General features: G+C 33.2%; 4 protein-coding genes across 7 annotated transcripts in view; 1 reads left to right on the top strand and 3 right to left on the bottom strand.

The window, feature by feature from the left end:
• The window catches only part of LOC115976605 (zinc finger CCCH domain-containing protein 41), a 17,196-nt gene extending 4,588 nt beyond the window's left edge, over nucleotides 1–12,608 (top strand). The window contains exons 2-5 of one of the 2 annotated variants that reach the window (XM_031098004.1): nucleotides 2,230–3,068; nucleotides 4,559–5,806; nucleotides 6,289–6,636; nucleotides 11,790–12,608. In XM_031098004.1, coding sequence (XP_030953864.1) covers nucleotides 2,316–3,068; nucleotides 4,559–5,806; nucleotides 6,289–6,636; nucleotides 11,790–12,257 — 2,817 coding nt within the window. In that variant the 5' untranslated portion in view covers nucleotides 2,230–2,315 and the 3' untranslated portion in view covers nucleotides 12,258–12,608. Of the gene's footprint in view, nucleotides 1–2,199; nucleotides 3,069–4,558; nucleotides 5,807–6,288; nucleotides 6,637–11,789 lie in introns of both variants that reach the window. The other variant, XM_031098005.1, reaches the window with a different exon arrangement.
• Nucleotides 12,609–38,492: 25,884 nt separating this feature from the next.
• LOC115976604 (pentatricopeptide repeat-containing protein At5g40400-like) lies at nucleotides 38,493–41,967 on the bottom strand. The gene is made up of 2 exons (XM_031098003.1): nucleotides 39,466–41,967; nucleotides 38,493–39,373 (listed from the first exon to the last, which is right to left on the bottom strand). The coding sequence occupies exon 1, from the start codon at nucleotides 41,487–41,489 to the stop codon at nucleotides 39,576–39,578; it is 1,914 nt and encodes a 637-aa protein (XP_030953863.1). The 5' UTR covers nucleotides 41,490–41,967; the 3' UTR covers nucleotides 38,493–39,373; nucleotides 39,466–39,575.
• Nucleotides 41,968–43,368: 1,401 nt separating this feature from the next.
• LOC115970729 (putative F-box protein At4g17565) lies at nucleotides 43,369–44,400 on the bottom strand. Its single transcript, XM_031090330.1, has one exon. It carries the CDS (start codon nucleotides 44,398–44,400, stop codon nucleotides 43,369–43,371), a length of 1,032 nt encoding a protein of 343 aa, XP_030946190.1.
• A 1,345-nt stretch (nucleotides 44,401–45,745) lies between these two features.
• LOC115976603 (protein RST1) lies at nucleotides 45,746–63,423 on the bottom strand. Of its 3 annotated transcripts, none has more exons than XM_031098000.1 (25): nucleotides 62,874–63,423; nucleotides 61,560–61,844; nucleotides 61,338–61,421; nucleotides 60,857–61,136; nucleotides 60,094–60,371; nucleotides 59,637–59,820; nucleotides 59,223–59,410; nucleotides 58,996–59,096; nucleotides 57,951–58,026; nucleotides 57,582–57,713; nucleotides 57,417–57,498; nucleotides 54,600–54,672; nucleotides 53,910–54,078; nucleotides 53,588–53,718; nucleotides 52,494–52,585; nucleotides 51,997–52,088; nucleotides 51,710–51,925; nucleotides 51,519–51,596; nucleotides 51,014–51,196; nucleotides 49,068–49,967; nucleotides 48,687–48,968; nucleotides 47,502–48,128; nucleotides 47,199–47,349; nucleotides 46,851–46,969; nucleotides 45,746–46,292 (listed from the first exon to the last, which is right to left on the bottom strand). In XM_031098000.1, the coding sequence occupies exons 1-25, from the start codon at nucleotides 63,264–63,266 to the stop codon at nucleotides 45,930–45,932; spliced, it is 5,559 nt and encodes a 1,852-aa protein (XP_030953860.1). In that variant the 5' UTR covers nucleotides 63,267–63,423; the 3' UTR covers nucleotides 45,746–45,929. The 3 variants fall into 3 exon arrangements, with proteins under 3 accessions (XP_030953860.1, XP_030953861.1, XP_030953862.1); XM_031098001.1 differs by having other exon boundaries at nucleotides 60,857–61,133; XM_031098002.1 differs by having other exon boundaries at nucleotides 52,021–52,088; nucleotides 62,874–63,266.
• Between the last annotated feature and the right edge of the window lie 8,666 nt (nucleotides 63,424–72,089).

The following is a 72,089-nucleotide window of genomic DNA, read 5'->3' as shown; positions in this document are numbered from 1 at the left end:
CAAAAAAGACATGAAATAGCCTAAAGATTTACAAAAAATATAAAAAGGTTATGTATAAAAAAAAACCAAAAAAAACCAAAAAGATAGAGATTCAATAAACATTGGAATGGAATCTCTATTCATGAGACCAAATGCACAACACCAATCAACATATTACCAACAAAATAAACTAGAAGTTGGTCCCTTGTTCTCTCCTTATCCTCAAACGCTCTCTTATTCTGCTCTCACCTAATAATCCACATCAAAGCTAGCAGAACCAAATTTTAAATATCCGACGAGTGTTTTCCCATCCAATTCTTCCAACCAAATAAAAGATCTCTCACCCTCTTTGGTAAAACCCAGGAAATACCAAAAGTTTTTAAAACAAGACACCACAAAGGATCAGCCTCTGTGCAGTGAATCAAAAGGTGATCCACCCCTTCCCCACTACACCAGCACATGCATCACCAGTCCACCGTACTATAATCTCTCCTCCTAGGGTTGTCACAAGTATATATTATCAATGATAAGAGCCATACACTTCCAATAAGGAAAAAATTCCCATCTACATTGACAATAGAGGGAAAAAGCTAATTATCACATGCTGCCTTTGACCAAGAAGTAAATCCAAATGATGAATTCCACATAACATGGTAAATGTGATGCTTGGTCACCCAAAAACTATTGGTCTGTTACCATGGCTTTTCTTTATAGAAGCTTCACTGCATGCACGTTGAAATATTTAAGCTGTAACAGCTAGCAGGAAACCAACCTGCTATATTTGCCACCTCACACAAGCCACATATTTTAAGCCAACGAGCTTTACTTCAATAACAATATGGGGAGGGAGGGGGGGGGGTGGTTGTTGGTTCAAAACCCATTTGATGTGGGACCTGTGGCTATAGCTAACTAATAAAAGAAGAAGAAACTAATCCTTACATTTGAAGTTTGTCAGTCTAATCATGTATCTGTCAACCAAAATTTCCAAATCTAAGTACAATAAAAGATATTCTGTAAATGTATGGACCGCAGCCTTGGGGAAATGCCTGACAATTGATAACTTAAGGAAAAGAAAGGTTTGCATTGTGGATTGGTGTTATATGTGCAAGTGTAATAGTGAAACTATTGACCATCTTTTCCTTCATTGCCCGGTTGCTTCGGAGTTGTGGGATATGGTTTTTGGGTTATTTGGAGTTTGCTGGGTTATGCCATTCTCTGTTGTTGGGCTTTTGGCTTGCTGGCAAGGTTGTTTTGGCCGCCATCGTAATGGAGATATTTGGATGGTTGTTCCTCACTGTTTGATGTGGTGTATTTGGAAGGAGAGAAATAATAGGTGTTTTGAAGACAAGGAGCGTTCCATGCCTGATCTCAAGCTTCTTTTCTTTAGAACCTTACTTGATTGGTTCTCTGTGTGGAGAAACCATCATTTTTCTTCTATTTTGGATTTTCTTGATTTTTGTAATGTTCGTTTTTGATTTGTTCTGCCCTGTATACCCCCGGTGTACTTGGGTGTCTTTCTCTTTTTGATATCAATGAATTTTTATTACTTATCAAAAAAAAAAATATTCTGTAAATTTAGACTGGCCTTCATGAGGAAAGATCATGCTGAAATTAGGTGTCTACAGACCTTGCTGTATGCTACTGCTGTTGATGACCTTATTGGGCTTTTAGATATGCTTAAGGGTTAAGAAACAGAAGAGAAGGAATAACTGTCATGTTTTCGTCAGTATTATTTCTTGTGTACAATAGAAAAATAGTAACAAAAAGGCCTCTAGTTGTGTATTTAAACTTAAATGTACAACTTAGGGGGCAAACCTGTGGATGGCAATGGCGTCTGCTTGTTTGGTGGATTATTTATGTTCACTCTTAGCAATTTATATATTTTCAATGTAGTGTTTGGACACCAGGAACATCATGTTATTTTTGTGTCATCATTAACTTTGATTTTTCTTTTCTCAGGAATGATTTAAATTTACATGATCTTTTGATATTGTTTTGTTATGGTTTGTACTTTATATTCTACTGGATGTAATGATTTTCTATTTTGATCCTTGTCATTATCTATGTCAATCCTTTTTAGTTTGCTCTAAATGATAATATATCCTATTACTATAACACAAGTAGATCACAACAAATAGGCTTATGATCACTTTAAATTTGTTTTTTTCCATAAGTTCAATTTGTTGTTGCCTAGCTTAATTTTTTTTCTCATGTTTTTAGGTTCTCCTTTAATTGCTTGAACTGTACCAGGTGATTGAAGTCATTTGATTGCTGCATTAGTGAGTTTGGAGTTTTGGATGCAATAAGGTATATTCTTGATATCTCAAGAGGATCAAATGGAGCTGAAAGTTTCATCTCCAAAACCACTGGGTCTTTCTCCTTCTGATTGTGTTAGTGATCCTGAGGAGAAGGAAGTCAGTGACGATGATGATGATGATCGTAACCATAAGCATCGTAGGCGGGAGACACGTTCTCAATCTTTAGAAAGAGATGCTCCAGAGCATGTAATAACGAGGCCATTTAGAAGACGCAACAAACCTTATGAAAATGGGCATGCTTTCAGGGATTTTGAATCTCAAGCAAGTGAGAAAGACTTGTATACAAAGTTTGAAAGAAGACGCCCTGGTCTAATGCCACTCGCTCGATCACCTTTGGATTTGAATCAAAGAAATCGGGCAAACCAAACATTTTCTGGAGACACTGGTCCTGGTAGAGGAAGAGGCAGGGATTCTGGATCTTGGAACCAACGTGATTCAAGGTTCAGCTCAGTTGATATTGCTTCTCAAATGGTTCAGCAGGGGTCCATTCCTCCTAGCCTATACAATGGAAGAGGTTTGCCAAATGTTTCAAATGCACAGAGTGCATCTTGGAGTGCATTTGGATTAATTCCAGGACTACCAACTGGTGGCTTGGATACAATCCATTCCATTGGGTTGCAAGGAACTCTCAGACCACCCATCAATTCTTCAATGAATATGGGCATTCCTCGCCAACGCTGTAGAGATTTTGAGGAGCGTGGATTTTGTCTAAGAGGGGACATGTGTCCCATGGAGCATGGTGTCAATCGGATTGTCATTGAAGATGTACAGGTATGTATGCCTGGTTCCTACCAGATATAAGGCATCAATGGCTAATTTGGCAATGCACAATGGTTTACATAATAGGGATTACACTCCATTTGGCATTTTATCATTATTAGAACTCAGGACCAAGCACTTACTGGGTCCAAAAATATTCTCTTTGTTAGACACAAATTAGCATAACATATAGGATTATAAATATTATAATTGTTTTTTTTTTTAAATTTTATTTTATTTTATAATTTTGAGTTATCCTCTGCAAGACCTGCTAATTGGTTGATTAAATGGATTTGAACTCTATTACACTGATATCAAGACCTGCTAAAGATGTATATTCAAAACGCTACCTCATGCAAAAAGAGCATAAGGCAGACCAAAGATTACAGAAAAAGAAACAAAAAGACAAAGAAAAAGCTAATTACAAAGGAGAGAACTAAGGAACAAAGGGAGGGAATCACTAGAGGTGAGTTCCCAAGCCCTAGACCAGTTAAAAAGAGAACCACTAAAAGAAGCAAGCAATTAGTCATCGGATTTTTCCATGTCCTTAAAAGTCCGCCAATTTCGCTCCCTCCAAACACACCACATTAAGCACAATAGAACTAAATTCCAAATGCTAGAGGAGTGCTTTCCAAACCAATTCCACTAACCAAAAAGAGTATCTGCAACCGATCTTGGCAAGACCCAAGAAATCTCAAAAGATCTAAAAACCAATCAGCTTTTTCACAATGAAGTAGCATATGGTCCACCGTCTCCCCATTACGACACATAATGCACCAATCAACAAAATCAAAGCCTCTACCTCGTAAATTGTCGCCTGTAAGAATCTTATCCCAAGCTGCGGTCCAATTAACCTTCCAAATACCTTTCCAAGGAAAGATGATGGGCAAGGGACCTCGTAACTTATTATAAAACGAGCGGATGTCAAAAGTACTGATTTTTATTTATTTATTTTTGCAATTTCTGTTTAAGTTTATATTGGGTTGTTATTTATCCCATATCTAATAAACTTGCCACAGATGACACACACACACACGTGCACACCCCTCTTTACTCTTTCTGTTTGCAGTAATCTCATTATTCCTTGGTATTTTGTTTGGATTCCTAACCTGTTGGAGAAGGCCCTAAATGGTGATGGCACTCCTGGTAGATCATTAAGTTATCTCTTCTATGGATCACTTTTGTTATTCGGAAAGCCATCAGATGAACTAAAGCAACAGAGGTCTTTCCAACTATGTGATTCCAACTTCCTGGCTATCTGCTGGATTATCCCAAGCCATAAGTGAAGTGGTTCAGAAGTGTCAATATTTTATGATTAGGATTATTTTATGTTTTTGAGTCATCTATTAGCCGTAGCTCAACTTTTTAGTGCATATATTGACTTGTGCATCAAATTGCTGTGCTGTTTTTTTTTTCTTCATGTTTATACTTTATATTTTAGGCTGATGTCCTTTATGTGTATATTTAAGTTGTCATAAGTAAGTAATTGTTGCAATTTGCAGAGTCTTTCACAGTTTAATCTTCCTGTTTCACTTCCAAATGTGCACCTATTGGGAGCACCTGCTGGAACTGGGCCTTTACCATCAGTTAGTGCTTCTTCAACTGCTTTGATGAACAGCAAAGGATTGCATGGAAAAAGTAGCAAGCCTGGAATGGCCGATGATGGTTTGGGCTTGAATGGTGCATTTCCTGGTTCTGGTTGTGTAAATGGAGCTGATCTGTATGATCCTGATCAACCCTTGTGGAATAACAATTGTCCTGAAACATCAAGTGCCCTGCTTTCACTACAATCACCTAAGATTCATGAAACTGACTCTACCTTGAATGATGATCCCTCTGATCGGCATCTTGGCAGGTTATGTGACAGTGCTGATAATGAGTGCCTTGTTAGAAGCACTGGAATTGGTGTTGGTTCACAAGGTAACAGTTTGTCTGTTTGGGGCAGAATCGGTAGTTCGAAAAATAGATTAGATGTGAAGGGAAAAATTGATTCTACGATGAGTTCCTCTGATTATCTTGAGAATGAAGCTAAGGAAGATAAAGGGGCCTTAGCGAGCGTTCAAGGCACTTCCCGTCAAGGGAAGCGGATCATTGCAGAGGATGTTGGCCTAAAAGCCATGGATTCATCTCCCAAGACACCGAGTGATAATATGCGTAACATTCGGAAACCTTCTCAAAAGGCACTGCGTACTCTATTTGTCAATGGCATTCCCCAGAGAAACAATAAAAGAGAGGCTCTTCTTTCTCATTTTCAAAAATTTGGAGAGGTAATTGATATTTATATTCCAGCAAATGGAGAACGAGCTTTTGTCCAGTTCTCTAAAAGGGAAGAGGCAGAAGCTGCTCTTAAGGCACCTGATGCTGTAATGGGTAACCGCTTTATTAAGCTGTGGTGGGCTAATCGAGATAGCATTCCAGATGATGGCATAAGCAGCGGCAGTAGTGTATCTGTAACACCACGTGGTGTGACTGCTGCTTCAGCTTCATATCATCCTTCCATTGTTAGTAAAGGAAAAGATATTAATCAACCTGCTGCTTCAAGGAGTAGTGTTCTCCAAGCTTCTGATGCTTCTGTATCTGTCTCTGATCACCCTAAGCCTGTCATCTCAGATGCTCCTAAAGCTCCACCTCCCATGCAAAAGAAGCTAGATTCTTTAGAGCAGTTGAAAGAAGAACTTCGCAAGAAACAGGAATTGCTAGACCAGAAGCGGAACGACTTCCGGCGCCAGTTACAAAAACTTGAGAAACATGTAAGATGAAATGTTCTACCTTCAAATTTTCATTTCTAGCTATAGATTTTATTGATGTTACATGTTCAATGTGGTACCCCAAACCTCTTGGCTTTCATGAGCCCATATATGGCAATATAAGTATTGTTATTTGGTTTCAGGTACTGTCCTGGCTCTAAAATGGAACATGCATATTACAAAAAAAAAAAAAAAAAAAAAAAAATTGGGAGAAAAGGGGGGGGGGTTGGAGGGGGAGTGTTACAGTAAACCTTTTGGCACTGTTACTGCTCAGTCTTCAAATTGTTTGCATGTGTTATAGCTTTTTGTGTTGATCTTAGAATAGTTGAGATTGAGATAGATATATATTAGATCACATTAATAAGTGTCTTTGTCTTCCTTTTACCTCCTACAATCAACATGAGGTTGTAAAATTATTATCTGTGTGCTCTTCTAAATGTCAATTCTTTCCATCAGATATTCTCAAATTTTGATCCCTTTTGCAGGCCACTAAGGGTGAGGTAGTTGCCGAACAAGTTGCTAAGAGACCTAAAGTGGAAATAGTGGCTGATATTTCTAAAGCTGCTACTCCAAGGTCCTCGTATGATCCTGGTTCTGCCGTGGTATCACCACATACTGAGATGGTGGGAGATAAGATTAAATCGGTGGATAATGTTTTGTCCCATAGTCCTAAAGCAAGTACACCCACATCACTGCAGGAATCTACGAACTTGAAGCAGCCAAATCGTCCATTAGCACCAGTAGGGGTTCCTTTTCTGATGAATAGATACAAATTGGACAACCGTCCTACTGGATTTAGAATTATTCCACCTTTACCAGCTGGACTTGCAAGTGTAAGTCTCTCTCTCTCTCTCTCTCCCTCTCCATGTGATAAATAAGATTTATTAAGTAAAGGCAAAAAGGGCTGTTACCAATTTTCAAGGGAATGGGTAGGTGGTATAATTAGTTTTCGTATAGAGGAAGGGGACTTTTTCTGGTGCAGTTTGAGTGCATTCTTGCATGTTGCTTTATGAATAAAGTTTTTGCTTATTAGCATATGCAATTCTATCAATGTTTTAAAAGGTTAAGGCATGAAACAAGGCCTTAGGACTGCCTCTTGAGATAACATATAAAGCTGCATATTCTATTATAGGCCAAACTATTCTTTTGGTCCTTCTACAATAGAGAAGTAATTTCAACTTTGTCCCTATATATTTAATTGTGTCAATTTTGTCCTTCAATTATTAATTGTGTCGCTTTCGTCCCCAAACTTCAAAATCAACTTAATTTTATTTACTAATGAAGTCAACTTCCAAAGATATAATTGACTTGATTTTGAAAGTTAAGTAATGAAATTTACTTGATTTGGAAAGTTGAAGAACAAAATTGACAAAATCAATAACTGAAGGATCTTGATTTTGAAAGTTGAAGGATGGAATTGATACGATTAAATGTATAGGGACAAAATTGAAACTGTGACAATGTACATGGACCAAAATTGTAGTTTGGCCTTCATTATATAGCAAAACAAATATACACTAGAACAGCTTTACGAAGAAGCATTAATCAAATGTGTGGCATTACCAAAAGGAAACTTGTGTGTATATGATTAGCAATTATTGATCCTTTTTTTTTGGGTATAACACATTTTGGACTAAGAATTGAAAAGAACTCATGACAAGTATAGTAGAGTGCCTGCAATTTTGACTCCTCAAGCATGTTATCTAATGCTTCTTACGATGCCTTTTCTCAAAAGTACTTAAGTGGCTATATATTGTTACTATTATTATTATGGAAAATCACACTTTTCCTCCTTAAACTTGCATCCCGAATACACTCACCTCACCTCCCAAAGTTATAACTTTGTTTCAATGTCCCCCTTGCTGTTTTTTTTGGTGTTAAGGCTGCGTTTGTTTCAGTGTAAAATATTTTCCGGGTGTAAAATAATTTCAGGTGAAAATATTTTCGGGAAAGGAAAATATTTTGAAGTGTTTGGTTGCATTTCAAAAAATGCTTTGGAAAATATTTTCTAGTGTTTGGTTGTGTTCCTGAAAATGCTCTAGGAGAACCCATTTTTATCATGTTTCTCACATTTTCTTAGCATCTAAACATATATTATTACAAAGAATCAAAATATATAAACAATCAAAGAAACAAAAATCAAAACAAAAAATCAGAAAAGCAACGAAGCATGAGAGAGGGACTTAAGTGACAGAGAGAGAGATCGGCGGCGGCCAGTGGGGGGTTTGAGAAATGGGTTTGCGGAATGGGTTCGTTGGAGTGGTGGGTTTGACGAATGGGTTCGTCGGAGTGGTGGGTTCGTCGGAGTGGGTTTGAGGAATGGGTTTTCTGGGTTTCTGGGTTTCGGGTTGAGTTTGAACAAGAAAAAATGGAGGGGACGACGAAGCCGGTGCTTTGGGCATTGCTCGACGAACGAGCTCGGTCTTGGGTGGGTCGAGAACGAGATCGGTTTTGGGTGGATCGGTCTTGGGTGGTGACGATCTAGATGACGGCGCCAATGAGCTTCCAGCGGCGACTATGGGTGCGATCTCGCCGGTGCTGGGTGCGACTGGCTGGTGCTTCTGGTGGATCGGTCTTGCTCTCTCTCTCTCTCTCTCTCTCTCTCTCTTTGCGCGTAGCTCGGTCCGGAAATGGTTTGAAGTGAAAATAGAAATGTAAAATAATTTCTGGGTCATAGGCTTCTTTTTACGGTCAAATGAAATGCAAATCCGGAAAATTCTATTTCCATGCGCAACCAAACACACGGTTTTATGGAAAATGATTTGCTGAAATGGTTTGAAGCCAAAACAAACGGACCCTAAGTCTAACAAAAAAGTGAAGCACATGTATTACATGTGAGATGTGGCCCCAATTAACTGGCTAGAGTCCACCACAAATATAAAAATGAATAAACTGTCCCTGGTTAGTAAACACAAAAATCACAAAAATTAAAAGAAGAAAATCCCATCTTTCTCTCACTCCCAGAAATGCTCTTGAGAAAATCTGCTCACAACCTCCTCGCGGAGCACCCATCCCTAATTGAATGACATTACATTTCACTTCAAGAAACCACAACTTCAACAGACACAACTCAGAGAGACACTGCTGCTTTCTTTCACAAATACTCTCTTCAAGCTATAAAATTCCACACTCCAAAAACAAACCTCACAGTCCCATACAAACCAAACCCACTTCCCTGAGTCATTCTTTTCAAGCTTCCTAAGAAACACAGGCCAAAAAAAAACCACCAGGGACCCATTTCCCGTGTTCTAACTTCCGCAAATCCAAACGGGTCTGATGGGTTTTCATGGCTGAATTTGACTCGGTTGGTCCAGTGTGGCTCGGAGTGGTTATGTTTGAAACTTGCTGAGTCAGTGAAGAAGGAAACTGGGTTTGATTTGGAAGATGCCAATGTGAAGGTAGATGAGTTTGTGGGGCGAGTTAAGGAAGAGATGAGCAAAGCTGGGGATGAGTTAGAACAGTTTAGGACTAAGTTTGTGCCCAAGTTTGTGAGTTGGAATCTGTGTGTGCTTTAGAAGGTGATTTTGTTCAATTCACTTTGAGACCCTTTTGTTTTAAAATTTAATTTTTGTTTGTTAGATAAAAAAATAGCAGGAAAAGGGTAGAAAAATGGATAAGTTTGAGTATGTTTCTTCTTAATTGTGGGAGTGTGTGGGCATTGGATATTGTTTTCATCTTTTAGCTGATTGGTTAGTGTACACATTAGTAGAGACAAGGATCGAATATATGATCTTGTGAAAATGGAAAAATATTAAGCATTGCATGTAATTGTACAGAGAACTAGTTTATTTAAGTTTAATTTTTGTTGGATTGAATTTGCCTAGAGCCTTGTAACTCAACTAGCACCTCCCCCATTGTAACTATCGAATTTTTATTAGATTGTATTTGATTGGTATCCTCTGTGGTTGCTAAAAAAATTGAGAATGAAAATTTGAAAGAAAGTGAAGTTGTTAATTCTGGTTCTCCATCTGGGACCCTTGTTTGGTCCTAAGGAAACTGAGGAAAAGAATAATCTCTGTTTGGTTCCTGTAATTGAGGGCAGTTTAGGAAATTTCATTTCTTAAGTGGATTGAGCTGGTATTGTGTGCCCATAGGTCACATGTTTTGCACGTGCTTAAATTTTCCGTCCAAATTAACACCAAAATAAACAGCAAGGGGGACATTAAAATGGAGTTATAAGTTTGGGGTCGATCATGTGTTTTAATAGTTCAAGGGGATAAGTGTAATCGGAGTGAAAGTTTAAGGTGGAAAAATATAATTTGCCCTTATTATTTTCAAAAACTATCTATGTTTGTGTTTAGTGCCATATATGAAATTTGCATAGTCAATCCCTTTCTTGGAAAAAGAGAAGGGCTTTGATAGGTTGAATATCACTTAAAAATTTAGTCACTCTATTCGGGTGTCCCATACATTGGACCTTGAATGAAGTGAAAAGTGGACTAGGGGTTGGTTAGGGAGTTTCCTATAAGCGATGCACTATATCAGTGCTCGGGTGTAGTGAAAATGGATGAGAGTTCCTGCACTTTGATGGAAAGGTGTGGATAAAGAAGTCAGTCCAAGAGATAGGATTCATGTAGGTACTTGGAATATAGTATTTATCATGGAAATGATAACAAGAGGTTTGAATGGTGTTATCTGTATTAAAGATAAAGATCAAAGTCTTAGTAAAATAAGAACAAATTTAAGAGAGAGAGAAGTCCCTTAGTGTATGGGTTTTGCAATGATATAGTATTAGAAGACTAAACAAAAAAACAAAGTGGATGAAACTAGCCGTGGAGTTAATGTCAAGTTAGAGATTTCGTGAGACACTTTAGAAGGTAAGGCTTTCAATTAAGTAGGTACGTGAAATATAAGTTTAGTAAAAGTAGAAACAAAGATGAAAGTCGCGAGACTTAAGAGATACCAAAGAACAAGAGCTTTCAATATCTCTATTCAATAATTCATATTCAATCATTCATAAAATTGAAGAGGATGTTAATCATAGGATAAGAGTAGGTGGATGAAGTGGAGAAGTGCACAGAAATATTGTGTGATCATGAATACTTATTAGGTGATGAGAAATTTTTTTACGAGATTGTTAAGAGGACCAGCTATGCTCTATGGTATTGAGTGTTGGGCTATTAAGAAGTAACGTATTCATAAAATGAGTTGAAATGAGAACATTAAAATGGATAAATGGAAATACAAAGAAAGATAAAATTTAAAATGAGAAAATTTGCCTAAAGATAGGGGTAACCTATCATTGAAAAGATAATGATGAGTCACTTCAGATGGTTTGGTCGCATTCAAAAGGGATCGATTAATGCACTAGTGAAAAGAGTGAGTTGATTCAAGTTGAGGGTACGTATAAACGTAGATTAAGACAAAAAATAACATTAATAGTATTAAAAAAAGACATTAATTAAGAAAGTAAAATGTGGTAGACTTTGACTAAGCTATTGATGATTCATAGCTAACCCTAAAATTTTGAGCTTGGTTGTTGAATTATTATTTTCAATCAATGATAGTAGCCTTATAGTGGGTAAACCTTCATTACCTCTAAGCTGAACCTAAAAGCGGAGAGGTTGGCTACAGAGGGCACGTACCCAAATTCCATTAAAAACAAGTACTGTCTTTTTGGATAATTTCACCATGTATTTATTATTTATTGTCCTTCATTTATCAAAAAATTTATTGTTCTTCTTCAAAATTTCCTTTACCATGTATTATGGGTCTGAAATATTACATTTACTATTAAAATAAAATACTTTGTAATAGTGTAACAGAGAGAATGCCTGCATAGAATAAAATGGAGGAAAATATTACATGCAGTTGACCCAAACTAACCAATCAAAGATCCAAAGCCGACCCAAAAAAATTGGGACTAGGACTTTGTTGTGTTGTATTTGCACATTCATTATTAAGTGTTTTAATATCAATTTTTCATTGTTTTATTTATTAATGTAGTCAATGAAAAATAAGCTGATGTCTTTATTTTGTCTTCTAGGTTGCTGTTTTGAAGGAACACTTTTCATCTTATGGTGATCTTTCTACTGTGGAGCTAGAAGATATGGATGTTAGTGAGTCAGAGGCATCAAAAATTTGCTCAGCTTGTATTACTTTCACCACACGTCGTTCAGCTGAGAGAGCATTTGTTAATGGTAAATGCTGGCAAGACCACAATTTGAAATTTATGTGGCTGACATCTAGTAATTCGAGGAGCGACTCCGGTGGCAGTGAAAATTCTCCGTCCACTCATAAGGGGCATTCAGAACCTGATATCCAGCCTGCAGAAACATATTCAGAACCTGATGTCCAGCCTGCAGAAACATTACCAAGTATTGTTTCCGAGGAAGTTACTGCATCAGAAAATGGAGATCCTGAAAGTCTGGAAATAAAAAGTGGTGTTGAGCGTATGGAATTGGGTGAAGATTCACAGCCTGGTGCAAGCCCAAAATCAGGTGAGGAAGAGTAAAGGTGATGTCTGTTGAGAATGGGTTAATCAGAATTGTACATCCTTGATCTCTAATTTTCAGGAATCTTGCTTTAGCAATTGCTGAAAATTGATTTTCCAATGTTTTCTATTTTATGCATGGGATATGTAAAAAGGGAATTTCCTGATTTTTGACTGCCACCTGAGATATTGGTTGGTATAGTTGAGAGGTGAATTATGTCTACTTTCAGCTTAGATTTGTCTAGGACCAAAGGATAAAAGTTTAAAAACTCTGTTGAGAATTAATCAGATGTTTACATAACAAAAATTTGGGATCTCATTCCCATTCTGTTATTAAATTGTACTTCAAATGATGTGGGCATTTTTATTTTATTAGTCTTTTTGTGATAACAACTGCGTTCTACCAAAAAGCAATGAGCTTAATTCAGCCTCTCTTAGAAAAAAAAAAAAGAAAAAAAAAAAAAAGGAAAAGAAAAAAGAAAAAAGAAAAAAAAAAAGGCAAAGAAAGAGAGAAAAAAAGAAAAGAATTTGAGGGCAAGGCTGTATATTAATCACCTCTCCCATACTCTTAGGATATACATATATATATATATATATATATATATATATATATTTTAACTATTGTTTTAAATTTAATCTATTAATTTTTTTTATGGGCTTTAAAAGGTGAAAAAAAGCTAAAACTACAAACTTTTACAAATTGTTAATGTGGTGAATGGTTATTAGTAAGTAAAAAGTGATACAAGTGTTCTAATCAATAAGAATTTGTTACCTTAATAATTTGTAAAAATGTTATAAAAAAGTTTGTGACTATAACATTATTCTTAAAAGAATTGATAATATTGTTAAGGGTGGGCAAAATGTAATTTTATTGAACAAAATTGTTAAAATTAGTACCTATTAATATACTAATATTTTTTTTTAAAAAACAATATAAGGGGGCCATTGCCCCGCCATGTCCATTTATAGCTTCGTCCATGGTTCAAGTTATATTTAATGTACTCTAAATAATGTTATACCACCTAATAACATTTTACATGATTATTATTTTAAAAATCTCACTATTGGATTATATGTTCTCTATGTTGTTAACATGCTTACTAAAGTTTGTGCCAATTGGATGCTATTTACTATTCAATCTAGAAACACATAATTTATGCATAGTTTTAAATACAAAAATTTTAAAATTTTTATATTTGATCTATGACATAGTTATTGATTTTAGATAATCTTGATATTTTGCAAGCATACAAAGTATAAGAAGAGAATCTAATCTAATGGTGGATTTGTTAAAATTCACTTTTATTTAAAAAATATTGAGTGATGTAACATAACTAGTTATATCAAATATGACTTGAACCCACCATATATATATATATATATATATATATGTTGAGTTCAAGTTATACCTAGTGTAACTTTAAGCACCATCTAATAACTTGTTATAAAATTTATATTTTGAAAATCCCACCGATGAATTACATGTTTTATATGTTCTTAATATTCATGTCAATTTTCATGTCAATTTTCATGTTATTTTTCCATTTAATCCATAAACTCATATTTTATGCATTATTTAAACTACAAAAATTTGAATTTAAACAATTAATTGATGATATAACTATTAATCTTTGATCACCTCAAAATTTTGCAAACATGAAGAATATATGAAAATAATGTAATCCAACGGTAGATTTCTCAAAATTCACATTCAATTAAAAAATATTGAGTGATGTAATATTATTTAAAGTTACACCAGGTGTAACTTGAATCCAATTCATATATATATATATATATATATATAAAATGTTGATTGTGGTCGTGACTTGGCTTGGAGTTGCAGGCATTATGTCAATATTAAGTCATGACATCGATTGTTATTATAATGGTTTTCGTATGCCAGGAATGCTTCAAATTTTTATAGCCATTAATTTTTAATTTTTTTTTAGTGATCAAAGACTGAAATAATCTTTGAACCCTAATTGGCTTCTGATCAGCTTAAGACTTTGGCTCAATAGTGGGTTGGCCATATTCCTTATTCTCACTCGGGAAATTAGGATTTTTAAAAACACAAAAGCAAAATATAAAATAAAATAAAATCACACTAATGAGTCATCTCTCTCTTTCTCTCTCCTTAGATCTTTGATTCATGGACGCGTTTTTGCATGAACGGAATCATCATCTCCGCCGGTATCTATATATGTTTCTTTTACGTACGTACTATTTGTATATTTCGTTTGTTTTCGCTATTTTTTTTTTTTGTTGTTGTTGTTGTTGTTGTTGTTGTTGTTGTTGTTGTTGTTGTGAAACATTAAAAATCGAGTACTTGTGCAATATAATTTTTTGTAGTGGAGCATTTCGATCACATCCCCGCTGTGAAATTTGTGCAATATAATTTTTTGCATGCGCAATTGATCCAAACCTAGTGTACAAAGGTATGAATCATAATTCACCCAAGTATGTAAAAAAACATTATGAATAGCTAAAAATTAAACAATGACTGATTTTATACGGTGCACTTGATGGAAGTCAGGCCTTAAAGAGAGCATTCATTCTTGTTCCTTTTCCTATTGGCTAATTACGGATGAAATGGTACCTCATTTTTTACATAAAGTAGGAAATAAATTAAGGAACAAATAGATTTATTGAATAAGTAAATTTATCAAAGATTATAAGGAATATCCTACGTACACAAGGTAAGTCTTTACTTCATAGAATGCAAGACTCACGTTATGAGTAATTTAGTGTTGATCAGAAATTAGAACCTCCAGTTGTACTTGGTAACTCTAATACTACCACTGGCCGTGCAGCCTATTGATTCTGATGATTAGTTGCTTTATGAGTTTGGTTTCAGCTTGGAGATAGTTCTAACATGAATGGTCGAAGAAATCTTCCACAATTGATCAAAAGGAAAAGTTTGTAATTATCTTTATCTCTATATTAAAATGAGCCAATGGGAGTCAAGTTTTTTAAAGCAGCATATTTGGTCTTGTTGAGACATTTGGTTATCATTTGGTTTTTACACGCTTCTCATCTATCTTTTTTACATTTGTGTATGTACAGTACACTTATAGGGATTTCTATTTACACTCTCAAGAGTCAAGAGTGGTAAGACTCCCATTCAAAGAGAATTACATGAGTTACTAGCACAATATAATTAGCAATAATCTATGTAAAACAAAGACCCTACTTGTGTCTGTATCTATCTATCAATATGTCTAATATTTATATTCTACTTAAGAAACAACTTTTACATAATATTTTCCTTATTAATTGTTAAATTAATATTCCAAGTGATTTTTTTTTTTTTTTGGGAAAAATTTTAATGTTATGTATGAGAAGAGATTCTTTTAACAGCTAAGTCAAGAGATGTGATAGGATTTTGCAACTCTTTGATTAACGAATTTGTATTGAATATAAATTATAATGGATGTAAATTATTAATTTTTACAAAAAAAAAAAAAAATAGAAGAGTCTTTGAGCATGCGCTAATATATATTATTTTAGTAAGAAACTAGTCGCTAACCCGTGCGATGCACAGGATAGTTAAATAAAAATTAAAAATATTTATTTTGCTTAAAGGTTTATGACTTGACTTATTAAGAATGTATAACTTGAAAATGAATTTAATTAAATAATATTTTACTCAATATAATGGTTTAAAAAAATTCTTTTTCTTTTATATCATTGGTTCCGCATAAGCAATTAAATCTACTATCCACCACAAATCTAATCTATGTTATCTTGATAATAGATCTACAAATTACATTCTCATATCCTCCATCATTTAGAAAGTGATGATTGTATGTAATGTATAAATTTTATTATTTTACAATATAAAATTATTATGATAGATGATTAAAATAATTAAAATAAAATCTAATGTTTTGGAAATTTTTTGAAATAGAATTTTAAATTTCTTAAAACTTAGTTAATAAAGTTTCTATTTTACCTAAAAGTGAAGATAACCATAGGCCCAATTTTTATTTTATAGCATAGGATGTTATAGTTAGCTCTGTACTATGTGTAATACGTTAGTCCATTATGATAGTTCCAAATAATATCCTAATACCTATCTACATGAGTTTTCTTTTTTAATGATGCCATAAAGGATGGAGTTTAATGGAAGTCATTTAAGATCCAACGTATCTATAATGTGTGTATCTCAACTCTTCAGTTTTTCAAGTTTGGGGGTTTTCAAAAACAAAATCGCTTCATCTAAGGCAAAGCCGCATTGCTTTATATATATATAAGAGAGAGTCCTAATAGGATTACAGGAGTCTCTCCCTTTTTCGTTAACGTGAGTATTTTTTTTTGAATTAAATTATATATATATATATATTATTTTTTAAATATTGTGTTGTGCTGACGTGGAAAATTAAATTTTATTAGAATGAAAAAAATATTTACTAAACTATCTACTTAATTATCAATCATTCTGATTATAAATTATTAAGCAACAAAATTTGAGTAGAGGATCAACATCAATACCTAGGAATTCACTTTGTTTTTTTGATAGGTTAACCTAGAAATTCACAACCCTCATCAATCTCAAGAGCTAATAATAACATGAAACATAAAACCAAATTATAGAAATGCACATATATTCCCAAATCTATAGATTGTAATCCATGTTTATTCAAATAGGGAGGAAAATCCCTATTTTAATCTCAGACATTTTGTCGAATACTTTTAATGGTGATGAGGCTAGACTCTCTTCATGTGTTTATAGGCCTTAAAATTTCCAGCTATTATAGGTTCTGTGAGGGTAAATATAAAATTCAACTACAAAATTTAGATTGAAATTGTAAACTAAATAACTAAATTTAACTGAATTCATTTGATAGGAGTATATAGACTTTGAATATATTTAAATATTTATTAATTAAAGTTTATATAAATACCTAATATACCTATCTATTAGTACTTAAATTTCAGCTTAAATAATAATAAACGTGGTGATATAATCAATTGGATTTGGATGATAACAACATATAATAATAAACACATTCTTTTTGTTACCAAACGAAAGGCTTTTTCCTTTTTTTCTTTTTTTTTTTTTGAGAATCGCACTTACATGATACCAAACGAAAGGAAGCTTGTTGTGTAAACTTGAAATTTCCAACAGTTCTACCAAAAAAAAAAAAAAAAAACGAAAAAAAAAATTCTAAAAATTGTTTCAAGTTTCAAAACAATAAGGTAAATTCACATGAGAGGTCTAGGTGGCTCATAAACCAAGAGCCACATAAAACAAAAGAAAATTAAATAAATGATGGTCCAACCAAACTACCAAAGCATAAGAAGAAGGAGAAGAATTAGAAGAAAGGGCTTGAGGAGTCGGAGAGGGAGATGGCCGGCAACGTGGGGATGACAACTGGAAACGTGATAATCACATCAATGTGAGTTCTGCCACTAATTTCTCTTTTTTTTTTTTTCACGTTTTTGTACTGCCTGATTTAGATATTCTAATACAGTCCAGTATCAAGTGGTACGTTTTAGAGGTAATTTGATATCGGTTCACTGGCTGGAACAAAAAATATTGGCCAGTATGGTTGGTGAATAAGGTTCAAATTGAGGGTGGCTAGATATTCAGGTTTTATGGGTGTGGCTGTGTGCGTCTCAACTCTGAAGTTTTTCAAGTTTGGGGGTTTTCAAAAACAAAATCGCTTCATCTAAGGCAAAGTCGCATTGCTTTATGTATACATAAGAGAGAGTCCTAACAGGATTACAGGAGTCTCTTTTTTGTTAACGAGAGTATTTTTTTTTTTTTGAATAAAATTATATATATATTATTTTTTAAATATTGTATTTTGCTGACGTGGAAAATTGTGGTGTCAGCAGAGGTTTCGGTTTTATATATATATATATATATATATATATATATATATAAAAGGAAGAAAGAGGAGTCATACCTGGCCACCACTTCAGTTGATGAAAACATCAAATTTTAAGCACACACGTGGTGCATGTTCTCTTGGAAATTGGAGCAACGCAGACCAGTTGTCTGCTTCATAAATGGCCAAATGGCTAATGATTCAAGAAAAGCGGGAAAAAGAATAGCAAATCAAACTTAACTTTAACATAGTGAGTTTGAAGTTGGAATGCAGAGAGAGAGGAACTAAGAATAGAGTCACAGATGGGTAAAGCTGATTGCAGATGCAGGATATTGTAATTTTTTGAGGATAAAAAGAAAAGTTACGTTGCTTTGAACAATGCTGCACATAGTCCCCTTCTTCAGCTTAGTCCAAAGTAAGTCATAGAAGTTGTGTAAGGATGAAGGAGAAAAAATTAGAGAAGAGAGAGGATGGGTGATAGTTTTTTTTTTTTTTTTTTTTTTTTTTTTTTGTGATTTAGCATTGATTTTAGAGTTGGGTTTTGGGGAAGGAGAAGGGTAGAGAAATAGAGAAGAGAGAGGAGAAGTAGAATGCATTTGGCCTTTGGGATTGATGTTTAGAGTTGGGTTTTTGGGTATCAGGTTTGATTTTCACAATTGTGGAAAAAATTTCAGTTAGAAATAGTTTTTTTTTTTTTTTTAAATAATGCTGATGTGTAAAAACTTGAGAGCTTTAAAAAAATTCAAATATTGGTTAGAGACTTGGTTTTATATTCAATTTGGCTTTACTTGTCCACAGTCCTAAGAGAAATGCAATCGAATTTTTGAAAAAAGAAAAAAAGAGAAAAGAAGAAGATGATGGTAGTTGGGTTTTAACGACAAAAGAGATTGTGGGATATTTTGTTAACTTCTTCAATAACTTATTCAAATCTAGCAACCTCATAACATCTAAGGAAGTACAAAGCCTAAACTAACCATTGATAACCAATGTATAGACATAAGAGGTTTTTCTGTAGATTTATGATTGTGATTATAAAGTAAATAACACAATTTGATAATTGAAGTGACCAAGTCACTTGCCAATATGCTAAAAAGCAAGGAAGACAGGACCAAAATACGTTTGTTGAAGAAAGCTCTAAATCTTCCAAACAAAAGAGAACAATGGCATATGAGGGACATAAATTATATGGACAAGGGAAATGCATTTTTGTCTTCCTTACTCAATCTCTAGATACTTACAATATAAGCTTTCACCAACTTTCCAATAAAAAAAGGGAGTAATGGGATGCTAAACCTTCACAATCATTATTGCCCACTAGAGATAACTATGAAATGAAGAAAATGAGAGGTAAGTATCGATTTAAGACCTAAAAATTGATATGGAGAGCTTATGACAAGATGGAGTGGTCCTTCATTTGTGAAAGTCATGAATAGATTTAAATTTACTGTAGATTGGATGTCTATGACAAAAGAATGCATTTCAACTCTAGTGTTCTCTATTTGAGTCCCTCATTGGTTTTGTAAGTAGGAAAGAGTCAAATATGATCATATTATATCAACTAAAACTATGTATATAACAATAATGGTCACAACAGGATAAGACTAACATTTTTACTTATAACATATGAATAAATATATGTTTATACATTTATTTCTCTTACATTAAAACATTAGCTAAGGCTAGTTGCCAAGAGACTAGTAGCTTATAGCTTAGTGGCATAACTTGATGGAGAGTATGACAGTTGTTAAGAATAAGGATGATCAGTTAGTCCCAACTCGTGTGCAAACAGGATGGAGAGTATGCATTGATTACCGTAAGTTGAATGCCATGACAAGAAAAGATCATTTTCCTCTTCCTTTTATAGACCAAATGTTGGAAAGGTTAGCTGGTCATGCTTGTTATTGTTTTCTTGATGGATATTCTGGTTATAATCAAATTCCCATTGCACCAGAAGATCAAGAAAAGACTACCTTCACATGCCCCTTTGGGACATTTGCCTACCGTCGCATGCCGTTTGGTTTATGTAATGCTCCTGGTAAATTTCAGAGGTGCATGATTAGTATTTTTTCTGATATGGTGGGACGATTTTTGGAGGTATTTATGGATGACTTTTCAATATTTGGATCCACTTTTGAAGAATGTTTGCATCACCTATCCTTAGTGTTAGTGCGGTGTAAGGAGAAGAATCTTGTTCTTAATTGGGAGAAATGTCATTTTATGGTGAGAAAGGGAATTGTTCTTGGGCATGTCATATCAGAAAGTGGTATTGAGGTTGATAAGGCCAAAATAGAATTGATTTCTAATCTTCCACCTCCTCAATCTGTTAAGGAAATTAGATCATTTTTGGGTCATGCAGGATTCTATCGAAGGTTCATCAAGGATTTTAGTAAAATCTCAAGACCATTATGCAACTTACTTGCCAAAGATGTTCCATTTGTGTTTGATGATGAGTGTCTCCATGCATTTAAGAGACTAAAAACTGAGTTGACTTCTGCACCTATCATTCAACCACCTGATTGGAAAGTGCCTTTTGAGATTATGTGTGATGCCTCTGATTATGCAATTGGTGCTGTTTTAGGACAGCGGGTTGGAAAGGTTCCACATGTGATTTATTATGCTAGTAAGACTCTAAATGATGCTCAAATGAATTACTCTACAACAGAAAAGGAGTTGTTAGCAATTGTTTTTGCCTTGGATAAATTTAGGTCCTATTTGTTGGGGTCTAAGGTCTTAATTTATTCGGATCATGCTGCACTGAAGTATCTTTTCTCCAAAAAAGAGGCTAAAGCTCAACTTATCCGATGGATTTTATTGTTACAAGAATTTGATCTTGAGATTTGAGACAAGAAGGGAACCGAAAGTGTAGTAGCTGACCATTTGTCTAAATTAATCGTTGAGCACACTGATGATAGTTTACCTATTCTTGAATCTTTCCCTAATGAGCAGTTGTTGCATGTATCCTAGAGACCTTGGTATGCTGATATTGCAAACTATCTTGTCACTAATCAAATGCCTTCGCATTGGACTAAACAAGATAGGTCTAAATTTCTGGCTGAGGTTAAGTATTTCTTTTGGGATGATCCATACTTGTTTAAGTACTGTTTTGATCAAATAATTAGAAGATGCATATCTGAGAGTGACCAACAAAATGTTATATCTTTCTGTCATGATCATGCTTGTGGAGGCCACTTTAGTTCCAGAAAGACTGCTGCCAAGATTTTGCAATGTGGATTTTATTGGCCTTCCATTTTTCGTGATTCCCATGCATATTGTTCAGCCTGTGAGAGATGCCAAAAGTTGGGGAGTATTGGAAAAAGAAATATGATGCCATTGAACCCTATTTTGATTGTTGAGGTATTTGATGTTTGGGGTATTGATTTCATGGGTCATTTTCCTAATTCTTTTGATAACTTACACATCCTTGTTGCTGTTGATTATGTTTCTAAGTGGGTTGAGGCCATTGCATGTAGAACTAATGATCACAAGGTTGTAGTCAAGTTTTTGAGAGAGAATGTGTTTGCATGGTTTGGTACACCACGTGCCATTATTAGTGATGGAGGAAAGCACTTTTGCAATAGAGTTTTTGAGCATCTAATGAAGAAATATGGCATCACTCATAAGGTTTCAACACCTTATCACCCACAGACAAGTGGTCAAGTAGAGATATCTAATAGGGAAATCAAGAGAATATTGGAGAAAACAGTTAACCCTACTCGAAAAGATTGGTCTTTAAGACTCAATGATGCATTGTAGGCATACCGTACAGCATTTAAGACTCCCATTGGAATGTCTCCCTATCGAATTGTGTATGGTAAGGCTTGTCACCTCCCTGTTGAGTTAGAGCATAGAGCTTATTGGGCTATTAAGCGGTTGAATTTTGATCTTGACAAATCAGGTGCTGAAAGGAAACTCCAAATCAATGAATTGGAGGAAATTCGCAATGATGCATACAATTGTACCAAATCATATAAGGATCGAATGAAAAGGGTTCATGATAAAAACATCTTGAGAAAATCATTTGAACTTGGTCAGAAAGTTCTTCTTTATAATTCTCGTTTGCATCTCTTCCCAAGTAAGTTACGATCTTGATGGACTGGTCCGTTCATAGTTCGCACTGTTTATCCCCATGGTGCTATTGAGATTGAGAATCCTAAAAATGGTGATCTGTTTAAAGTTAATGGCCAACGTTTGAAACCTTTTTTTTTTTTTTTTTAAATAAATTTTAACTACAACTAGTAGAAGGAAAAATTCGATTAAGACCTAATTTATTTTCCTAACCAAGTCCCTGGCAACGGCGCCAAAAACTTCTTGTGAAATTTTAAAGTACTCGCAAGTGTACGAATCGTACCGAAGTATAGTTGGACAAGAACGAGGTTGAACCCACAGGGACTTGTATGAATGTAGGAAAATTAATTAAACCTTAACCAAATTAATCCTAATCTAGTTTAATAAAAATTGGTTTTTTTTTTTTTTTTTGAAATTAAATATACTAAACAAATAATAAAATTAAAAAAATAGTTAAATTAACCAAAAGATATAAAGTAATAAAAAGATGTAAACAATCAAGAGAAAGGAATTAAGGCTTTGGAATCCGCCTTGTAAGTCATATCAGCATATATTTATGATCATTAATTTTTCTCAACTTACTACATGATAATCTAGAAATCAATCTTGCTATCGTGGAATATATCATCATTTAAACCCTTATTTTAAAAATCAAAAGCATGTTCTTCTTCGCTTCTTAAGTATAAAATCAAATCATTAATTGTATCCGTAGCCAAACAAATTACAAGATATATCCAATTCTAAAAATCAAATCATAAATTGTATCCATTGACAGACAAATCACAAGCGATATCCAATTTTATAATCAAGAATTAATAAACCAAGTATTAAATTAATTAAGACGAATCCTAAATCATGAGAAAAACATGATTGAACTCATATCCAGAATTCCATCTTAATTAATTGATATGAAGCAAGAACAATTTAAATCATTAAAGAACAATTATTGTGGGAAAAATCAAATCACATAAATATTACTGATAATCCTTAACAAGGTTTCATCCTCAACTTTAATTATAAATTTAGCAACTCGTAATAATTGAAAGAAAACATAAAAATAAAATACTAATCATTAAACTAAACAAATAATATAGAGAAAGAAATAGTCACAGTGCTAGAGAAAAGCCATAGACAAAAAGAACACGTTTTGCTCCTACACACCGATCCTAGCCGCAGCCTCTATATGTTCAGTCCTCAGCCCTAGCACTAGCCTCCGCCGAATTTTGCCCTAAAGAGCCGTTAAATAGGTCAAGGAATCCTATTACAAGTTGAATTCCCGTTTGGAGAAAATCCCAGATTTTTAGGCTTCACTTAACCGACAGTTTTGGCCCATTTAGCATCAGAATTTGGACTTTTGGTAAACTACAAAGTTGTATCCCTTTAAGTTAACGTTCCAGCCCAACTTGAATCATCTTGATTGGACATCTGAGTCAAAAGTTATGCCAAAAATACTAACTGATGTGCAGTCTGGAATCCTAATCCGAATTGAACTTGGATTTGGTACAAATTTCCTTTGATTCCTTGCTCCAATTGGACTTAAATTTAATTTGGTTGGTCTTTTCTTGAATTCATGCCTGACTGGATGTAAGTTGGCTTGATTCAATTGGCCTAGCCCCACTTTGCATGTAAAGCCCTTGTTACCTACAACACAAAGATATTATATAATTAGTCACAAAATAACATAAAAGTAAGGCTAAATATGTAGATATGCGAGTACTTTATTGTATATATTTCATGCACATCAATGATCATATTATATCAACTAAAACTATGTATATAACAATAATGGTCACAACAGGATAAGACTAACATTTTTACTTATAACATATGAATAAATATATGTTTATACATTTATTTCTCTTACATTAAAACATTAGCTAAGGCTAGTTGCCAAGAGGCTAGTAGCTTATAGCTTAGTGGCATAACTTGATTTTATTGATAAATAATGATTGCATATTTACAAGATTTTGGTTCCAAGTACTATCAATAAAAGGAAAAGTGCAAGAATTTATTTTCCAGTTATATTCTAAGATGAATGCTTAAAAAAAAAAAAAAAAAAGAACTAATCTATGCCAATATTCTAACAACCAAGGCAGAAATTATAAAGTCAGAAATGCATGTGGAAAAAAGTTATAGATCTTCCAAACAAAAGAAACGATTGTATATGGGGGACGATGAAGAACGTATAATCACAAAAATACTTTTGTAACCTTCCTATCTAACTCCCACAGGTTTTCTAAATAAGCTCCTATGTACAACATTTCGACTAGAAAAGGGACTAATGGAAGTACAAACTCATTGCAACTATTATTACTTAGAAGGTAACTTGTGAAATGTGGAAAATGAGAGGCAAATATCGATTTACAACTTCAAAGATTGACATGGAAAGCTTATGGCATGGAGTGGGCCTTCATTTTGGAAGTCATGAATAGATTTTGATTTACTAAGGATTGGATAGAATGCATTTTAACTCTAACTCTCTCTATTTGAGTTCCCTCACTTGCTTTGTAAGCAAGTTAGAGTCGAACACTATCTTTCGCTATCAATTACAATTATGTTTTTATAACAACAACAACAATAATAATAATCACGACATGAGAAGATTCATATTGGTCGTCTTAACATATGCATATGCATATGTTTATTTCTTATACACTAAAGTATTAATTGAGGCTAGAAATGCAAAAAACATATCTTAATTCTTGGCTTTTGGTAGACATTTATTTTTTTAGAACCACCTACTCCAGCAACACCTAACATTTTGATTCTTTAATATATATATTCAAAGTTGAGAGAAACTCCAATTAGATTTCAAATTTGATTCTAATTTTGTGTCATGTATCCATCTAAATTTTTTAATTTTTGTGTCAATGTGAATAATGCATTAAGACCTAACGCGAAAGCTCAAAAAGAGCAAATTCTCCTCATTCACCTAAGCAAGAACATCTCACCTACACACTTTTATTGGTGGACAGTAAACTCAATAAAATCTCAAGCTCTATTAAAAAGAGACCACCATCTAACTTTTCTATTTAAAATAATTTTAAAAAGAAAAAAGAAAAAGAGAGAGAGAGTCTATAAGGCAAAGAGAGATACATGAGGGCGGCCACAATAATAGGCACTGCCCACCATTTGGCTTGTCTCTCACCAATGTTCGGCATCTCAACATCATTCAATATATATATGTTCAAGTTATACCTAGTGTAATTCTAAGTAATATTACCCCATCTAATAACTTTTTATATGATTAATATTTTAAAATCTCACCGTTAAATTATATGTTCTCCATCTTGTTAACATGCCTACTAAGTTTTGTGTTAATTAAATACTATTTACTATTCGATTTTAGAAAGACGCATCTTTTATGAATAATTTTAAATACAAAATTTTTATTATTTTTATATTTGATAGATGACATAGTTATTGATTTTAGATAGTCTTAAAATTTAGCAAGCATGTAGAGTACAAAAAGAGAATCTAATCCAATGGTGAATTTATAAAATTCACTTTGAATTAAAAAATATTAAGTAGTATAAATATTTCTCAATATTTAATCTTTTATGTTGACTATGGTCACTTGGCGTGGATGTTGACTATGGCTATGACTTGGCGTGGAGTTGCTAGGCCTTATGTCAATATTTAGCCATGGCATCAAGTCATCAATCGTTATTATAATGGTTTTTGTATCCTTGGAATGCTTCAAATGTTTAGAGCCATTGAATTTATTATTATTATTATTATTATTATTATTTTGGTGATCAAAGACTAAAATCTTTGAACCCTGTTTGGCTTCTCAGCTTGAGACTTTGGCTCAATGGTGGCTTGGCCATATTCCTTATTCCCACTTGGGAAATCATGATTTTTAAAAACACAAAAATGAAAAATAAAATCACACTAATGAGTCATCTCTTGTTGTGAAATTATAATGTACTCATAAGTGTACGAATTGTATTGAAGCATAGTTTGGCAAGAATGAGTTAAACTCACAATAACTTGTATGGATGTAGGAAAAATAATCAAACCCTAACTCAATAAATTCTAATCTAGTTCAATAAAATTTGATTACTTTGAAATTAAATAAAACTAAGAAACTGATTAATCTAAGAAAGGAGATACTAAAAAATAGTAAAAAGATTAAATAATCAAGAGAAAATAATTAAGGTTTTGAAAACTGCCTTGTTAATTCATATAAGCAAATATTTATGATCATTAATTTTTCTCAAATACTACATGAAAATCTAGAAATTAATTTTGTTATCATCGAAAATATTCTCACTAAAATTCCTATTCTATTAATCTAAAGCATGCTCTTCTTCACTTTTTAGGTATAAAATCAAATCATCATTTGTATTTATTGACAAAAAAATCACAAGAGATATCCAATTTTAAAATTAAGAAATAATAAACCAACCATTCAATCAATTGAGATAAATCCTAAATCATGAGAAAAACATGATTGAACTCATATTAAGAATTCTATTATAGTTAATTGATATGAAGTAAGAATAATTAAATCATTAAAGAGCAACTACTATGGAAAAAAAAAAAATTAAATCTCATAAATAAAAATTGATAATCCTTAACAAAGTTTTATTCTCAAACTTAATTTAGCTACTCATGGTAATTGAAAGTAAGCATAAAAATAAAATATTAAACATTAAACTAAGCAAATAAATAAAATGGAGGAAAGCCACAGAAGCAGCTGTCACCTGCGACTATCTATTGCTCTATGCCTCTATGTTTACCTATTAAGAAACTATCAAGAAAAACAAAGATACAAAATTATTATTTCACAATGCATTACAATCATGTACCGATAATAATAATAATAATATTAATATTAACCATGATAAGTATAATTTTTTTTAAAGAGTACTATATTATTGGAGTAATGTACAGTATATGTAGGATAATTACTACATATATACTATTGTATTTTTTTTTTTTTTTTTTTTCAGTTAAACGACGAATTGTAGTAATATTATAATTTGCGGTTTGCACCTAGTTAAAGAAAAAATAAATAAAAATACAACACAGGAGGCCACGTGACCTATGAATGGGTGAAATGTGAACATAAAGATTAGTATTTTTCACTTCCCATCACTGATTACTGATCACAGTCCATAGATTTCAAAATTTGCATAGAAATTCACGGCGGATAAAACAAGGAAAATAGGGGGAGAGCAAAAAGGTGAAATAGGAAAAAATAATAAAAAGAATTAAGAAAGAAGAAAAAGAAGGAGAAATATAAACTGAGAACTGAGAAGAAGCAGTGGCTTGGTCAACCTGCAACGAAAACTACTAGTGCCTAGTGGTGAGCTAATTTTTCAAAGATTTACAAATGCCTCAACTGCTTCTTTTCTTTTTATTCTTCTTGTAAGTCCCTTCTTTCTTAGAATTTAGAAATCTATAAACCAATCCTCTCATTTCAAAAAAAAAAAAAAAAATTCAAATAAATCTAAATGCAATCGTCTACTAACAAAAACAAATACCATTGTTTTTCAATACATTACAATAAAATCATCTTTCGGTCTCTCTTAACTTGTGACTCTCTCTCTCTAAATTTTATTGTTTTGTTTTTAATTTGGTTTGTCGTTAATTGGTTTTCATTTTGTTAAATTTGTTTGTTTTGCTTTTTAATAACGTTTTTGGACTAAGGACTGGCATGTTTGGGTTTGGGCTGGGATGGATTAATGATCTTGGAGGGGGCAAAAAACTTTGGAATAAGGGGCCCACATAAATATATATTATTTTTGGGCTGAGAATATACCTACTTTTTTTTTTTTTTTTAAGGTCGGAGAGGCGGGGCGCACACCTTGATCCGTCCCTGATGTAAGACTATTATCACCTATAAAACAAAGATTATTTAAAATCAGTTACAAAATAGCAAAGAATTAAAGTTAAGTATGCAAATATTGTTGGGACATATGTGATTTGATGTTAGGAGCGTATGTCAACATTTTATGTAATTGACCAATCTTTTGACAAAATGCATTTTACTTGTAATTAGGTAAATCTAATATGTATTTAATGCTTCAAGAAACAAGATTTCAAGTTCAAGTGTTAAAGCCATGCAAGTCTGTCCAAGAATCAAGTAATGAAGTGCTAGATTTTAAAACTCGACAGCTAGCATTTATCGAGATTTAAAATCTACTGAAGCTCGTGACTCGATTTAAAATCTATCGAGGTTTATGAAACTCAGTTTTTCAGAGCTGTTTTTCATCCAATCTGTGGGTATATGTTTGGGCTTTCTTTTCTTATAACCCTAAACATATATAAGAATTATTTTAAGGGCCATCAAAGTTTACGCATAGTTGCAAAGTGTGGAGCAAAGTCTTGTTCATGAAAATTGTAACCAGAAACAGAATTTGTCCTAGTTCATCTTTCTCTTGAAGAAGTTGCTGTGTTTGTACACCGTAGGGTTTTGTGACCAAGGAACTTCTTGATCTTCATCGTGTAATAAAATGAAGAACTTTGCAGCCAACATTCTTCTCAAGTTGGTGATTAAGTCGCGTACTTGGATTCGCGCATCTATTAGTTAGTCACGTACTGGGAGCCGTGTATCAAAATGAGAGATTATTACTACAGAACAAGTCCAATTGGGTATTGGGGTAAGAGTTCAATTGTAGGTTGGTATAAGGTACTGGGATTCATTTAGTTGTAACCGCTTGTTTTGATAATAGTGGATTCTCAGGAGTGGTAACTTTAAAATCACCCGGTGAGGTTTTTGCCATGTAGGTTTTCTCCATTCGTAAACAAATCACCTTGTCAATTTATTTCCGCTGTATATCTATACTACTATTTAAGGGGCTTCTCCTGTTTGGATTCCACATTTTTCATGCCTAAGATACCCTCATCATACTCACTTACAAGTTTTCAACTACCGAGGATAGATATGTAAATTAAAACTCCTACACTTTAAAACCACAAACTCACGTACGCTTTACAGTTTCTATCTCACTTTCTCTCTCTCATTCTTCTTCAAATTAAAGACATTTAGTTTAGCTCTACATCATCTTCTCTTTTTCTTCATATTAAAGATATTTACTGTTAGAGGCTTCAACAAATTTTCAGGTTCTATCTTTTGCAAGTTCCTCTTTGTTTTCTTTTCTTTTGTTTATGATTGACTTTCTTTAAGTTCTACTTTTTTTTTTTCTTATATGTATCACGTTAACTCTTTTTTTTTTCCCCTTCTTCTTTATTTTAAAATGTAATTTTGAAATAAATGGTTCCTTCATATACTAATTGTCATTTCATGTTGTAGGTATTGTGATCCAAAGATAGGGCTGTCTTATGCTACAAAAGAAGTATTCAAAATCATTCTCCAACAGTTAAACAGTATGGCTTCCTTTACCTCTTTTAATAGTCTTTGTTTACATTTTAAAAATTATAACCATGATCACCTCGTGAATAGATAGTGAGTTTTTTTAAAAAAAAAAATAAGGTCAACAACATCCATCACTCTCTTATTAGGTTTTTTATTTTATTCTTTCTTAGAAAAGGTTTTTAATTTTATCAAAAGGTTTTTATAAGAATTATTATATGTATTAAACCTCACATAAAGTGGTTGTTATCTAAGAAAGTGTTGTAAAAAAATTTCTTTTCTAATAGAAACTATATTTCTTTTGTATACAATTAACGTGTACCTCTTGCCATAAAATTATCAATTTAAGCTTTTATTTACTTATGTTATGGATGTGTAGTAAATGACTAAAACATGTTTAACTTACACTAAAATATTGCCTACAAAATAGAAACACTCTCCCACTAACCCACTTATTCAAATTAACTATACGTTTATTTTTTTTAATAGAAAAATTAGTTAAATTACCTACGTTTTTTTTGTTTTTTTCCTAAAAAGAAACCTACGTTTCTAATACTATTTTATTATTATTTTAAAAAAAAAAACACCCTAAGTTTATCCAAAAATAGGTGTATATATCTATTTAGTTTAATTTTTATAAAAAAAAAATAAATGTCAAAAAAAAAATTTAAATAGTTATCAAAAAAAAAAAAAAAAAAAAAAACTAAACTAAATAGATATATACAACTTTTTTTTTTTTGATAAGTAGATACATCTTTAACTCCCATTAAAATGTTGCCTACAAAATATGATCACTCTCCTAATAGTTTTCAAATTACTTTATCCATTTAAAAAAATTAAAATTAAAACAAACACACTTTTTTAGTAAAAAAGAAAAGAAAAACCCACATCTTCCGTTACAAACTATTTGATCCTAAATTTTTAGTTCCAACTCTCCAAAATATCTTACGTTTCAAAAATATATATATAACTGAAGGTAATTGTAAAAGTTGGATTGCTACACCTATTAAAACCACGTTTGTTCTCAAAAAAAAAAAAAAAAAAACCCCACGTTCTCACCATGTTTCTATCACAATCTCTTTTATCCTTATATGCTATCACTACCAACATTTTCGGATAACTACTATTTTATTCAAATGTTTGCTTTATTCTATTTCTTTTTTTTTCTTTTTTTTTTTGGAGAAGAATTTTCTATTTCTATTTGAATTCAAAAATTTCAAACACAAACTCTAACAAACTTAAGCTATTATCTTTAACAACATATACATTCAAACGTTGGTTTGTTAATTAAAGTTTTTTTTTTTTAAAATACTTGGTTTAACCCTAATTCTTTTATCTCTCTCAAGTTCACGTACGCACAAACTTTTTGGATTGCATTGAGGAGTCATTGGAATGGAATATTAGATAAGTTCGGGTGAGAGACTTTACAAGAATTATTATATGTATTAAACCTCACATAAAGTGGTTGTTATCTAAGAAACTGTTGTAAAAAAATTTCTTTTGTAATAGAAACTATATTTCTTTTGTATACAATTAACGTGTATCTCTTGCCATAAAATTTTCAAATTAAGCTTTTATTTACTTATGTTATGGATGTGTAGTAAATGACTAAATTTTAGGATTAAAAATACTAAATTTTACGAATACACAAAAAATGATAACTGTCATACATAAAATTTGAAAAAAAAAAAAAAAACCCGCATCAACAACACCAAAAACGTGAGAGACTTTACAAGAATGAAATATTAGACTTTTAATTTTTTTTCCCTAAAATTTAGCATTTTATTTTTTTTTCAAAATCAGATATGTTAGTGCCTAAATATAAGGATATGGATGGAGAAATTATAGTAGTAGTTTTATTGTAGGAGTCTTTCTTTTTCAAAATATGGACGACATTAAAAAAAAAAGAGGAAAACGTGAGATTTATTTTGTATACAATTAACATGTATCTCTTCACATAAAATTTCCAATTTAAGTTTTATTTACTTATGTTATGGATGTGTAGTAAATGACTAAATTTTAGGATTAAAAAAACTACATTTTAGGAAAAGACAAAAAATGATAACTGTCATACATAAAATTTGAAAAAAAGAAAAAAAGAAAAAGAAAAAAAAAAGAAGAATGAAAACTTGAGATGTTTAACATTGGATAGAAAGTGGAAATTTTTTAAATAGTACATAGATAGAGAGAGAGAGAGAGAACGTGAGAGACTTTACAAGAATGGAATATTAGATTTAAAATTCTTTTCCCTAAAATTTAGCATTTTATTTTCTTTCAAAATCAATTATGTTAGTGCCTAAATATAAGGATATGGAAGGAGAAATTATAGTAGTAGTTTTATTATAGGAGTCTTTTTTTTCCAAAATATGGAAGAGATTAAAAAAATAAAAAAGGAAAACGTGAGATGCTAAAAAGTAGGATTTTTAAAATAGTAAATGGATAGATGTGTGTATATATATATTAAAAAAAAAGACAAAGTACAAGATGTAAATACTTTGAATTTTCGAAAATGAGAAAACAATAAAAACGATTTCATTTTTCATTAAAAAAAACGTATTATTTATTTCAAAAAGTAAATTAAAGATTAAATTAAGAGAGGAGTATATACTTAGTTTAATGCTTTGGTCTAAATTTAAAGTGCGATTTTGAGCAATAGTACATGACAAAAAATGATAACTGTCATATATAAAATTTGAAAAAAAAAAAAAAAAAAAAAAAAAAAAACAACATCAACAACACCAAAAAGGTATTAAAAAAAAAAAAAAATGAAAACTTCAGATGTTTAACGTGGGATAGAAAGTGGAAATTTTTAAAATAGTACATAGATAGAGAGAGAGAACGTGAGAGACTTTACAAGAATGGAATATTAGATTTTAAATTTTTTTCCCTAAAATTTAGCATTTTATTTTCTTTCAAAATCAATTATGTTAGTGCCTAAATATAAGGATATGGAAGGAGAAATTATAGTAGTAGTTTTATTGTAGGAGTCTTTTTTTTCCAAAATATGGAAGAGATTAAAAAAAAAAAAAAAAGGAAAACGTGAGATGCTAAAAAGTAGGATTTTTAAAATAGTTCATGGATAGATGTATATATATATATACTAGCCTCTGAGCATGCGCTCACGCGCGTGCTTAGAGGCTTTTCTATTTTTTGGGTAAGGGTTAATTTAGGGCATTTATTATAATTTGGAATTATTACATTTTTCAATCACAAGAAAAAAAAAAAACCTAGGGGTGTAATGAGTGTCATGTGTGGAGAAATAATTTTCCAATCACAATAATTTTTCATCACAAAAAAATCTAGGAGTGTGATTGGAAAATTATTTCTCCACACATGACACTCATCACACCCCTAGGTTTTTTTTTGTGATTGAAAAATGTAATAATTCCAAATTATAATAAATGTTCTAAATTAACCCTTACCCTAGAAATAGAAAAGCCTCTGCGCGCGTGCTCAGAGGCTAGTTTAGTTTAATTGGTGATTTGTTTGTGCTACTACGCATCTTGCATGTTAATTTGATTAATTAATAAACTTGACTAATTAATCAATTAATTCATCACAAGGGGTCAATATATTTTTGGCCTACCAAATATGAGAGTATTTTATTATATATATTTCTTACTCCTCGTCTCTCTCCTTAGATCTTTGATTCATGGCACTTGATGGAAGTCAGGCCTTAAAAAAGGGCATTCATTTTTTTCCTATTGGCTAATGATGGATCATATGGGATCTCATTTTTTACATAAAGGAGGAAATAAATTAAGGAACAAATAGGTTTATTGAATGAGTAAATATATCAAAGATAATAAGGAATATGCTTATAGTCTACGTACACAAGATAAGTCTTTATTCCATTAAACGCAAGACTCACATTATAAGTAATTTAGTGATGATCAGAAGTTAGAACCCCCAGTTGTACTTTGTAACTCTAATACTACCTCTGGCCTTGGAGCCTATTGATTCCAATGATTAGGCCTTTATGAGTTTGGTTTCAGCTTGGAGAAAGTTCTAAAATGCATGGGTGAAGAAGTTATCCACATTTGATCAAAAGGAAAAGTTTGTAATTATCTTCATCTCCATACTAAAAGGAGCCAATGGGAGTCTGGTTTTTTCAAGCATCAAAATTTGGTTTTGTTGAGCACATTTGGTTTTTACACATGTTTCACATCTATCTTTTTTACATTTGTGTATGTACACTTATATGGATTTTTATATATCCTGATCTCAAAAATGGTAAGACTCTCATTCATAGAGAGTTACACGAGTTACTAGCACATATAATTAGAAATAAATTAAAAAGATGATTTAGGGGAGGGGAGGGGAGGGAAGGTGGAGGGAGGGGGGGGGGGGGATTAATGAATATAATATTTTTTTTATGATAGAGTTTCAACCTAAGGTGTTCGCTTCAATGATTTTTGCTCTTTATCATCAGACCAAGTCACCAATCGGTTTTTGGTGTAGGTGGGGATTGAAATCTCAGATCTTTTATTCGATGATATTAAACTTTACTAGTTGACTTAATTGAAACTTGTGCTTGTGAACATGAGATTTAATTATATTGTATCATATTTTTATAGGTATACTTGTCAAAAAAATATATTTAAATAGACTTAAATTTAAATGTAAATTCATAAAATATCAAATTATTATTTGTATTTTATTGATAAAAACAAAAATCAATTAGTAGTAAAAATTCATAGATTTATGCATGGGTAAAAATTTTAGTCAAGATTTTACTATATATTGGAAAAATAAAAGTTAATCAAGTAGCTTGTGAACAAGCTTGAACTTGATTGACAAGAAAGTGAATCATGAACATGTAATCTTATTTGGTGATGAGCTCAAGATCAACTTGTGCTAAAAAAAAATATATATATATATATATATAATGAATAAGCCTAAACTTTTAATACTCAGCTTGGCTTGGCTCATTTATAGTCCTAAGAGAAATATAAACAACGATTTGAAAGAAGAAAAGAAAAGAAATGATGATGGTAGTAAGGTTTTAACAACAAAAGAGATTTTGGGATATTTTGTTAACTTCTTCAATAACTTATTCAAATCTAGCAACCTCGTAATATCTAAGGAAGTACGAAGTCTAATCTAACCATTGATAACCAATGTATAGACATACGAGGTTTCTTTGTAGGTTTATGATTATAAAGTCTATAACACAATTTGATAATTGAAGTGACTGAGTCACTTGTCAGTCTGCCAAAAAGCAAGGTAGGTAGGACAAAATGATCGACGTTTGCTAAAGAAAGCTCTAAATCTTCCAAATAAAAGAGAACAATGGCATATGATGGACATAAATTATATGGACAGGGAAATGCTTTTGTGTCTTATTCAATCTCCATTTACTTACAATATAGACTTCCACCAAATTTCCAATAAAAAAAATGGAGTAACGGGGATACTAAACCTTCACAATCATTATTGCTAGCATGAGATAACTCATGAAATGAAGAAAATGAGAAGTAAGTATCGATTTAAGACCCTAAAGATTGATATGGAGAGCTTATAACAAATTGAAGTGGTCCATCATTTGTGGAAGTCATGAATAGATTTAAATGTACTATGGATTGGATATCTATGGCAAAAGAATGCATTTCAACTCTAGCTTTCATACTACATAAGCTACAACTATTTTTTTCATATCAATAATGGTCACTATATGATAAGATTAACATTTATCCTTTTAACATATGAATAAACATTCTTCTAAAAAAAACCATATGAATATACATATGTTTATACATTTATTTCTTCTATATTAATAATTAGTTGAGTCTAGTTGCCAAGAGACTAGTAACTTAGTGGCATAACTTGATTTTATTGATATATGATGACTACATATTTATAAGGTTTTTTTTTTTTTTTTGGTCCTAAGTACTATCTATAAAAGGAAATGTGCAAGACTTTATTTCCTAGTTACATTCTAATATGAAAGTAATATATATATATATATATATATATATATATTACATGAAAAGGAAAACTAATAGAAATATACTTAATAAATCTTGCGTAAACATAATGAATCAAACAACCCTAGCACTTTGTGTCATGTGTCCCAAAATTAAATTTGCATGCTATGTATCACGGTAAGAAGATGCTATGTAGCAATCCTCCCTAGGTGAATTTAGTGTTACTTACCTACTTACCTACATAATTCCTAAATCTCTTTAATGAAAACCCTGAAGAATTCCTACCCAAAAAGGAAGTAATTAGATACAAACCCATTGCAACTGTTATTACTCAGGAGATAACTTGTAAAATGAGGAAAATATTGATTTATTACCTTAAATATGGACATGGAAAACTTAGGACAAGGAGTGACTCTTCATTTTTGAAGTCATAAATAGATTTGGATTTATCAAGGATTGGATAGAATGCATTTTAAATCCTACTTTCTCTCTATTTGATTTACGAATTTACAAAGGATTGGATAGAATTCATTTTAATTCCAACATTCTCTCTATTTAAGTCCCCTTGATAGCTTTGTAAGCAGTTTAGAATCAAAGACTGTCTTTCTATATCAACTATAATAATAATAATAATAATAATAATAAGACAAGATTCATATTGGGTCTCTTAACATATGCATTTACATATGTTTATACATTTATTTCTTCTACACTAAAGCATTAATCGAGGCTAGTAGTGCTAATTAAAAACATCATCTTGATTATTGGGGGAAATTACACTTTACCACCCCATATTACACTTTGCATCCTAAAATTTTCAAATACACGTTTTGCACCTTAAGTTATGATTCTTGTTACACTTTGCACCCTAACGTTAAGTTTGCAATTAACTTAAACATAAATTTAAAGTTTAGAGTGTAAAGTGTAATTAAGAGAATAGTTTAGGGTGGTAAAATATAATTTATCTTTTATTTTTAAAGAATCGAGAAGAGGGCAATTAAGTCTTTTTACGTGGTGCCATATTTTTCCATCCAAGTTAACAGAAAACTTGATGTCGGGTTATAAAGTGTAATAAGAATCATAGTTTAGGGAGCAAAACATGCATTCGAAAAGTTTAGAGAGCAAAATGTATTTGGGAGTATAGTTTAGGGTAGTAAAGAATAATTTCCCCCAATTCTTGACATTCGGTCCCAACACCACTTAACATTTTTCTTTAATATATCAGAGCTAATATGTATAATATTCAGATTATATTTGCATAAAACTACTAATTGAAAGATCAATCATTATACATTATTACATAGTACTATCCTAGATGATTTAAACTTGAATAAATAAAAAAATCCTGATGTTTTTTAGAATGAATAAATTTTTTCCAATGGACTCTAATTAGGATGACACCTTCACTGGTAAAGGAAAGGTGGAGTGTAAATTCAAGTTTTTTATTTTTTATAATTTGATAATTAAAATCCCTATTGAATGTCTTCATTAAAAACATTATGAAACTAAACCACAAGGCTCTTGACTAAGTGTAAATTCAAGAACTTCCTTTATAAGAGCAAGATAAAGTGTAAATTTAAGATCTACCTAATGCATATTTAATTATTTATTAACTGAAAAAAAGAGTGAATTAGACTTTTTGTTCCTAAAATTTGGTATAAGTTTGATTTTGGTTCTCAAATTTAAAAAATATCATTATCTGCTATTTGGTCCATGAAATTTAAAAAACGGAACAAGCTAATCAATGCATCTATTTTTGGGTTTACAACTTTACATGATCAACCTAAGGCACCCTATTTTTCAGGAGACCAAATCAAACCAATTACGTATGTAAGGGACCACAATCACCCTAACCTTATTTAAAGAACTAAAATCAAAGCATCCACATTTTTAAGAGAAAAAAAAAATCCAATTAACTCCATAGACTATTCCCTTTTTGAAATTGCAGGAATTAAATCTTAACTTTTTCATATCTTAAGAACCAAAACCAAACTTATATAAAAATTCAAGAACCGAAAGTATAATCACCTAAAAAAAGAATGAAGAGTGATTGCAAATTTGCACTACTCTGCCACAGTTCCGTAAAGAATGATAGGGCATCTACATTTCCCCAATAATTGCAGTACTCTAAACAACTTGTAGTTGTAGCATATCTCAATCCAATCCCACTTGTCTGTTTTTCAATTTTGGCCTGCTTTTATAATCCCTTCACTGAAGCTACTCGAATTCGTTAATGTCAAACAAAAGTACTACTTTTTTCTTGAAAAGAAAAAAAGAAAAAAAGAAAAAAGGCTGGGATGGATTTTCAAGAAGTTTATCAATCAAGGTAACACAGGAAAATTTATACACTTGCTAATTTGATGAATTTCTTCATTTTGTTTGTACGATATAGGTTCAAGTTGACTTTTAATTATGCAACGTGAAAGAACTGATAATTCCTGTTCTAACATATACAACAAGTCAAACGATGCCAGATATTATTTAGTTCTCAAAATATTGAATTCGAAAGAAAGCAGATAAAGCTGAATATAATGTGAACTAGTACAAGTTTCTCAGCTATCAGTGTTTCTGCCACTATGAATGCACAAGTTTATGGTCTCCATTGGCCTTTGGCCACCTATATTTCTCAATTTTCAGCAATACATGTAATACTGGCTGCTAGCTGGTGTAACCTGTTAGATTAATATGTTTTAAATTCACTATTTCTTAACAACTTAAACTTTGGAACAACCAGTAATTTATCATAGTATCAAAACAAGTGACCTAGGTCTTGTCTCCACCATTTACCATACCTCCCATTTAAATTTTTTTGCATGTGTTAGGCTTTACTTAATAAGGGCAGTTTGGGCACACAAGTGAAATGAGAGTGTTAATTTATATGATTAAATTCATCATTTCTTAATATTTAGAGCTTTCAGAACAATTGGTAATTGATCACAACCCAAGGTCGGACTTTGTCTTTAAGATACAAATCTTACATGTAGCTACTTCAACATATTTGCATCTTGATCTCCAAATTTGTTTAGTAAGTTAGTGATTCTGAATCCTGAATGTGTTTTGTGAATTGGGACATAGTGATCATGATAAGGACACAGATAAGCCAAAATAGAAATTAAAATAATTTATTCTGGATTTATAGGAGTGGCAAGTACAAGCAATTCCTTAGAATTAAGGTAAGACACCAGATACCACTAAAACACTTGACCAGAAAAATAAATGAAAAAGAAACACACACACAAATAACAAAACCATTTCCATGGACAACCATGAAATCAGAACTAGTAAATTCTAACTGAGATATTTTTCTTATCGCTATCCTTTGAGCTATCATCATCGCTTTTGATATCTTCTTCATCATCATCTCAATCCTTTGAGCTATCATCATCGCTTTTGATATCTTCATCATCATCACAATTGGAGAATGATTCTCTACTTTCTTCATCTAGTGTTCTTCCTTGTTTGCCTTGCACTTCTTTTTGCCTAACACCATCTAGAGCTCGAATCAGGCTTTACAGCGTCACCATCCAGTCTTTGGCATCAAACTTTTCAGCAGCATCTGCAGGAGTCATATTCACCTCTTCCAACAAGTGGCTCTCTTTTCAAAAAGTGGGTGCAAATGTCCAAATAGTTCTTAGCCAACACTTTAAAAGCTTCATATTTGCAACACGATAACTCAATGTGCTTGTACATCCTTCCTCTTGGAATGAGAACCAGGTCGAGTTTGTCAGAAGAATCTTTTGACAGAACATAATTATGTGCGTGTGTGTGAGAGAGAAATGCAAAGACATGCTTCCATCACATACCACCATGTAGAATACAATGTTAGGAAGGAATCAGAAGTCCATTCTTAGATTTCAACTACAGAGAGAGAAATGCTGATGGTCATCAGAATTCTGTACAACCAGAAATATTTCTTGCACCAATGATGTAAAATTTGGCTGACAAACAGGGCTTTGAAAGTAGCGGACCTCTGATATAGCAAGGTTCCTGTTCAGCAAACAAATAAGATTTGTCTGTATGCATAACCAAATAGGAATAAGGAAATCAGAGAAAAAAATCCAGTAAAAACAGCAAAGTACCTTTTGCTCATAACCAGTCTGCATTGTGGAGGTTAGATGATTTATATGGAACAAAATCCCAGATCATCTAGATAGGGAACACAAGGCATTTTCCCCTGTAATTCTAATTCCTACATGCATTCCAGATTAAGCTTGTTCTTGTCCAGTGTCGTAGCTTTCCATAATCCATCAATCACAAACTTGCATGTTAGGTTATTTGGTGCAAATCCTACTTTTTGCATCCTATCCTGAAGTTCCATCAAAGTAGTCACATCAGCATTCTCAGAGAGGACTTTCACAAGTGCATTGTAACTTTCAGTATCGAAGATTTGAAATTCCCTGGCAAAGAAGCCTAATAATGATTCTGCTCTATTGATATCCATTTCCTTGCAGTATCCATTTATTAATGCCTTGCATATTGCCGTATCAGGTGGCACACCAAATTTAACCATTTCTTTCATTACATATTCACCCTCCACACTTTTGTTTATTTTACACAAGCAGTCTATAAGAGCTCTATATGTAACAATATTGGGTTTTATATTTTTATTCACCATCTCAGCTTTCAAAGCTAATGCCCCTGCCACATAATTACATTTGCAAAGGGATAGAATCAGCTCATTATAGACATCAATGTCAGGCACATAACCATAATGAGAGATTCTTTCCAGAAGACTTTTAGCGGCAAATGGCCGATTCTCTTCACACAGTTTGACTACTAGATATTCATAAATGTCAGGAGAAATAGGAATTTCAAATCTCTCAAGCTCTGACAGCAAATTCAAAGCTGAAAGCAACTTACTCTCATTTCCATATCCTTCCACAACAACTCGACAAGTAAAACTATCCGGGCGAACCCCATTTCCTATCATCTCATACAACAATGACCTTGACTCTTTCATCTTTCCCTCCTTGCAATAACCACAAATAAGAGTATTATAAGACATAGTGTCTGGACTTAACCCTCTGTGAACCATTCGATGAAAAAGCTGATGAGCCTCCCTAACCTTCCCTTCTTTACAAAGACCATTCATCAAGGCAGTATACGAAAACAAATCCGGCAATGCACCCCTCCTATACATAATCTTATACAAATAAAATGCATCCCCCAACCTTCCTTTCCTACAATAACTATTAATCAATGTATTGTACGTCACCACATCTGGATCAAACCCTTCCTCTTCCATCTTCTCTATGAATTCATTCACCTTATCCACATCTTTATCCTTGCATAAAACATTAATCAACATATTAAACGTATAAGCATTTGGGTGTATCCCAATTCTCCCCATTTCTTCATATACCTCCCAACACCGATCAACACATCTCAGCTTCACCAACCCATTCAAAAGACAATTACAAGCAACTACACTAGGAACAAAACCAACCTCCACAGACCTCCTAAAAGTCCCAAAACCTTGTTCAATCATGTTGGCTTTCACATAAGCCTTAATAAGCATATCAAAGACAACTGGATCCCAATTACAATCTTCACCGCACAAAACCAAACTTCCAAAAACATCACCATCATCTGGTGAAACGACCTTAACCATTTCTATCAATTCACACAAAAAGTTCATGGCTTGAGAAAATTTTCTAGACCAAGTCAAAATATGAACAATAATACAATAATTCTGGATAGTGGGTTTGAGACTTAAATCATTCTTGACCCAATTAAAGAAAGTGAGAGCTGATGAGGAATCAGATTGAAACCTCAACAGAACTCTTGAAATTTCATGAGAACCCAGATGAGGAAGAAGCCCTTTAAGCTCATTTTGAAAAAGAGGTAAATTGGTATTTTGTTTAAGGTTTGAACAAATGAGATTGACAATGTTGTTGGGGTTTTGGGTTTGGGGGAGCAAATGGTAAAGTGGGTTTGAGATGGATTTGGATTCTGAATCCTGTATGGTCTGTAGTGATGAAGAAGAGAAAGCTGAAATGGGTATGAAATTATTAAGGCTGAGGAATGGTTTTGAATGAAAGGCAGAGTTTTTGTGTGATAAAATGAGGATTTGTTTAATGGACAATATTGAAGTTCGAGGCATCACTAACAGACACAGTAAGCTATAAATATCGAAAAAAGCATTCTTTGGTGATTCTGAAGCTTATTCTTTTGGTTTATTTTTCTTTGTAATCCCTTTTCAAGCAAAAGAATGAAGTGAGGTTTGGACAAAGTAATTTTACCGTTTGGCAGAGGAATTCATGGAAGATGCACCAACGTTCAACCATGAAAGAATGAAGGTCCTGGACTCCAAATTAAATCTTTTTTTTTTTAATTTCACTCTCTCTGTCTCTCACTCATATTAACACAGTGAACTCTCTGGCTCTCTATCTCAGATGAAAATGGCAAAGCTCATCACCTGATGATTGATCTGTGTGGACTCAAAGGGAGGAGGAAAGTAGAGGAGCTACAGCGGCGGAGCGTCAAAGGCGTAGCCATCACGGCGGAGCTATCGGTGAGGCTTTGGGTTTATCTGAGTTGCGCGTTGTGGATTGATTTGGGGAAGGAGAGCGGAGGGTAAAAAACACATACTAGTTTTGATGTGAGGCATTGCTTTTTATTTTATTTTATTTTTTTGGGTAAATTTAAAGTATGTGATTGTTTAGATTTCAAAATTTTTTCAAAATATTACGACCTGAAAATTTGGAGTGTTTATTTAGGAGTGTTTGGATTTTACAATATTAAAATTTGGAGTTGTTTATATTTTACACTCTAATTTCATAATTTGGAGTATAAAATCTAAACACCTAAACTCTAAGACTCCATTTGGAAGTTCATAAAGAAATAGAATGGAATGGAATGTATTTAAGTAAGGAAAAAGAATGGAATGGAATGGAATCAAGTAACCTTGATTGAATATTTTAAAATAAAGGAATGGAAATGAATGAAATGTAAGTAATTTTGTTTGGGAGTAACATGAAGAGAATGTAATGAAATCATTTTATAATAATATTACTATTAAACTCCTATTTTAAAATAAAAAGGTTGAATATATAGGGGTATGTTGGGAGTTTTAGTAAAAAAATAATTAAATCTAATTTTATTCTCTCTCATTCCTCCTAATTTCGGGAGAAATTATATAGTCCTCTGTTAGACCACGTCATTTGTCCATCATTCCACTAAAAGACTTTCACTTATTTAAAATTGCTGAGTCAAATCTCACTTGTTTAAAATTACTAAGTCAGTAATCAGTTTCTGTTTTAAAAAAAATTTCTAACTCAGTAATTTTAAACAGGTATGAGTCTTTTAGTGGAATGGTGGACCACGTCACTTGTCCACTATGTGGACCTTATAATTTCTCCAATTTCGGAGAGAATGAAAATTTGAGATATTAAGGGAATAGAGAGGAACGAGTATTCCCTCTTATCCATTCAATTTTATTCCTTCCCACTTAAACTTCCAAATAACGGAATGAACTTTCTACTCCCTCTATTAAAACTCTCAAATAAGGAAAGGAAAGAATATTATAAAATTATTCTTTTTATTCCGTTCCATTCTCTTCTCCCAAACGAGGCCTAATAAGTAAAATTCAAATTCAGTAACCTCAGAGTATAAAATCTATACACTTTCAACTTTAAGAGTGTAATTTACAATTTACAATTTTTTAATTAGGAATTAAATATTAAAAATTAAAATTAGGCCAAAACGGCAACGTTTTGGGCCTAATAATGAAAACCATGAAAAAAAAAGCCAAATACCAAGCACGACTATATTATGTATCGTTAGAGATATAATCATGGGTGTGACCAATTAATTTACCATACACTGAGTAGAAAACAAAAACCATAGTCAGCTAATCATTCTATTGTTCTTAATGCAAATTACAAAAAACCCTAAACAAATGAAGTAGAGTATCTAATTAAATAATTGAAAGTTCGCACAAGAATCCTAGCTCCAGATTTAGCCAGTAAACTTTACATTCTTCAAGTAAGTGTAGGTGTGAACCAAATTGGATCTTCCAGATTAGCCATTCGAGGTGGCAATGATTTAATGCTTCCATCTTTGAGTGAAAAAACAACTTTGTAATGACTAAAGTAGGAGCCACTACAATATATATGATTCCCTTTTAGTCCCGGAGGAGAATTTTGTGATGCAAGAGATAAAGAATAACCATAACCCAAAAACAACACTTGATCATGCAAATCTTTAATCTTAATGTATCGCCCTTGGCTACCATTCACTTCTAACTTGAAAACATCAAATCCAGTTTGTCTGTGTCTACTAGTCACCATCAATAAATCCCCACAAGACTCCACCAAGTATATCGATGTATCTAGGTATGTGCTGAGGCTGAATCTCGCGAAACCTATACAAAAATCAGACTCTGGCACCAAACTAACACTAAACCTGTCATAATCATGTACACTAAAAAGACTGAAGCATGCTTGGTTATCATGATTAATATACGTTGCAAATAACTTTCCCTTGTAAAATATGATATCGTCGTAATTTATAGAAGTGGAGGTATTTCTCCATATCTGCTCTCCTACTTTGCAAATGGCCAAATTTCCCAGGCAAAAAAGCACTGCAACAAAAGTGTCTGAACCATGCAACATGATGGCTTTCTTGATTTTGCAAACATCTGGGACATATGTAAACTGAAAATGATGTGGGAGTAGAAATTGAACGTTAGATATGGGGTTTAAGAGGTCCAACTCGCGGTCTTTTGTTGTGACCAACCAGCCTTTAGAGCATCCTTTGATGGACTCATGTTGTGGAAACTTGTACATCTTGTAAACCCTTTTATCTGTGAGGCTTAAAAACTCGTATGGTTCTTTATGGTTGCCTCTCTTTGTCATCAACCATGGATGCTCGGGTGCTGGGGGATAAGGTTTTTTGTTGGCTACCAGAAGCCATGACTTGCAAACTAAACCAAATCGAAGTTGATCGGTAAGGTGTAAGTGTTTGTAGACAAGTTGAAGGAGTTCTGAGAGAAGTTCAGACCAGATTGGCATGATTTGGTTTTCACAGTCTTTCAATATTGATCTTTTTCCATCCTTGACAACCTTCTTTTACCTTAGAAAAAGAGAGCTATCCTATTCACTGACATAAAAGTAGGGGAAAACTTTTAAGAATATTAGAAATCAACCGATGGAATGGCCAAAAGAGGGCTTAGAAGCTTTGTTTTATAGTCATTCTTCATGCTTGTCCGAGTCCAATTCGGTTAAGGAAGTGAAAACCATATGAATTTCTAACAAAATAGCAAACTTTAAAACATTGTAGGGTCATATGTTTAAAAGACTTCTTTATAACACACAAATCAATTCCCTTTGTCTTTTTCTATTTTTAAAATTTAGAGAGAAAAAAAGGAGATATATGATTACGTTCAGGTAATTCTCCCCAAAAAAAAAAAAAAATCACGTTTAGGTGATTTAAGAATGAGATTACTTTTTGTATTTTCATTGAAGAAAAAAAAAAAAAAAAAAAAAACCCCCAAACCAACTACTAGTCTCCAACAAGAAGTATATAAGGACTAAAAGTTTCTTATCTTTAGATCCCCAATTCACTCTATCACCTGGCCGACTCTTTAAATAAATAAATAAAAACGCTCGATTCCCTAAAGCTTTTCTCTTAATTAATTAAGGTGAGAAAAACACTGACTTTTAATTTGAAAACCCTAAATTCAATTTTATTGATATTTGGCAGACTCCATCACTAAATCCCCATCCCCACAAAACTTCTTGAAATATATCCTTATGCACAAGATACATGATAATCATGCCCAAGGTGAGGAAATAATGCTCATTGATTAAAAAAATAATAATAATTCGAGGACACTGGACTGCAATTCAATTTTGGTCACATAATTAATACGTTTGAAAAATTAGTGTAAGGGGCAAAAAATCCCGATGTCAAAATCTAAGTGGAACTTTACAAAATAGTCTGTCTTCTGTCAGGATGTTTTTGTCTTGAATCTTGATGAGCTAGAGATGTCCAAGTCAAAGTCTAATTGACTTTTACTCTCTCTCTCTCTCTCTCTATATATATAATTCTAAGTGGATTTCATTATTTTTTTAATTTAAATTTTAGGTTTATATATTGTTGAATACCAGACTTTGTAGCATTACTCATTCAACAATACACTTCTTCTCATTTTTCCTGAGCGCAAACCAAACCTAAGTTAACCTACTACTTCGAGGCTGTGGATGTAGCTTTAATTTGTCATCCAAAGAATCCAAACAGGACTTGTTCATGATTTTTTGAAAAGTTACAATGTAAAGATCATTACGGTCCAATTCCAAACTCTTCCAAACTCAGGCAGACCTATTAAAAGAGAATGGAGGAAGATAAGGCTGTCCGTTCGTCCTATGAATATATGCAAGATTTTTCATTATCATTATCTGAAATTTACAATGTTGAAGTTAAAAAAGAATTTACATGCAAATTTAGCAGGCCTCAATTGACCATCTCATGAGAAAACCATAAATTGTCTTACAGATTTTCATACTAACCATCTGAATGCCATTGCAGAGACAAGTGCTTGTTAGTTGACAACCATGTTTGCAAGCTTCAGCTGCTTCTCTAGAGGCAAATGATCTTTCAAAGATACACAGGCACGATGCATCACACGCAATAGGAAAGCACCCATATCATTCTCACTTTCATCAATAGGTTGAATGCCTGGTGTATCATCACTGCTTACGTTTTGAGTAGCCCAATTGTAAATGCGTTCCGTTGATACCCAAAGATAAGAAACAATGGATTCTGCTACAACTTCCCAACTGGGGTCTGACATAAGAGAAGTCAGGGTAACTGGTAGATCACTCAACACGGCAAGACGGTCCAGAATTAGAAGAGGCATATATTTGCAGCTGATACCGCATAGCAGACCAAGAAACTGCAGTGCCTGGATTCAGTAAAAAGAAAGGGCACAAAGAAATGTAAGTTGGCAATAAAAAATTCTCCCCTTTAATGTTTCATTTAATCCCCAGTTCTGGCAAGCCGCTACACTGTCCAGAAGAACATGCAAATCACTTCACCAGCCGAGAGGAATCCTAAAATACAATAGCCCTTCACCAAAATGACTTTAAGACACTGTTTTAAGGCAAAAGGAAGGACCATAGGACAAGAAAACAGGCTCCGAGATGTCAATGTTAACAGCATTTAAATTAAATAAACTGTGACACTGCCATTGAACTGAATGTCAAACAAAATGGTTTCTCATATAGCAGGCCCTACCAATAAAATTATGTGGAATCTTTGTCCACACAGATTTCTATTCTTTTCTTTTTTTAAATTTTCGGGGATACCTCGTTTCTACTAACATAGGTCAGCAATAACATGGATTTTTGTCTTCCATTCCCATACAGGTGCAGGGGAGGATTAATCTGTTTTAATAATGGTCCCATATATAATTCTTATCCTAATCATTCAACATTAAAGTAATTTCATGCCTAGTCCCTACCGTGGAAGGATAACTTGATATACAGCTAATTTCCAATGCATCAACAACCCACTGTCTTCTAACACTTCCCTCTGCATGTTGTAGAGTTGCTACAACTTCAATGAGCACATCCCAGACACCTACAAATAAAAAAGTTTATTTGTCACAAGATTTAGACGCTTTGAAGTAAAAGCACTGCACAGTACTACTCATTCTTTTTTTTCTTTTTTTTGATAGGTAACGTAAAATATTATAGCCAATCTCTGTTTAGCATTGTGGCAAAATACTATCGTTCTGAAAATTTTAATTTTACTGACTCATACATATCTACCCAAACTTTTTTTATTGTCTTTGTGTATAGAAACTAACCACGTGATTCGGAGTTCAGTATGTAAGCTTTGAGTCTTCCCAGCTCAGTCAATGGGAGGGAACCAATCCTGACTAGCTTGGCTTTCACTTGAATCTTTTTTACTACATCAATAAACTGACCAGCTCCATGGACTAGGTCTTCCTGTGAAACCTGTGAGGTGCACAAGGCAATTAAAGGTATAGAGCATATAGTGTAGTCAAAGGTTCTCATGCCATATGTGTATCTTAATAAAATTCAATGTAAATGAATATTTATTCACAAGTTAATGGTATCAATCATGAGGACAAGAATTTAAGGTATACCTGCAAAAAATCCAATAACCAACCCCGCCGAGCCTTTCCTAAGCATTTAATAGCCCCAGACCACTCCTCTACAAAACTTAGCTGATCCACTTCCATGACGGAGGCAGATTGCATTGGCAACAAAGAAAATAGCACCTCCATGCACTTCTCAATGTGGTATATGTAGTCTACAGAGTCAAGAGAAGCTTCATCTAGGCACTGATACAGACCTTTCCAGCATGAAATTCGTAATATTGAAGTAACTGAAGACAAGTAGTGAGTTATGTCATTGAGCAGTTTCTCAACCCTGGAACCTGAGAATACTTTTATCAGGTCTGCCAGATGAATGAGCAGACATGTTTGTAAATTCAGCTCAAGTGTCTTAAATCTGGACAGGTCAGAGAGCTCATCAAGGAAAGTTAGGAGTAGATCAAATTGGTTTGCATGAGATATAGAAAACTGCACACATTCCTCCCTGAGGATTCCTTTCTTGAGAGCTGAATCTGGTGGCAATAACTCAGCAACTTGATCCTCGTATCTCATGCAGCGTCTTATGATTGCACCCCAATCCAAGACTGGCAACCTAGAAGCACGTGAAAGGCACCTTAACACAGTGGCTACAGTGCCAACATGTGCAATGATACCTTTCTGAAGTTAAGAAAGTTAAGAAATTAGAAACTTTGATCAAAAGAATGCATGCGTGTGTGTTTGTGTATGAGAGAGAGAGAGAGGGAAACTCAAGGATTGGTTTATATATATATATATATATATATATTCGAACATGTCATTCTTGATTGCTCAACCTTTTTTGCAAGACTCATTTCTTTCATGTAAGTAAATATACTATGCAGCATAAATGAGCTTGGCATCCTATGGGGGGAGGGGGGAACCAAAAGATTTTGCATGAACATACAATACTAAATACTTTATGTCCGCCACCCAACAACTGAAGTACCAAAGAGATTATATCAACATAAATCAAGAAAAATGAGAAAAAATATGTAATAATCATAGCAAGGATGAATACAAAAATGGCACTATTGATAAGCATACTGCATCAAAACGCATCTTATTTTCAGAGAAAGTACCTGAGAAAAATAAGCTATGGAATAACATCAATGCATTGTCTAGACACACAAGTTAGCCCAAAAAAAAAAAAAAAATCAATTCATTGTGAAACCACAGAACTTGTAGTAACAGACCTACCTCAGAAACACTCAGATGCATTAACCACAAACAAAGCCTCATAATTACAGTGTCATCAGGAAAACTATGAGAGACAGATTTTGAACCAGTCATATCATCACTGTCAAGGACTTCCTTGGACCACATATGATGTCGAAGAAATGAAACAGCCCATGCTGCATATTGTTGCAGCTGATGCTCATCGGAATTCTGTGCAACCAGAAATATATCTTGCATCAATGATGTCAAATCTGGCAGACAAACAGGACTTGAAAGTAGAGGACCCCTGAGATAGCGAGACTCCTGTGCAGAAAACAAAGAATATTTAATTGTATATACACATGCAAATAGGAAAAAGGAAATCAGAACTAAAAGGACCTAACAAGAACAGCAAAAAAGTACCTTTTGCTCATAACCAGTCTGCATTGAGGAGGTTAGATGATTTATATGAACCAAAATCCCAGCACTAGCTCCCATAGCATTAACAACCCCAAGCATCCCACCCAAATGAATGAGAGGAGGGTAAGGATCAGAATAACATTTTCTAAACAATTCTAGTAAACCTTTGACACATTCAACTTCAATAGAATGCACCCCTTCATTCAAAATACAGGCAAGAAGGCTTCCGGCTCCAATGCATGATGCCATTAACAAACTCTGATGAAAGCTGCCAGATTTTTTAACAGAAACTAATTCAGAAATGAGCTCCATATAGCCATTCAATAGATGATCTAGCTCATTATCATCCATCAATTCTACTCTCTGGCAGAATGTCACTACAATGGGAAGTGCAAGACAGGATCCTACGGACATAAGAATCTCAGCTCCTTCACTGCAAGAACCATAATTTTGAACTAACGAATTGACATGTGGAATCCATGATAGGATTAAGCCTTTTATCTTGAGCACAGCATCATGTGCCCCAGCTCGGTATATTGCACCAACAGAGCTCGCCAAACCAAGAACAAGTCCCGCAACACCCCAGATATCTTCCTCCAAGTCATCACTGTTCTCACATGGCAGGTTAGCAGTTCTAATACTATCAAGATCATACATGTCTGGTGTGAAATACGCAGAAAGACTTTCCACAATATCAGATGAAGATTGAGTAAGCTGACATATCATCAGAGATAAGGTCCTCACAATATTTCCAAGCAGGTGCTCTTCCTGAATCTTGCTAGTTTCTTTGTCCAAGTCAGAGTTATCAGCAACTTCAACCCTGGTAAGAAGATCTTGGCAAGAAAATCCCAAGCCAACCCCACAGGCTCCTTTGACAAGGGTGCTTTTGCTACCGCATAAAACCTGAAAGCAAGCAGAGAAATCAGAAAACCTTTTTTAATGCATATTAAGTAGGTACAAAATTAATGGTGTTCCGTGTTCAAATTTCATCCATGCATACATATATAGATAAGGTTGTACCCAATGCACAAAGCACCCACTTCTGTGAGGTCTAGGAGTGATAATTGGTAGGCAACCTTACCCTCCCTCACCCCCCCCTCTCTCTCTCTCTCTCTCTCTCTCTCTCTCTCTTTTGAAGAGGCTGTGTGTGTGTGTGTGTGTAGGTCAACTCCTTCTTCAATGAGTTTTAACTCTCATGAAATCTCCTATTCTTGTAAGAACAAGATGAAGCCATTTAGGGACATGTCTGATGTAAGGGGAAAAACTAGAACCTTGACCATAATTTAAGGGCAAAAATAAAACCTTAAAACTATATTCTTTTCATCCTAGAATTGCAGTCTAGGTTCAATTTTTGTCCTTAAAACATATATTACGTTAGACACACTGGCAAAAAACTTAATGAAAGTGGATGGAAGTACAAAAAGAGGGACATATAAATTTTGAAGGACAGAAATAAAACTATATTTCAAGGACGAAAATAGTGTTTTTACCTAAAATTAAAAAGAGCAGGTCCTTCACCAGAGTGGTACTAGTACATTTAACCGTTTTAGTTAAGAAGAGGGAACATTAAGTAAATTGCATAAGAAAATATAAATTAACAGTATCTGGGAATTCCTCCTTAAGGATTTAAGGCAATAAGTAGGCATCTAATTGAAACCATATGGTGAGACAAAGTGAAAAATGACACCAAAATTAATTAAAATGTCCAACACATGTAACATAAGATCATAACTACTTGCTTATCTTAAGTAAAAATATGACAAATTATTTCGCTCTATACAAGGCACCTGGAGGGTCTTGAACCCATGACCTCACCCTCCATCTTTCTCTTACCAGGGGAGAATGTGTCATTTGAGTTAGAGGCCTTAGAAATATTTGAAATATGCTACGCTATTTAATTAAAAGTTAAAAAATAAATCCAAAACAGTCAAAACCAGAACTGTGCCCACCTCAACAAGTCCCGTGATATTCTCATATTTCTGCTTATGATCGGTTACATGTAGGCAACTTGAGATCAATCCAAGGGAAATTGCAGCCGACCATTGGCGGTGTTCATGTTCATGCTGAAACAACCAATTAAGCAGGAACTTTGAAGCTGTTGATTTAACAGTGTGGGCAGATGGAGGCAAGACCTGACAAAAGCAATCAAAGCCCCTTGAGACCCTTGAGAGGATCAATTGGAGAACTAAAGATATTAAGGAAGAGGTATGCTAAGATACTTTGAAAAAGTGGGAAATGCCAACTGACACATCTATACTGCAAAAATGACCACAATTGAGGCCTATGAGGCAGTGTTTATTCCCACAATAAAGATATTAATACCAGATGTTATAAATAGGATTGAAATATCTAACAACGGTTCCATTGATCTATGTATTTTTCCTTTCACTGTTAACTAAAAATATGCACAGATTATGAATTCTAGAGAACTTTACAATCACACAAAACTCTTACCAAACAAAGTGCACCAATGGCTAGAGCAACATTTTCCGAAGATCTAGGGATAGCTTCTTCTGCTATTCGTATCATACTCTGCATGATAAAATTAAAAAGGAATTACAACACCAAATAATCTCTTTGAAATTGATGCAGCCAAATACTAGAGTGTGAAAGGAGTATTATGAAAGCCAAAGGTGATAGACAACCTTCAGAATATCATTAGCAGCTTTGGAAGATTTGTCCAGGATGATGGTTGATGATTTAGCATCAAAATACAAGATATCAGCTCTTATCCAACGTCGCATGAAGGGTTTCCATGACTGCAGTGCAAGAAGTGCAACAAAAATATTTCTTGAGAGCTGGAGAGATGCTGCTATTTCCACCATTGCATTCTCATATTCAGCATGTGGATCTCGTAATCCCTGTACAACATAAAGTCAGAGTAAATCCTACAGAGGGAAAAAGAAGATCTTGTCAATTATGATTATCTTACTCTTGAAGCCCCTTGGTTGCTCACATCTTTAGGAGTAAATGAAAGACATAAAAGAGCTGCACCAGGTAAATCTCTAGCCTTACTTCTTTCCCCTGCGAATGTAACTCTTAGAAGGTCAGAACAAAAACCTGGGGGAAAAAGAGAGAGGAGGATATGCTGTCACAGAAAATAAAGGGAATTCATACAGTAAAAAATTTTTGACTAATTATCATCAATAAAATCCACCATTATCACTCTACTAAAGAACTAATCTTTTGCAACATGTCACTTTATACCCATACCTTTCTCTTATTTTTCAAAAGAACTTGTAATAATAGTAGAATAATTTGGATAGTTTGGTATGCCGCACAGGTGGGAGTAGTTAAACAGTTTCTCACAACTTGGTAGAAAGAATAATCATTCAGACCTTTTATTTTTAATCAACAAGCAGGAATAAAAAGTAACTCACAATTGTTTAGGTCACAAGCAACACTATATGGACACTAAGTTCATGATACCTGAAGAGAAGACAACCTGAGGAAATACATCCAGAAGCTTCTCAATCTTACTTCCTACAACTCTTTTCTCCTTGACCAGTCTTCGCCGATTGCTGAAGCATATTGACAAAAGCTAATTGGTATAATATGCATATCATGTACAAAAAGATCATAAGGGTGTATCAAAAGTGCTCATAAATCATAATGCATAGATGCATATCGTAGAATCCTATGTATCATATGATACATAGGCACGAGGATTTAAAATGAGTTTTTTCTTAAAAAATTCTCTTTTATTTGAGTCTTGTTAAACTTGTTTTTAACACACAATTATTGGGTTACTTAATTGAGCCCAATAAAATAACATGTCCATGAATTTTTATTCTATTTTCTCCCCTCTTTTTCTACAAAATTTGGACTACACAAAAAATCACCTTCATATTTGCTAATTTCTTTTCTATACCATGAATAAGGTATTAAATGACTATAATTAGTTTCTTTTTTTGTTATTATTTTTTTAATTCTAAGAAGCTAGAATCCCAAGAAGAAATAGAGGAAACTATTAAAATAAAAGAACTAGAAAAGATAGTAAATGTTGATGATGATGAAGAAAATGTCAATGAATAAATAATTTTGCAAGATAATGGACATGATAACAACATTGGCTTAGATGTAATTGATTTCGCAAGATGATGAATATGATGAAAAGAAATTATTATTTGGGCTCATATGTCATGTATAATCACTTTTGAGTTTAATCAATTTGAATGTGTATTTTATAAACATATGTTAATTTGATTTATTTAGTTAGCTCTATTAAAGTTTTATTACATAAAGTGATTAAATTTTATTACATAAAGTGATGATTAACTTAGTCATTAGTTGAATATATTATGAATTTATAATGAAATACCTTTTATGAACATATATTTATAATTTTATATATATATTTTATTAGGTGTTTGTGTATCTTACAATACACGATACGATACAATAGCAGATACAAAAAAAATCTAAGATCAATTCACGATATGATTCATGTTTTGACAACTATGATCATATATATCTCCAGCATGTGAAGTAGTAAAAAAGTTAAAAGCAAATTCATGCTTTACATGTGCTCATATGTTAAGATCTTGACTTGAAATTCTTCCATGGCCTTGAGTACATTAGGGTTTGACTCAGAAAAAAGCAATTCTGTGCTCCTTCTCTTGAAATCTGGAGTATTCTTTTCAATATATGATACCTGGGCAAATATTATTTAAAAGAATAATTAAGACAACTACATCAAAAAGAAAGTAATTAAATGGCAAGAAATCAGACAATGTCACCAGCCAAAAAAATAATAATAATGCAGGATTTATTATAGTCCACCAATTAGAGGCATAAAGTAACGAAAATTGGGGGAAGATTACTGCAACCATTTTTAGATGTTACCTCATATTGGGTCAATGCCTCAAAAGCAGAAGTCCTTGCCATTGCCCATTGTAACCCATGACTAGGATGGACAGAGGTAACAATGCCCCACAAAATCTGTAAAACATTCTCTGAAGCTTCTGGGTATGCTTCAGCATCCATTGCACCCCACCTTAGCAGAAGGCAAATGCTGCCAAGAAGCAAAATTAAGAGGTACTTAAGTATCCCTGGATTGAAAGAAATGAAAACAAAATTTGATATGAAATATCAGAACAATTGAACAAATGCTGTATTGAAGAAGCGACTCTCATGTTAAATAAAAATGCCAAAAAGAATGTTGCAGAAAGCCGCAAATAACTGAACAACAGAAAGGCTAAAAGTAATCAACTTTAATAATTCCAGTGAGCAGAGGTGTATGGAGACATGTCCTAAAATTACATGGAGGATTTCCAGCAACATTCAGCATGTTATCAAATCACTCCATGACCCAAGCTATTTTCTTCAAATTTATTTTATTTTTCCAGGAAGACGTCACCTACTATTAATGATAGTTGTTAGTTCCCATAGGTTGTGAATGGCAAGGGATTCCACAATAACTTGAATCCAACCTGACCCAACTTTCTAGAAAAATTTTCCAGCATTAATAAGGTATCGGTGCCAGTTGAACAGATAAATAATCCAAAATAGAGGATCATACTCAGAAATACTTACCTGTGTGCAAGAATTGGGTCAGCAGAGTAATCCAACACATGCTTTGCAATGACATCCCAGGCTGTATAAAAGTCTGGACAGAAACAATTTATTGAATATACTTTCAAAAAATGCTTCAAATATGTGAAATAAGCTAGTAAAAATTCATGAGTGACAGAAAATATTAGAATATAAATTTCTTAGAATCAATTACAACAATAGCATTGAGAAAAGTCAACATATTCTTAAACAATGATACTGTCTTTCCCAAATAACTTTACTTTTTTTTTTCTTTTTTTTTTTTATTAAATATTTGAAGTATCACTTCAGGTCGCACAAATATTGTCAAGAGTTATTATCCAAGGCACTTGAACAGGTCTGGCTCTTAGGCTATTTCCTAGGGTCCCCTATTATTAAAAGACCCCCAAAAGTTAGGTTAATAACTAGTTTTACTTGAAAAAATAATTTTAAAAAAAAACCTAGATGGGTTCTGTGCTCTCTTCCCCACTCCAATACGGGGCCCAAAATTGCATGCCAATAGAATTCCAACTGAATTGAAACTATTAAAATTTTTGTGTCAAATCATCATTGATGATCAATTTTCCATAACAACTCGAGGTTTCAATTTTTGTAACCAAATATCCCACACAATACACAGTAGATTGTCAACTTTAGTCACCCGATCGCCCATATGGCCACACACCAAACAATCTTTTTGCTCTGATCACCAAAATCAAAATCAGAAATTAGATTTTAGCTTTCCTTCGTCAAAATTAGAACAAATGATTCACCTTACCCCCCAAAGTAAATTAAAACTCTTTTCTACAATTAAATAAATTTTCTTTTTCTTTTTTGTTGAATTTTACATTGAACCATAATATTTGGTTTTCATATAAATTAACCTAGGTGTTGACAATATTAATTCATACAGATATATTTTAAATCCGAATTTGTTCAGGCAGGTTGACAATGTTGGGATATTATTTGATAAATTAGATTCTATTGTTCTACACTTTAAAATTTAGTTTATTCTTGTCATATTATAGTTTTATATTGTAGATAGTGTTTCTTTTTATTTGAAATTTTTTAACAATAATAATAATGCTTAAAATATCATAATTGATATGAAAAATATAAGAAAAAATGACAGAAGTATAGAAAAATTAACTGAATCCCTTGAAAAAGATACTTCTAGGGAAAAAAAGAAAGAAAATTTATATGAAATCGCATAATTCAACAAGAAATTCATTAAAAAGACTTATGAAAATAAAGAGATATTTAGGTTACGTTTGGGATAATCTTATATTGGACAGCTTCTTTTATCATTTAGCTTATTTTTGGTACTATTCATGAGTTCCATTATACTATTTCAGCTGACTTTTAGCTTTATCTACAGTACTTTCAACAAAAAGTTTTCAGTTTTAGTTAAATAAATTGTTCCCAAACGGATTCTTATTATTATTGTTTATCGTCGAGAGTTCAATTCTCACAACAGCCCTATCTCTTTTACCTATCAAAAAAATAAAATAAAGACTTAGAAAAAAATGAAATAAAACAAAGGAAAGATAACAAGGAAAATAATCAAAATAATGTTCAAAACATAATGTAACAAATATTAATTATATAAAAAGACTAAATTATTTTCTTCTTTTCTAAATATATGTATCTCTTACAAATTTTTACTAACAATCTTGTTACAAAGGTTATTGCAAAAAGAAGTTTCTCAAAATTAAAATTATAAGAAATAATATATCCTACTTGTTATCAATTATGTCACGAGAGCGTTAAGTGAACTAGTCATATTATCAATTGAAAAGTAGATAAACCTAAATGCAAAACTTAATCGGTAATTTTGCATCTCAAAAAACAAGAAAAATGAGTTTTAAACTACACACACACATATATATATGGATTTTTTTTTTTTTTTTGGGGGGGGGAGGGGGGAGGGTCCCACTTAAAATTGTCGTTTAGGCCTCAAGCTATATCGAACCAGGCTTGCACTTGAAGTGCTTCTACACTTTATGTAAAGATGCCACAACGTCAATTATGCAATTGTAGAACACCTTATGTCCAACCACGCATGCATGTGATGCACATAGTTTCACATATTCTGAAGCAAGCATTTGGGCAAGCTACACAAGTTAACATTGGCAGGCACCCTCTTCCAAACAGATTTAGAAACCCTTAAGAAAAGAAAATTTGACCATAATATTGATAATTATGGATGGACAACCACGGCTATTTGTTTATAATGCTTGATTTATAAATGATTCTCTTTAGGATTCCACATAAGCAATCTGTGCGGTGAAAACAACACTCCAACCAACTAGTAGTAGTAGATGAACCGAAATTAGCGCATGCTAGTGCACTCAGGAGAGTGCCTGCTTGATGCCAAGTAAATCTGGCAATCAAGGATTATAGGACCCCGGCACCTTTCTTTTTTTCCATAGGGTCAAGCTTAGAGTTGAGACAACCATGACATGTGAACTGCCTTAATGATTTTTTTTCCTTAAAAAAAATTAAGAGAAACTCTAACACACATATAGTTCACATGAAAATTTTCAAATTAAAAACCAAGTAGTTATTCTATGTCAGATTAATTTTTTATAACACAAAAAATCATAATTTATTAGTATATCTTGACCAGTTACAGTAAACATTAGAAAGATCAACTTAGAGAGATCTCCCTTTTTATAATGTTCTCCATAGTTGCTGAAGATATGATGAGGTTTTCAGACATTCAGAAATATGAAGAAACCACATTTTTAAATTTAAGCTTCTTAAGGAATAAATGGGAAATAGAAAAAATATTTTAAGTTTAAACACAATTAAGATTACCGATTACATCAGCTTCACAAAGATGGGCAAGACTTTGAAAACCAATAGCTTGAATTACAGGATCTCGGCTCTCAATGCAAGCCTGTCGATCCGAAGATAAAGAATTGAATTTAGAACTGCATGCATAGGACAAAGTAAAGACAAAACAGCTTTTAAAACCCATACCGAAACAGACAAGATAAGGTCCACACCCCTATCAGGGTTTTTTCTGCAAACATCCTGAATGGAAGCAGCAATACTGATGCAAATATTTCTCTCAGACATGACTTCAGTGAACCCTTTTGGGAGTAGTACACCCTAAATGTTGAGAAGAAGCAATGGAGAATTAAAAGAGAACAAATTAGCAATAATAACTAAGAAAATGGCAAGCACACAGCATAAGAGGTAGTGCTCAGGGGATTGGCCAGTCTGCAATCACCATATTATCTGCATTTTGTTCCATACTTAGTTTAACTGCCCTGAATTTTTCTTTTAGAAGAGAAAAAGACCATATGTCATCAGGCAAGAAAGAAAGAAGCACGAGAAAAATCTTACTTGCAAACTCCCAAAGGCACGGTCATTGACCTCCCAGGTTTGACAAAGCAAACGAGTGGCTGTAGCATATAATGTTCTGTGTATAAAATAAAAACCGTTGAAATAGGCTTAAAAAAAATGTAAGCAAACTATTAATTGTACATGTTCTATTCAAATGATAACAAACAACATGAGTGAAACCTAAAGTCCCTAGGTAAGCCCCATGTGAATTTAATATAATCAGCAGTTCAACACATAATGTTGACGAACAGATCAGGTGAAATGAACCACTACAGACAACGATGCCATGAAACAAGAAATTGTCAGACAGCCACACATCCAAAAAGGAAACAAGAAGCCCCTACCGAGCCACACAAGCCAGCCCCCACAGAGGAAGCCAACAATTTAATATAGAAAGTAGATATTGATCAAAACTCCATATATTGGGTATATTGAGTACAATTCTGGTATGGATATAGAATGGACAAGATAAAGCAACCCATGGTTCCCTAAATGACAAACCCATGATCCTATCACATGAGAATTATGTGTTTTTCATTCTCGTACAAGTGTTCTGGTGGTATAATAATAATGTCAGATTAATTTGCCAAATCATAGTACAATCAAGCATGTATATGTGTGTCCAGTGCACCCGTGTGTAGGACAACAAGCCTGGTTATGCATTCAAGATTGTATCATTCACCACAAATCAGAATACAGTCATTCATACAAAGAAGGTATGTATGCCCAGAAAAGAAAACTTTGGGATACTGTAAAAAAAATATAAATAAATAAACAAACAACAAAAAAACAAAACAAAAGACATGAAGAATGATCCCATTCACTCTTCAAGTTATGGCTTTCCTTAATAATGAAATTTGTAAGGGGAAAAAATTCAGAAGAATTTATAAGTAATTATCAACATCTAATACAGGGGGTTGCATGAACCCCCTCCATGACATAGCAATAATTGCCACAACACATGCCATGATAAGGTAAGGCCACTAAAATAATCACAAGAGAATGAAATGAAAGACTTCAAGGATATTTTGTTCAGAGGACGTACGGTTTGGCATCCTTGTGAAGCATAGGCAGGATAGTTTGGACTATGAGTGGAATCATCATGGAATGTGAAGCAAGTGATGGAAGCACTCCCAAAACTTTTAGCTGCAAGAATGGTTGGCAAAGAGGAATATCAAGATATAGTGATAGATAACAGAGCCAAAAGGCAAAGCTAACACGCCCATCATTAAGTACAAGAGAAACAAACCAGCATATAAAAGGAGAGCTTACCAACATATTATGGCTTATAGTATCCTTCATAGTGAATATGTTACTGTAAAATAGAACTGCTAGCAATAAAGGAACTCCCATTCTAGGATCCATAACACCAATAGCAGCCAAAGAATCTAGAGCAGCATTCCCCAGTGACTGATGCATCACCAAAACACCAGCAACAGCACTGAGCAACATGGGCATTTCTACAAGGTACAATAGTGGGGCAATCTAAATTTGATGCAAATGAACCTTTGGCCAGTTTGGATGGAGAGGAAGTAGAGTAGAGTTGGCTAAAAAATGGCAATTTCTGGCAATTTCCAGCCAACTTTACTCTACTCCCCCTCCATCCAAACTAGCCATAAGCTTTAAAAAATTATACCAAACCAAACCAATCCCATTTATTGCATGCTAAGGAACACAACCAATTACCAGTTACAAATAATTCTTGAGATTGAGAGAGAGGCAGGGACGATTTTCGTCTGTCAATGATCCATAAAGAGTATTCCCTTAGTTGAGAAGCCCAAGATTTTGGTAAGTTAAGCATTTCTTTGCCATCAGCTTTACAACTAGAAGCAAAATTTAAAAAGAAGAAACCAGATAATGAAAACTGATCCTGAAAAAACAAAAACAAAAAGAAATTTTATATAGCTGGCAAGACTTGCATATCTATATTATTATATTTCTAATATTGATTGTTAGGCTTCCTCTTGTTATGAGAAGGAGTTATATAAAATTCATTCCGAATGAATATCATGACTTTGAAACAGAGGCCACATTAAAGCCCTTAAGCACTCTTTTCAACATCTACTTAGCACTAAAAAAAATATAAAAATCAAATAACATTTCAAAGAAATAAACAATCCAGATATAAGATACAAAAAGAAACCTGAAACCATAAATGCTGCAACAGTCTAAAAGCAATAGATCCAGGTGTGCTGAGATATGGAAATCCCCCTTTCATAGCTAGCTCATTTAATCCCCCTTTCATTGCTAGTTCATTCACTGGTGCTACCAACGTTTTCACTAAGAGCTTTTCTAATGTGACAAGCATATCAGTTGCTGCTCCTTTGACACATTTAGAAGGAGACGACAAGAGGCTGATGACAGGAAATATGAATAAAAGCTCTTCACTCGGACCACAGGCAGCTTTGCCACTATCATATTCTGCAAAGGCAAATAATATAAAAGCAAAAAAAAAAAAAAAAAAGGATGAATTAAATAATTAGTAACTCCTCCAAATAAACAGAGAAACACAATCAGAACAGACCAAGCAATATGTACAGTGAGATCACTGCTTATTAAAAAATATAAATTGATTAAATGGGATCATTCACTACATTCATTATAAAGAAAAACATAAATTATAGGGGAAAGTTCATAAGCATTAGCAGATGATAGGAACAACGCAATAGACTATAATAGAACAGAAACCAAATGGATTCCCAGGTGCCCAAGGCATACAAAAAGATTGAGCAAATGTAACGCCCTCTATAAGTGTATGGATATTGTCAATGAGTGTCTGGATATTGTCAATGAGTGTCATGGATTCACATTGACAGAAACCTATAAACTTAAAATACAGATATTATAGTTTTAACAATGTGTATTTTGATTGACAGAATATCTATAAACTCATCAAGTTAACGTACCATTTTCACATTTCCACTTTAAGAGGAAATGGAAAATTTTCAATATAGAAAGTTGTTCATGTTCAAGCTCTGACTCTGTGAGGATAACAAACATGGATAGCACAACAGATGATAATTCAGGTACATATTGCAACCCAAGATCTTTTTGGACAAACAATAACCGCTTTGCCAGTTCCACTATGAGCTCATTCCCACCAGAATGCCTGCGATGACACGTACATAAAGAAAGAATAGTCTCTAACAGTTGGACACCACATAGTTGAGCTTCAGCAATCAACTGCTAACATGGACAGAGAGAAAAAGAAGGGAAAATATTAATAACCAGAAGTGAACCCACAAACAAGGTAGTACGGTACAAACTGCCTAACTATAAACTCAATATAAGTAGACATTCCCATGATAGCAGATTGAAGACAGAACAAACAAGAAGAATTCTTTTAGAAGTCCAAGGGTGCACTGAAGTAAAGCTATAAGAGCATACCAATTTCCTTCCAGACAAATTTCTCAATACTACGATATACGCATCCACCACACACTCCACAAAGTACATAAAATTCCTAAAGTCCTGCAAATTATCACGAAGTAAGAACATAATTAGCATAAAGCTACATGGGAAACAATAGACTCCCTACTTAAACTAATCACCTTAACAGAATCAAATGAAGCCAGTATAGACAATACTTTCACTAACATGCATACTTACTTCTGAATTTTTGCACGGAAGAAATTTGATGCATTCCATGAGCAACTTAAAAACTGGCATTGCCTGTAGAGGGAACGAGCAACAAAGAGATGCCATCGATGATATTATATGCCTCGCAAACAAAGACGAAGACGAATCCGAAACAGGTATCCTCAAAATAAAATAATTAAAAAATGGTCTCAAGAATTCGCAAACTTCCACCATTCCCAACTGCTTATTCTGTGCCATAAACAATAACACTTGCTGCACAAGCTCAGTCTGAACCTCTGGTCGGCACGAGAGGACCTGCAAACCATTACCAAAAAAATAATAATAAAACGCAAAAACTACTTTAAGCCTCAAATTCTACAATTATTTGGCCACACTGATCTCCAATATTCAAAATTTCCAAAAAGTAAGACTGGGTTTTGTTTTATCCAACTTGTACATAAAAGGGTCCATTTGGATGAGCTCATTTCCATTAGCTTATTTTGCTTATTCCTTGGTACAATTTTTAAAAGCCTCATTTTATTCTAGCTTATTCTAGTTCTAGGTACAACTATACTTTTACACAATAAACAAAATAAGAATCGGATAAGACACAATTGGCTACCATATACTATTGGCCCTTACAATTTGGGGTTGTTTTTCATTTTGGCCCTTCATATTTGATTTCATTTTCATTTTGGTCTTGTCGTCCATTTCCATTAGTAATCAGTTGACACTTGTCATTATATGGGTAATGTGCCTTCATGGACAACACTTATATGGCACTTACCAGTCAAATTACTATCAGAAATGAATGACATGACCAACATGAAAATGCTCTTAAACATGAATGGCCAAATAAAAATTTAGAAACATAAAGAGCCAAAATGAAACAACCCCAATCTTAAAAGGCCCAAAGTGTAGTTTAGTCATACACATACAGCTTTTTAGCTTTAGGTTCTGTTTGGAAGGGCTCATTTTCACTCTTTTTTTTTTTTAATAAAAAAAATAAGGTGTGTAAAAGTACCATGGTATCTGGCAAAATAAAATGCTAAAATTTCTATCAATTTTACTACAAAATGTTACAAACAATGAATGTGGTTGGTGCTATTTCAAAATTACAACAAATAAATATTTGAATTACTTGTTGTGATCGATGACACATAGCATCACTCTGAACAAAATAAGCTAAAACAAACAGAGCCTAACGACCAATAATTTGCAAATAATCAAGAATTTCTGTATAAAGCTAAAAATAACGGTCCCAAATCCAATGCAATGAGAAATTAAAATTTTATTCTGCGCAACCAAACAGGGACTTAAACTCGTATCATTTCTCTCACTCACCTTAACAAACGGGTGAGTCTCGGCGGAACTGAATCTCCACGCGCCATTGCTCCTCTGGAACTCGAACCGAACGAGGAACCCGATTGCTTTGACGAAGAGGTTGACGAGATTCGGGTCGGATCCTTCGAGCGCGGACTGGAGCTCCAGCAAGGCGCGAGAGACGCCGTAGTTGGCCTCGGTGACGAGGCGGCATAGCTCGCGAACCGATTGGTCGACGACGGGCGGAGAAGCCGAGTGGAGGCACTGGGATATGGCGTCTCTGCCGGGTTCGGATTCGGAGTCTAGGTGCTTCGGGGCTGACCGGAGCTTCGAGAAGATTGAGATTACAGCGAACTTTTGCAGCGAAGGTTGGGGCACTTTGGTCCTTTCAAGTAACGGAGCATACGAATCCATTGTTAGAGAGAGAGAGAGAGTTACAGTTAGTACCAAGTAGCAGAGAGCGAAAAAGAAGACGAAGATTGGCGGTAACAAAACGACGCCGTATTTTTTTTTGTTTTTCTTTGCTAAATTAGCAGTAGAGTAGAGAGCTCTAGCGGTCTAGCCACAAAGTAGTTGTGTTGAGGTGGCTTGAGACCTTGGTCAAGTCGGATTCGCACGACCGCAGTTTTAAATTTATTAATTAACTTTTTAAAAGTAAGAGATTGTGGATTTTCTTCAAATTTTTTTTGTTAATTTGATTTTTTTTTTTTAATCTTGATAATTTGATATTTGGGAGTTAGGGATTTTAATTTTGTTTGTCTTTTTTTTTTTTTTTTTGGAAAATAATAGAATATGCCTACTAATTAAACTATAAAATTCTTAGCAATTTTCTGTTTTTTTTTTTTTTTGGCTAGGTATTTATGGGAGATAGAACCCCCGAACTCAAAGATACACATAGTACTGGGTACCATCAGGCTACAAGGCCCGGTAGTCTTAGCAATTTTCTATTCATTTTATGTGTTTCGGATATCAACATTCACATCATATCATATCATATACTATATAATACAAGTTGGACAAGACTTAGGTATAGTATTTAAGTACTATTTCTTAGGTTCCCCTCTTAAGATTTTCATTTTGTCATGTGAATTTTTTCTCATGGGATGAAAGTGTATTTTTTAGTTAAATAGCCACATGGCTGAATCCTAAGAGGGAAACCTAAGGAACAACACCTAAAGTATTGTAGCTAAATTTTGTCCATACGAGTTGGACTTTAAAACCGTGGTTGCGCGACTATACCAAATTGTAGAAATTTTTATAGAATTTTTTTTAAAAAACAACAACATTATTTGTTTATATTTTTCAAATTAAAAAAAAAAATAGAACAAAAGATAGCAAGTTTTTTGTTCATATTTACACTAAGTGGCCACACCAAATTGCATAAATTTTTATAGATTAAAAAAAAAAAAACAGCAACCTTGTTTTTTTATATTTTTTAAACTTTTAAAAAAATAGAACAAAAGATAACAAGTTATTTGTTCAAACCGATTTACCAAAAAAAGAATAGATAAAGTAAAATAAATCTGTAGATAACATAATAAGTATTTGAGTTTAAGGGAAATAGCTTCTCTTTTATATAGTATCAATCAACTTCTATACAGCTTAAAATTCTATATATAATGCTTCTCGAAAAAAAAAAAAAACTATATATAAAGACGGAGTATGATATACGTTACTAAGTAGTAAGTATACCAACGTTTCTAAAAGAAAAAGAAAAAAAAAAAAGTATATCAACGTTTCCTTTCTTTTCTTTTTTCCTATTTGTATGACTGTTTTTTTATGGGATCTATGGGATAGAAACAAACACAATTATTTAAATTCAATAGGATTTAAATTCTATATCAAATGAAATTCTACCTATATATTAATATATATATATATATATATATATATATATCATTTTTGAAGTGAAGCTTACTTTAATATGCGAATTTCTAAATCTCACAACAACGCAGGTATATTCTTTATTCTTTTTTTACATTTATATCTTAATTTATGATTTGTGTTAGTTTCTTAATTTTAAATAATGAATAAGTTTGATTATATTCTTAATATTAAATTTTAAATTATTATTTATAGGTTTTTAGTTGTATTATATTCTTCTAAGAAAATAAATAAAAGAGTTGATATCAATGTGGCAAGAAAGCTAAATAGATAAGCCTAATAAATGTTACTAATAATAGTTTTATCATTAACTTAATGGAAGAGATGAAATTTGAACCTTGAATATTTTGGAACACCTAAATATGCCAACCAGTTGAGCTACAAAGTTTTGGCATTTGATGAGAGTCCAAATCTTCTGTCCTACTTTTTCTGTTCCATTCTATACTTCATCAATAAAAACTTGCCACATGTTCACCTAATTAATTAAATACTACTATTAATTAATAACTATAGTATTAATAAGTCAATAAAGATAATATTTAATTAATTAGGTAAACACATGGCGAGTTTTTATTGATGGAGTATAGAGTAGAGCAGGAAAAGTGGAATAGAAGATTTGGACTCTTTGATGAGCTTCTTAAATGTTAGATACTTAGATCCAATGGAATTCAAAATTTTGGAATTACACGTGATATGAATGGGGTTGGTAAGAGTAGAACCACCCTACAAAAGCTTTTTGCATAATTGCATTCACTCCAATTTTTGTATTTATATTTGAAAAATGACCTTTTATATATACATTAACTTATTAATTTCTTATCAACTTTAATATATCGAGATTAAAAAATATATAATATTTAGAAATTATGGAGAAATCTTTAGATTAATTTTTTTTAATTATTGAATTGGGGTTTAAGCATAAATTTGTTTCAATTATTTTATGGATTATTTCTAAATATTGAATTTATATTTTTTTTCATGCATATACACACACAAACATGTAAGGTGATTTTTATTTTCAATTATGTAATAATAATTCATTTAACTATTTTTTTTAAATAAAATTATACGTTTTAAGAATTTATACTCAAAATCGTGCATCTCACAGGACTTGCACTAGTTTAAAATAAAAATACAATTTTATTCATGTTATGTAGAAATCATATCTCAAAAACACAATTTCATTTCTACATATCCAGATTTGGAAATCTCTAAGAAAAAAGTTAAAATAATATTTATTTTATACCAAAATTGTGTCTTAGAAATACTATTTTAGTTCACATATGAGTTTGGACATCAAACATCCACTTTTAAAGCAAAAAAACAATCTTATTCATGTTATGTAAAAATCGCACCTTAAAAACATGATTTCAATTCTACATGTCAATTTGGGTATTGACATCCACCTTTAAGACAAAGATATTCAATCATCTACCCTTAAGGCATAAATACAATCTTATTTATGTAATATATAAATCGTGTCCTAAAAACAAAATTTTAGTTTTACATACTAGTTTGGATATCTCCAAGGAAAAAAATTTTAATAGTATTTATTTTATACCAAATCGTGTCTTAGAAATACTATTTCAGCTGGACCCTTGGAGGAAGGACTGAAGGAGAGGGTTGTGTCTTTGTCTAAGCCAACCTCTTCCACTGCCACTGGATCCTACTCGTGCTCTTTAAGAACAAAACCAACCTCCATTACCCAGGCTCAAAGCGTTGTGGGGCCTAAGGCAACTACTTTAAATGGGGCATATTTGAATATTAATAAAAGATTTATTTAACTTTTGGTATTTTTTCATTTAAAATCTATTTTTTTAGATGCAAAATTACAAATTAAAACAAATCAATCGTATTACTCAATGACTATATAGCTAAAATAAATAGTAAATACTATTTATTGAGAGAAGCAACCAAATACTAAAAAATTATGATTGAAAATTTTAATAAAGTTATATATAATTAATATCTCTAAATAAAATTTGAGTATAAATTTATTTACCATGGGAGATTAATGAATTCTTTCAGCATTTATGTGTGAAAGATTAAATAAGTTCTATACTCTAAAACTGAGAAAAACAAACAATCACATCCAATGGCAAAAACAACCCTTTTTTTTATTTTTACTTTTTATTTATTGGTGAATTATTAAGACTTAATAAATACTCTCATTGATACAAGGATATCTCTATTAGTAAAAATTTGAGTTTTTTTTTTTTTTTTTTTTCTTCGAGGCTTTAATTGTTTCCCTAATTGCGTCATACATTGAGCTGGCAGTGCCCGTGCTCTTCAAGAACTATTTGGGAACTTGAGAGAGAGAATGAACTTGAGATATGTTAGTGAGTGTTTGGTTATTTGATTGGCTTATTCTTGGATAACACGAAGAATGCTTATTTGGAATTAGGATAGTTTTACTGTTTTATTTAGCCTAGTGTCACAGGACTAGCTAGATTATAGAGGCGGCAAAAAATCAAAGCATTTCACATTTCTCTTCATTCCAAGTCTCCAAGAAACACAAACTCTCTGTAACCCATTCTTTCTTTCAGTTATGTTTTTTCAAAACGTAATGGAGGTTCATTTAAGCCCAAGGTCCTTCACTTCGTTCACTGAAGCCATGAAGCATATGAGAACGCTACAAACCAAGCAAAATCAAGAAGGAAAAGATGGCCAGAACAGAGAACTTACATTGGAAATCTTTGAAGCAAAGAAAGAAAATCTCACAACTAATGAGATTATTAATTCCTCTGGTTCTGAAAGTACTGAGAAAGAACCTATCTTCTATAATTTTATTCCTATTCCAGAGATTGATCAACTCCAAGTCAGTCAAGAAAACGTGTTTGCAACCAAAACCCATCATGAATCTGAAGAGGTTTCAACAGAATTGAAGCTGGGTTATGGTTCTTGCATCACCAATAAGAGGAAAGCAAGTGAAAAGTTAGCCATATCTTCTCTTTCATGTACAGCTTGTGGAATCAAAAGAATGAAACTTGGTGCTCACTGGACTTTTGGAAAAGAAGCAGGGCCTAACGTTGTGTCATTGGACTTGAAGCTTGGCTTTGACCCTTGGGTTATCAAGAAGAAGATTGCGTTAAGTGACATTTCCCAACTCTTGTTACCAGAAGACTTGGTTAAGAAGCATATTTTGCCGCAATGGGATGCAAGACTCATTGAAAGCGTTAATTATGGGGTACGAGTTGCTGTTTGGGATTGTGATACCAAGTCCGAACATCCTTTGATCTTCAAGAACTTTTGTGGGGGTTACGTCCTCATTAGAAAATGGAATAAGAGATTTGTGACGAGGAGGGGCCTGAAACAAGGTGATGAGATTGGACTTTATTGGGATCAAAGCAATTCAAGATTCAGTTTTAGCATTCTCAAGCGGGTTTCGAGTAATTAATCCTCTCTCTACTAGTTTTCTTTTGCAGTTCCTTTATTGTTAAAGTAGAATTCTTTTGGTAATTGTCTAATACCTAGGAAGTGGAGGCTTGAAATATTGTAACTTCTAAACAAATCTGAGTAGTAGCTTGTACGTCTTGGAGTATTACAGTATAGGAGAAATGGACAGTGAATTACCTATTCCATTCTTTTTAAAATCAGTTTCCATTCCCTTATTCTTATCATGTTGGTCAGTTTTACAAGCTTTGATCACTGTCTTAATTCAAGAACAATAGAATTAGCCTAATGTGGAGCTTTTGTATAGCTTTGATCATACTGATATTTACTGTATGTACTCATCTAGTTACTGCTTGATACAATGGAATTGAGTAAAACCTATTTTTGTTTAAAATACAAATTGCTTCTCTCTGCATATTATGTAATGTTTTGCCAAACAATAAAGCTAAATTTTGCCACAATGGGATGCAAGGCGGATTGAAAGCATATAGAACATCAATTGATCTTCAAACAGTGGACAAGTAATGGGAGTTATGTCCTCATTGAAAAATGGACTAATGAATTTGTGTGGAAGAGGGCCTGAACAAAGGTGATGAGATTGGACTTTATTGGGATCAAAGCAATTCAAGATTCAGTTTTAGCATTCTCAAGCAGGTTTCGAGCAATTAATCCTCTCTCTACCAGTTTTCTAATTTTCTTTTTGCCATTCATCTATGTCATAAGAGAATTCTTTGCTAAGTTTCTAATAACTATGGTGTGGAAGCTTGAAACATTGAAACTTCTAAGATAGTTTTTCTTTTTATTTTATTTTTCCCTATGACATAGCTTGTACGTCTTGAGGGTATTACAGTTTCGGTTCCTTCGTTCTTATCCTGTTGCCTGTTGGTCAACTTTGGAAGCTATGGTAATGTCTACTTAATTTCTGAACGATAGAATTAGCCTAGTGTGAAGCTTTTGTTTAGCTTTGATTGAGTAAATTCCTATTTTTGTTTAAACATACCCTAGATGGTTTGAAATTAAAATTAAAAAAAAAAAAAAAGGATGGCTGGGGTCATTAAGTAGTTTTTACATCATGTTATTCCTTACAAATGTAGTCAATCTAAACAGTTTTCTATCACAGTAACAGTGTTGATCTCCATTGTATCACTTGCTTTGCTTTTCTCTTGTACCTCCCTCCTTATTTCTCATATGGTCCTTTTTCATCATAAGCTTCTTAAAGAGTCCTAGATTTCAACTGTTATGCAACTGATTTAAGATTTATAGTTTTGACATTATCTGTGAAATGGAGAAGAGAAGGTGAATGTATTCATGTCTAATTGAGATTTTTACTATAGTAAGGCTTGTTTAGTGAATTGAAACATTTAAGCATATTCCTAACCTAAGGTGAAGATCTGCTTATAGAAAGATCCATTATAGATGATTCTAAAACATGCCAAGGGTTGCTAGTAATCATTCAATCTGGCATCTCATGGGGTTGATTGTGAAACTTTTACTGTTCATTAAATTCTGTCCAAGCCTCTAGCAAACCATCACGTTTGACTCGTGTGTGTATGTGCATATTATTGGGGCCTATGTCTGTACATTCATTGGCACACAGTCTATGGCTGCATGCATGGTACATGGATCTTGTCAATCAAAGGCCGGAATGCAGCAATATCTTAATCTTCTGTTATGTAACTGTTAGTTAACATAATATTATCTGCTATCTTTCTGACTAAGTACTTTGTCAGCGAGTACAAGGTTCTTGTCAACCAAAAATAGGAATGGCAACGGGTCGGGTTCGGGCCGGGTTTTTCTATACCCGGACCCGACCCGCGGGCCAAGACCCACGGCCCGGACCCGCCCCACTGGGCTCCGCGGGCCCCGTCCAGCTAGGCCAAATTTGGGTCTAATTCTCAGACCAAATCATAGCCTAATCACAATCAAATTTTTTTTAAGGTCCAAATGCCAAAAATAGGCCCAACCAGCTTAAAATATGAAGGGAAAAAAAAAAAAAAAATTCTTACACCAAATCAGCTTGTATAAGATCTTGAGTATAAGTATATGCATTATGTCATAGTGTAAGATTTTTCCTCTTTTTTTTTCTTTTGTAAAAAAAAGAGGAAACAAATCAGTTCTTTTTTTTTTTTCTCTTCTTTGTTAATATAGATTTTTCACCATAAAAAAATAAAAAATACAAATCACAATCCCAAACATAAACAGAAACACAAATTAGCTTGTTTTTTTTGGCTCTTCTCTGTTAATACATATTTTTTACTAAAAAAAAAAAAAAAAAAACACAAATCACAAACAGAAAACAAAATCAATAAATCCCTATTTCGATTCTTTCGTATCCGATACCGACGTCGATGTCGCTGAGCGACATACGCGCCGCGGCAGCGTGCGCAGCTGAGGCTAGGTTGCATAGATCGTCGGAGGAAGACATCACTATTTTGATTGACATAGATGAGTCTTACACTCAGCCAACAGGGAAAAACATCCGCTGGGCTTTGAAGGATCTAGTGCGATCGGCTATGCCTGGAGAGTGAGAGTGAGGTCGTGAGGGTGGGTGAGAGTGAGTCCGTGAGGGGGGCGACGACCATGCGGGTAGGTGATAGGAGCGTGATTGCGTGAGGTGTGAGGCCGTGTGCTGTGTGAGGCAGTGAGGGACGAGGGTGAGGACTAAGGAGGTGTGAGTAGAAATGAGGGAGTGAGGGTGAGGAGGCTAGAGGCGTGAGCTGAAAAATGAGGGAGTTAGGGTTAGTGTTTATAGCTATATATATATATATATATATATAGGGGGTTTTTTAGTAATTCCATGGTACCCGGGTCGGGTTTCGGGTTTTTTAATAAAACCCGAATCCGACCCGGACCCGCTTTGGGTTTTTTTTTTTTTTTTTTTAAAACCCATACCCAACCCTATTCTTTATCGGGCAGGGTAAAATCCGACCCATTAGGGTCGAGCCGGGCCAAGTATCCACGGGTCGGATCTAAATTGCCATCCCTAACCAAAAACTCCAAAATATAAATGCATGTATTATAATATTATCTGCTTCAAGCAAATAATCCTCTCTCTACTAAACATGACATTTCAATGATTTACTATCACAATTTTTCTATCATTTTCCTCAAAAAAAAAATTCTATCATAGTAACAAAGTTGATCTCGTGTGGTAAATATATATGATCATTTATGTATTACATGTTTTTCTCATGTAACTCTCATTATTTCTTATATGATCCGTTTAATCATAAGATTCTTAAGAAGTGCTAGATTTGAAATTTTACGCAACTAAATTAAGATTTATAGTTTTGACAGTATCTGCAAAAAGGAAAAGAGAAGTTGAATGTATAATTGTCTAAATGAGGTTTTTACAATAGTAACTAGTAAGAGATGTGAATTTATTTCTTCATGAATGTTTAATGATTGATTTATAATTTTATGTGCTTCTAAGGTAAAGGTATGCTCAGAAGACAAATTTCGGGAACCAACAGTATATTTGGCCTTGATTCTAATTGATTCTTTTAGGATGTGTTTGGTAGAATGGATTTTAGGGAGGATGAAAAAAAAATTGAGGAGGGAAAACTTTTTGAGAGAGAGAGAGAGAGAGAGTTTCTTCAAATTTAGCACAAGAAACAATAAATTTTGTCCTTATGATATCCCATTTTGAAATTGAACTAAATATAATTTTATTTTATTTTTAAATTTCACTTTTTTAAGAGCATTTCCTCCGGGAATGCAAAAAATGCATAATCCATTCCCAACTTGCTATTTGGTTCAAATTGACGGTGGCATTGGGTTCAGATCAGCGATGGGGTGGGTCTTGGCATTGTGTCACGGTGGGTCATGGTATGTGATGGTAGTGGCAGCGGTGAGTTTGGTCGTGGGTTGTTGCTTGTGTTATTGCTATTAATATGGCTAGAAAGTAGATTATTTTAATAGGATGAATTACAAAATAAAGAATGAAATGTAGGGTGTATT

This window comes from Quercus lobata, chromosome 2, assembly GCF_001633185.2.
Source record: "Quercus lobata isolate SW786 chromosome 2, ValleyOak3.0 Primary Assembly, whole genome shotgun sequence".
Classification (NCBI taxonomy): domain Eukaryota; kingdom Viridiplantae; phylum Streptophyta; class Magnoliopsida; order Fagales; family Fagaceae; genus Quercus; species Quercus lobata.
The sequence above is the reverse complement of the archived record's forward strand: the minus strand, read 5'-3'. Positions and strand labels throughout refer to the sequence as shown.

What these genes read in the sequence shown, in the direction of transcription:
- LOC115976604 (XM_031098003.1), bottom strand. Translation starts at nt 41,489, where the DNA reads ATGCCTCGAACTTCAATATTGTCCATTAAACAAATCCTCATTTTATCA.
- LOC115970729 (XM_031090330.1), bottom strand. Translation starts at nt 44,400, where the DNA reads ATGCCAATCTGGTCTGAACTTCTCTCAGAACTCCTTCAACTTGTCTAC.
- LOC115976603 (XM_031098000.1), bottom strand. Translation starts at nt 63,266, where the DNA reads ATGGATTCGTATGCTCCGTTACTTGAAAGGACCAAAGTGCCCCAACCT. An exon ending in TCAAGAATTATTTGTAACTG is followed by an intron (nt 59,411 to 59,636) that starts GTAATTGGTTGT and finishes TGTACCTTGTAG; the next exon opens with AAATGCCCATGTTGCTCAGT. An exon ending in ACCTTATCTTGTCTGTTTCG is followed by an intron (nt 57,499 to 57,581) that starts GTATGGGTTTTA and finishes TCGGATCGACAG; the next exon opens with GCTTGCATTGAGAGCCGAGA.